A 72,089-nucleotide genomic window follows, 5' to 3' on the forward strand; every position below is an offset into this window, starting at 1 on the left:
CTACCTCATTATCTCTTTCCCACCATATGGACTTGGGCTGGGGTGGGTCACCACCGCAATACCCTGGTCTGCTCTGCCTAATTATAACAACTATGCCATTTCCATCACTAGGGCCAGTTACACAAAATGGTGTCACGGCCTTCCGGAGATTGGTGTCACCGTGCCCACACTATGAGAGCTGGGGAGAGGTGCCCGGTGGCACTTGGTTGGCCCCTTGGAGCTCACAGAGCAATTACCCTGGGTGAGGGGAGAGGAAACGGAGCTGAGGGCAGAGGAGGGAGACAGCTAAACCAGGCTAGCCAGAGATTAGGGGATCTCTGCGTTAATGTCGGTGACTTTTAGAGATTAATCCCCTTGTCCTCCTCTAGAAAGTCAGAACTAAAGTGATGTTGCTGTGAACCGCACTGGTCTGCATGAGTAAGGCGACCTAGATAGACTAACTTCAGAGAAACAGCAGGCCATCAGAGATGAGAGTGCATATGAGTAGGCTGTAGATGTTTTCTGTAGTTTCATATGAGAGAATGTAGTAAAAACTAAACTTGCTTTGCAATAGCACAACAGAGAACCCGACAGATTATGCAACACCAAGGGCTATGTGCCAATTATATAGAACCTAATCATTAGATGGTCATTCATATACAGTAGGCCTACACTCAAGCAAATAGTCTGAATTCTAGTCGGATACAAACTATTTTATCCATTGATCTTCCATATGCAGCAGCAAATGCATTGGCTAGAGTTCCCTTTATCCTGTAAAGTAATATTTTTCCTCCCGCCCTCTCAGTGCTCAGCACTTGATGTTCTTTAGCAGAGTCCTTGAGTCTTAAATTAGGCCCTACGGGTGCCCACCGATCGATAGCCTCGCTGCAGGTGCGTGCCAATGGGAAGAAACTGCAGTTTTGCTCTGCTCTAAATAAAACAAACCAGGCTGAGAGCGGAAAGTGCTGGAGACGCCTTCGCCATCAAGTGCTCTGCACGTTAAACCACTCCTAGTACATTATGGAAGCATAATATTGACCAAGACATGTTGTAAAGCAAAACTGTGTTCAAGCTGTGCTACATCAGAGACCGCCAGACTGCAGTCCAAAAAACAACTGCAAATTGATCTGTGGGTAAACTAAACGAAACTGGGGGTTTCTTCAATTTCTTTATAAATAGAGTGAAAGCAAATATTTACTGAATAAAGCCCTACTATAATGATAATTGATTACTGGCTGTTATACAAACCATGCTGGAACAACATCAGGGTCTCTAAGATAAAGCCTGGGGCATTATGGGAACCGACAGGTTTGGAGCAAGGTTAGAGCCTGACAAGCAAAAAGGTTGTAGCTGACAAAAACGGATTGAGCTTATTGTTCTTCCATTGGGTCATTTTGATTAGGCCAGAGACACCTGGCGGCACTAGGTTTTACACATCTTTGTGCATCTATTATTAAGTGCCAAAAGTTTAGCTTGAATTCAGTCTCTGTCTGTAGTCCTACAGGCCTCATCCCATGAGTCGAAAAGGTCTTGGCAATAGTTTTAGTCACATTGTACTTTTAAATCTAATTCTAAAGGGCTACTTCTAAAACGTGAGATATTGTTATATTTGTATTGCTCCTGCTCAGTCTGTGCCACCAGATGTGTCACTATGTTGTACTCACCCAAAATTCAGGAAGCGTTTGTGGCTAGGTCTACTTGATGTAGCCTCAGGGATGCAACTGTTCAGGGTCCAAAAAGGTTACACTTTTTTTTGCAATAAAATAAGCAAAAAATGCGCTCTAGGGCAAATGAAGGTTTTACCTAATTAAACAGCAAATAATATGATCTACATGATCAGTCTCTCTGTGTAAAATAAAAAAAAGTGGTTAATGTGAATCCAACTCACAGCTAAAAAAATTTAAGTAAGCAATCCAATGTTATTTGTTGCCTTGACTTTACTGCAAATGACACTCAAGTCTTGAGAAAAACCATTTGCAATTTGCAAAAACAATTGCAGTTAGCCATGACAGCCTTTTTAATAGAACGCGTGTGACCACACACATCTAAATATTGCACTTGGGAAAAATCATCTTCAAGTAGAAATAGAAATCTATTATAGTGGCCACTAAAGTAGACATCGATCAAATGCACAAGGCTACGATGCACAAGGCTACGATTCTGGTGTGAGTTATCTGGCCCAAATGTATTACCGTAATTTCCGGACTAAACGCACCCACTCAATTAAAAAATATATATATTATTTTGAACATAAATAAGTCGCACATGTCTATAAGCCGCAGGTGCCTACCGGTACATTGAAACAAATTAACTTTACACAGGCTTTAACGAAACACGGCTTGTAACAAAAATAAATAGGCTTTAACGAAACACGGCTTGTAACAAAAAATAAAAAATGAGCAGTAAGCTTTAGTTGTCTTTTTGCACTGAGTCAATTCCTCACGCTGCTGTTTCCAACGTCTTATCAGACTCATTAAGACCAAGCTCCCGTGCAGCAGCTCTATTTCCTTTTCCAACAGCCAGATCAATCGCCTTCAACTTGAATGCTGCATCATATGCATTTCTCCGTGTCTTTGCCATGATGAGGGTGACAAAATGACTACCGTAATCAGAATGATGGGAAGTTTGAGAGCGCTTGATTTAATCTCATTGGTCTAATGAAAGCTTCATGCCGCCAAATAACTGAGCATGCCGCCCAAAAAAAATGTAAAGCGGGAAAATCCATATATTAGCCGCGTCATTGTTTAAGCCGCGAGGTTCAAAGCTGGGAGAAAAGTTGCTGCTTATAGTCCGGAATTTACGGTACTTGAGGCTCGGGCCGATTGTGGCTACTATCTGGCAGATGGTTACACGGGCTGCTTTATATAATTAACATTTCATTATTTATTCATTTTTCCATATTTTCTCATTGTTTCTGTGATAAAAAATGTAATTAACATTTAAATGAAATTCTTTAAGAGTCCTGTTTAAGTAATATATTAGTATTTTGATACTTTGTGCAAGGCAATTATAAAAAACTTTGTGGATTGGGCCACCCGAATGGCGCAGCGGTCTAAGACATTGCAGTGCAAACTGCGTTGCTACAGATGCTGGTTCGATACCTGTGCTGGCCGCGATAAGGAGACCCATGAATCTACGAACAATTGGCCCAGCGTCATCCAGGTTAGGGGATGGTGTGGCCGGCTGGGATGTCCTTGTCGAATCACGCTGTAGCCTGAGGCGGGCCAGGCGCATGCTCGCTGACATGATCACCAGGTGTACGATGTTTCCTCTGACACGTTGCTGCTCTCAACCTTCACCTCTCCCGAGGCCGTACAAGAGTTGCAGTGATGGGACACAACAATTGGATATGACGAAAATAGGGTCAAAATAGATAAATACAATTATTTAAAAAAATTGTGGATGGGTATAATTTGTATGTATAAATGTATAATAGTAATATTTAAAATTACTAAATCGGGTCATTTTGTATACATTTATTTAAAATTGCATCGAGACGCTTCTGGGTGGATTCTGGTAAGATGCCGGCTGAATTCCGGTAGAAGGAAATGGCAGTCATTCATTTTGATTTTGGGCCGAGCCCAACACCCGATTCCTGGCCGATTCAATCAGTTCCGGCCACTTCTGGGCCGATTCCTCATTGCTTGGTTGGGTGACTGGAGTCTTTGACAATTTTTGGGGCTTTTCTCTGACACCGCCTAGTATATAGGTCCTGGATGGCCGTACGCACTACCCTCTGTAGAACCTTACAGTCAGATGCCGAGCAGTTACCATACCAGGCGGTGATGCAAACTGTCAGGATGCTCTCGATGGGGCAGCTGTATAACTTTTTGAGGATCTGGGGACCCATGACAAATCTTTTCATTCTCCTGAGGGGTAAAAGTTGTTGTCGTGCCCTCTTCACGACTGTCTTGGTGTGTCTGACAATATATGCCTGTTGTAGCGCCACCATATGGTCAATCTGAATGTGCTTGCATATGTTGAATCTTGACAGGGTTTGGAACATGTCTACCAAGTTTGGTTACAATACAAATATCCATGTCTGATTTATATGCATTTATGTGCCAGATCAAGCCCACATGAATGTTTATTGGTCAGTTTTTGACATGAAAAATTGCGTTGAAAGACCTTGATCCATTTGGGGCGGCAGGTGGCCTAGTGTTGGGCCAGTAACCGAAATGTTGTTGGATCAAATCCCCGAGTTGACAAGGTAAAAATCTGTCATTCTGCCTCTGAACAAGGCACTGTTCCCCGGTGGGCCGTCATTGTAAATAAGAATTTGTTCTTAACTGACTTGCCTGGTTAAATAAAGGTTAAATAAAAAATAGATGTAATTTCAAGTTTCATACAGATCGGCGGAAAATCCATCATGGCAGACCTTCTGGGTCCTTGAGGCAAATTTGTTCCTTGTGAGAAGAGGGGCATATGCAAAGAATATCAGGACTCTAGGTCAGGGATGGGCAACTGGCAGCCTGCGGGCCGCAAAGGCCTTGAATCAATGTCCCTCTGAAAATATAAATTGTCTTTGATCTATTGTCATGCCATGTCATAATAGTATTGTAATTCCTAATTCAATGGCCAGGCCACTGTCTGTCTCTCACACCAGTCTCTCTTATCTTGTGTCCCCTGCCCAGTATTCATGGATACAGCTCTCAGATGATAAACATATGATCTGTGCTATTCAGAATCCTTTGGATGTCCCTACTCCATTGAAGTTGACATTTAAAATGTTTAAGGCTAGGTAAGGGATTTGGATATGTGTAAGGTTAAGCTAAGGGTTATGGTTTAGGGTAGGAAGTACCAAGGATTCCAGATAGCACTGACCATACACATGTAGGTGCTATGGATGCAAGGACTGGCCATTTACAGTTTTAATCATGTTTTGAGGCTATAAAATGTTTGTTTTCAGTTAAACAGGCCTATGTTTGGTTCTGATGGGGAAGAACAGTTCAACTATGCTCAACAAGCATTTATAACTTATTTTCTTCAATAATCAATGGGTATACAGTGCCTAGTGAAAGTCTACACACATTGAACAGTTAAAATATTTGAGATTGACTCATTTACTGTCCAACCACACCATCTCCGGATCAGGTTGCCAGCCTTCAGATTGACATTTTGAGCATTTGGCACACGATGGTGGAAGGTGGAGACAGTTTAAGGGTGGAGAGACAGAGTCTGCTGGTAGGGAGACAAACAAGAAGACATGTATTGTAGAGCACATCCCTTTACATGAGGTTCAAGTGAGGAATGGGGTCAGCTGGAAACACTCATCATTCAACCTATACAATGTTGTTTTACTTCATACATATAGTTATTATCAGTGGGAAGTTCAAATGTATTGTAAACCAAAATGGATGGATTGTAGTTGTTAAACAAATAATACATTATTATGAATGTTAACTGTTGTGTCACACATACGTTTCTGGCTGTGAACAGTCGAGTATTTGGCGCATGGTGGTGGAAGGTGGAGACAGTCCGTCGGAGAGGCTGAGGGTGGAGAGACCGTCCACTGGCATGAAGACATGTATTATCGAGCACATCACTTTACATGGGGTTCAAGTGAGGAATGGGATCAGCTGGAAACACTAATTATTCAATCTAGAGAATGTTGTATTACATTATACTTATAGTTTATTAAATATTTTAATAGATTTGCTTTTCCATGAAAGAAGACAGCAGCTGATTGACCAACTGACTGTATAGGGTCAACCATGAATAGTTTCGCAAAACTATGAATTGTTTTATGGTCGGCCACTAACAGTAGCTAGATCCAAATAATTCAGGTAGCTAACGTTACACAGAAGCACCATATATAAATAAATATTGTATGTGTTACTGAAATTCAGCTTTTAGTTGCCATTGTACACATGAAACAAACCATTATCATAATCATTATTGAATCTTGGAGCGCTTGTGGTCAGGCGAGTCATTTCTGACTCACTGGACAAGGCTTGCTACCTAACGTTAGCTAGATAGCGTAGCTAAGTGTGACTGTTAGCTAGCTAGCTATGTTAACCGTGTGCTGTCTTGCCTGTCTTATATAGACTACCAATGTTTAACAAACAAAAACTTGCTAGCTCAATTAGCTACCTAATATCACATAGGCAAGACCCTAAACGTATTGACTTAGCTAACTACCCAGTCTCTAACAATTAGCTAAGATAGCTAGCTAACATTGATGTTAGCTGATGTTACTGGAGAAACTTTAGCAACAACCATGATCAGTCCAGAAATGAAGCTAGCTACAATGTCACAAACTAATTAGCGACTGCAATGAAATACACTACTGTAAATAAAATTACCTATTTTGAACTTTTTGGTATCTTATCCGGCTGGGCTCGACTGTTAACCAACTGATTGACTGTCATAACGACCCGTTGCAAAGTCAGGCGCCGAGGCCGGCCGGCTCGAGCTTCAATGCAGACTTCTCGAGCAGCAGAGGCAACCGCTGCTGTGTTTTTGGTTCCTTTAGAGGTAATGATAGCTCCCTATTAAGGTTAACAGTACTTCAGCAAGCATTGATGTTGGCAATTGACGATGCATGTATGCTGCTATTTGCTATGTTGAAAATTACAAGCACAGATTTGTAAAACAGACAGGAAATAGTAGCCTATTGTTGACTTGGTGATCTGAGATCTCAAATATTCAGCAAACATTTAGCATGCAACCTTGTGTTATGACAAAGAAACACTATGACAAAGTTACAGTTGGTGATACAATTCATAACGTACCTGGTTTAAATAGCTGTTTTATTTTCTTCCGTCTTCTCAGAATGTGCAGGCAGCCCATAGCTACTGTCAAACTTTCCATGAAGGAAAATGTTCGACGTCTCACAAATGAGGTGTGCAATAATATTAAATGTGACATTAAGCACACACTTTTATCCAAAGCGACAGTATGCATGCATTCATTTTCCGTTCGTGTGCTGGGAGTCGAACCCACAATCATGACGTGTCGTGTGATTTTCTTTCCATTGACTGTCATGATCATTATTTATTTTGGTGTTTTAAGACGCTATAGACTACATTTGTAATAGCTTAATAGGCTATTGCTATTATTCAACATTCATGGTAGCCTGCGTCACTCCTTCAGCCTAGGTAGCTCTGCGGTCGCCAAGCACGCTCCACTATTGATATCATTAGGCGTACGTATTTATAAAATACAATTATTCTACCTTCTAGGCTACAACAACACAGTGCAATGAGGAATTTATTATTTTTACTACACAAACATTGTCTAGGCTGTAAACTGCAGTGATGTAGGTTCATTTGAATTACCGCTCAAACGTTCTTTGGGGTTTCATGCCGAAATAACGCCCTGATTATAAAATCATTTAGATTAGTTATGGATTTATTCTCAACAGTTTACAAGCTCCAGAAAGTTCCATTAGGCCACTCATATGGTGTATTTTGTCAGGATGTATAGGCATTTATAGATAGGCCTACCATAGAAAAATAGGCTATAGCCTATTGGCGGTCAGTGCCATGACAGTGGCGGTCAGTGCCGTTTCAGATGGACAATTATACATTTTTTGTGAGCATGGCCTTATTTCTATTACAGCATATTTGATTACTGTCATTCCAATTCCATTCGCTGAGTTCCATGTTACATCAATAGGTTTAGGCTACTACATGATACTCTAATTTTACATATACCCATCATGAGGTTGCTACAACCTAGCCTATGAATGAAAGTTAACAATGTAGGTGCACAGGTTTAGAGAAAATGACACATTAAATACCACCGTGCACAATCTTGCCTGCATCTAGCTGATTTAGGGTGTAATCATTAGTCCAACAGTTGCAAACTAGAGTTTCTATTGGACAAATTCAGGTACGTTTATCCCCGTTTCGTTCTGTTTGCTTCCTTTTAAGAAACGTTTTTCAACTGAATCGTCAGGATGAATACACCCCTCATTACACGCAAACAGTTCACTTTCATAGCCACATACAAACAGCTCATTGTATTCCTTCTCGCATCTACACACTCTCCTCTCACCTTTTCCCTTCGCTTGTGAACTTCAGTGAACACATCAGCTGTCTGTGACCAGGCAAAAAAAATTCCAGGCCAATCCTTCATATCATAACCGCTACACATACCCTACATCGTCTCCATATTAGCTAAAGTAATGTCATAGTCAACATAGCTAATAGAACTAACGCGTTAAGTAAAGGCACTACAGAGGGTAGGGCGTACGGCCCAGTACATCACTGGAGCCAAGCTTCCTGCCATCCAGGACCTATATACCAGGCGGTGTCAGAGGAAGACCCAAACAATTGTCAAATACTCCAGTCACCCAAGTCATAGACTATTCTCTCTGCTACCACACGGCAAGTGGTACTGGAGTGCCAAGTCTAGGTCCAAAAGGCACCTTGACAGCTTCTACCCCCAAGCCATAAGACTGCTGAACAATTAATCAAAATGGCCACCAAGACTATTTGCATTGACCACCCCCTTTGTTTTTACACTGCTGCTACTCGCTGTTTATTATCTTTGCATAGTCACTTCACCCCTGCATACATGTACAAATTACCTCTACTAACCTGTACCCCTGCACATTGACTCCTCTACTAACCTGTACCGATACTTCCTGTATATAGCCTCATTATTGTTACTTTATTGTATTTTTTACCTAAGTTTATTTTGTAAATATTTTCTTAACTCTATTTTCTTAAAACTGCTTTGTTGGTTGTCTTGAAAGTAAGCATTTCATGGTAAGGTTTATACCTGTTGTATTCGGCGCATGTGACAAATAACATTTGATTTGATTTAAACCGCTATAATCATGCAGTACAGTCAATAAGCAGTTTAGCAGTTACACAGGCGGGCCCCGGTGACAATACATTTGTATAACCAAAAGCTTATCTTTTCTTGGAAGAGTTCCAGTGTTGGATTGTCATAGCCAGCTAGCTAACATAGTTCTCTGTTTGAGCCGGGTGTTTGAGTAAGCTAAACTAGCTAGCTACATTTGCTACCTAAGTAAGTGAAAGTATATATTTTTTACTTAGCTCTCTCTCTCTCTCCGCCCCTCTATCTCTCTCTCTCACTTGCTACCTCCATTTTTGAATCAATTTGTTCAAAACTGTCCAACTATTGTATTTCTTTCTCTTTGAGTCAAATACTCCCCACATTGTATGCACTACAGTGCTAGCAAGCTGTAGCTTATGCTTTCATTACTAGATTCATTCTCTGATCCTTTGATTGGGTGGACAACATGTCAGTTCATGCTGTAAGAGTTCTGATAGGTTGGAGGATGTCCTCTGGAAGTTGTCGTAATTACTGTGCAAGTCTATGGAAGGGGGTGATAACCATGAGCCTCCTAGGTTTTATAAGTCAATGTATGCAGAGAATGCATACAAAATTGTTTTGCTCCAAAAATGCAGGTGTTTCAGCATAGCTCAGTGCTTTCTGTGGTGGTGGGGCAGCCAGTGGAAAATACGGAGCGTAGGGGTAGATAATGTTCTCTAGTCTGCTATTCACTGGACATGGTGTGTGGTCGAAGTCTGAGTTTAAGGGTCTCTTTTCCAAGCTTAAAAGGATAAACATTCACTCGTAACACACCATGGGCCAGAAAAGGTTGAATCCGTTGGCCATGGTGTCAATGCAGCTTGGCTTCTGCCGTATTTAAAACAACTGGAACTTGGAACTGGGAAATCTCAGACTTAGGTGATTTCAAGACAACTGGGAACTCCAACCGGGAAAATATGTTTTGATCCGTCATCCAACTTGGAATTCCAAGTCAGGAACTTGGGCCTCTTTCTAGAGTTTCCAGTTGTCTTGAAAGCACCACAAATCCAGAGAAGGCCAGACTTCGATGACAAAGTTTGATGACAACTTTTGCCCACAAGAAGAATTTGCTCACCTTAATAATTTGGTCCCTTTCTCCCTCATAACTTGGTATTTGGTATTTTATTAGGATCCCCATTAGTTGTTGCAAAAGCAGCAGCTACTCTTCCTGGGGTCCACACAAAACATGAAACATAATACAGAATTACATAATACAGAACATCAATAGACAAGAACAGCTCAAGGGAAGAACTACATTTTTTTAAAGGCACACGTAGCCTACATATCAATGCATACACACAAACTATGTAGATCAAATAGGGGAGAGGCATTGTACTGCAAGGTGTTGCTTAATCTGTTTTTTGAAACCAGGTTTGCTGTTTATTTGAGCAATATGAGATGGAAGGAAGTTCCATGCAATAAGGGCTCTATATCTTCTCTAGGGCCAGTGGGACGATTTCGTCCCACCTACGTAACAGCCAGTGGAATCCCGTGGCGCGTTATTCAAATACCTTAGAAATGCTATTACTTCAATTTCTCAAACATATGACTATTTTACACCATTTTAAAGACAAGACTCTCGTTAATCTAACCACACTGTCCGATTTCAAAAAGGCTTTACAATGAAAGCAAAACATTAGATTATGTCAGCAGAGTACCCAGCCAGAAATAATCAGACACCCATTTTTCAAGCTAGCATATAATGTCACATAAACCCAGAAGACAGCTAAATGCAGCACTAACCTTTGATGATCTTCATCAGATGACAACCCTAGGACATTATGTTATACAATACATGCATGTTTTTTTCAATCAAGTTCATATTTATATCAAAAACCAGCTTTTTACATTAGCATGTGACTAGCATTCCCACCGAACACTGCCGGTGAATTTACTAAATTACTCACGATAAACGTTCACAAAAAAACATAACAATTATTTTAAGAATTATAGATACAGTACTCCTCTATGCACTCGATATGTCCGATTTTAAAATAGATTTTCGGTGAAAGCACATTTTGCAATATTCTCAGTAGATAGCCCGGCATCACAGGGCTAGCTATTTAGACACCCAGCAAGTTTAGCTCTCACCAAAGTCAGATTTACTATAAGAAAAATGTTATTACCTTTGGTGTTCTTTGTCAGAATGCACTCCCAGGACTTCTACTTCAATAACAAATGTTGATTTGGTCCCAAATAATCCATTGTTATATCCAAATAGCGACGTTTTGTTTGTGCGTTCAAGACACTATCCGAAAGGGTAAATAAGGGTGACGAGCATGGCGCATTTCGTGACAAAACATTTCTAAATATTCCATTACCGTACTTTGAAGCATGTCAACCGCTGTTTAAAATCAATTTTTATGCAATTTTTCTCGTAAAAAAGTGATAATATTCCGACCAGGAATCTGCATTTTGGTAAACAGACGAAAGAAAATAAAGCATGGGGTCGACTCGGGCACGCGCCTAAGCCCATTGTCCTCTGATCGGCCACTTGCCAAAAGCGATAATGTGTTTCAGCCTGGGGCTGCCTCGATATCATTCAGCTTTTTCCCGGGCTCTGAGAGCCTATGGGAGCCGTAGGAAGTGTCACGTTACAGCAAAGATCCTCAGTCTTCAATAAAAAGAGCCAAGATGAACAACAACTTGTCAGACAGGCCACTTCCTGTTCAGAATCCTCTCAGGTTTTTGCCTGCCATATGAGTTCTGTTATACTCACAGACACCATTCAAACAGTTTTAGAAACTTTAGGGTGTTTTCTATCCAAAGCCAATAATTATATGCATATTCTAGTTACTGGGCAGGAGTAGTAACCAGATTAAATCGGGTACGTTTTTTATCCGGCCGTGTCAATACTGCCCCCTACCCCCAACAGGATATAATACTGTACGCTTTCTTGAATTTGTTCTGGATTTGGGGACTGTAAAAAGACCCCTGGTGGCATGTCTGCTGGGATAAGTGTGTGTGTAAATTGACTATTTAAACAATTTGGGATTGTCAACATGTTAATGTTTCTTATAAAAAGAAGTGATGCAGTCTGTCTCTCCTCAACTCTTAGCCAAGAGAGACTGGCATGCATAGTATTTATATCAGCCCTCTGATTACAATTATGAGCAAAACGTGCCGCTCTGTTCTGGGCCAGCTGCATCTTAACTAGGTCTTTCCTTGCAGCACTGGACCACACGACTAGACAATAATCACGATTAGACAAATGTAGAGCCTGCAGAACTTGCTTTAAGGAATGTGGTGTCAAAAAAGCAGAGCATCCCTTTATTACGGCCAGACCTCTCCCCATCTTTACAACCATTGAATCTATATGTTTTGACCATGACAGTTTACAATCTAAGGTAACACCAAGTTATTTAGTCTCCTCAACTTGTTCAACAGCCACACCATTCATTACCAGATTCAGCTGAGGTCTAGAAGTTAAGGAATGATTTGTACCAAATATAATGCTCTTAGTTTTAGAGATGTTCAGGACCAGTTTATTACTGGCCACCCATTCCAAAACAGACTGCAACTCTTTGTTAAGGGTTTCAGTGACTTCATTAGCTGTGGTTGCTGATGCATATATGGTTGATTCATCAGCATACATGGACACACATAGTTTGTTTAATGCCAGTGGCAGGTCATTGCTAAAAATAGAAAATAGTAGAGAGCAGCCCTGCGGTACACCACACTTTACATGTTTGACATTAGAGAAGCTTCCATTAACTTCTTATGGGCGGTAGCGTCCCACCTGGCAAACATCCAGTGAAATTGCAGAGTGCAAAATTCAAACTACAGAATTATCAATATTTAACTTTCATAAAATCACAAGTGTAATACATCAAAATAAAGCTTAACTTCTTGTTAATCCAGCCGCTGTTTCAGATTTCAAAAAGGCTTTACGGCAAAAGGACACCATGCGATTATCTGAGGACAGCGCCCCGCATACAAAACCATGAAAAACATATTTCAACCAGGCAGGTGCGACACAAAAGTCAGAAATAGTGATATAAAAAATGCATTACCTTTGATCTTCTTCTGTTGGCACTCCAAAAGGTCCCAGTTACATCACAAATTGTCCTTTTGTTCGATAATGTCCTACTTTATATTCATAAAAACTCAGTTTAGTTGGTGTGCTTCAGTCAATAATCCACCCAGTTTCCCTCCATCAAAATGCATACAAAATGAATCCCAAACATTACTAATAAACTTTTCCAAACAAGTAAAACAACGTTTATAATCAAACCTTAGGTACCCTAATACGTAAATAAACGATACAATTTAAGACGGAGAATTGTTATTGTCTTTCCCGGAGAAAAATACCAAAGAACGCGCTCTCATTCACGCGCTTGGAAACACTACAGCCAAAATGGGAGCCACCTATAAAAACTACAATTTCTGGCAATTTTTTTCCAAAAACCAGCATGAAACTCTTTCTAAAGACTGTTGACAACTAGTGGAAGCCCTAGGAACTACAATCTGGGAGGACTTCGCCTTATAATAAAAGTGACAGCCATTGAAAATAGTGGTAGGCTGAATTATTTATTTTTTGGATGGTTTGTCCTCGGGGTTTCGCCTGCCATATCACTTCTGTTATACTCACAGACAGTATTTTAACAGTTTTAGAAACTTTAGCGTGTTTTCTATCCAAATCTACCATTATATGCATATCCTAGCTGCTGGGCCTGAGTAACAGGCATTTTACTTTGGGCATGCTTTTCATACGGACGTGAAAATACTGCCCCTTACCCAAGAGAGGTTAAAGAAAACTCTCTGTGTTCTATTACATAGATAGCTCTGAATCCTTAGCCTACTGTTTTGACTTGGTGGTGCAGATGTAGCCTATAGCCTGTTTTAGAGAAATGTAATAGTGCAAATCAATTTATAACATTTTTGACATGTGTTTTTCAGGATTTTTTTGTTGTTATTCTGTCTCTCACTGTTCAAATAAACCTAACATTAAAATTATAGACTGATAATTTCTTTGTCAAAGGGCAAACGTACAAAATCAGCAGTGGATCAAATACTTTTTTCCCTCACTGTTATATATATATATATATATATATATATATATATATATATATATATATATATATATATATATATATATATATTACATTTGCAAAAATGTCTAAAAACCTGCTTTTCTTTGTCATTACGGGGTATTGTGTGTAGATGAGGGAAAAAAACGATTTAGTCAATTTTAGAATAAGGCTGTAAAGTAACAACATTTTGAAAAAGTCAAGGCGTCTGAATACTTCCCGATTTCACTGTGCATGCTAAAATCTCCACTGCCTACAGAGTGCTGTTGAGGCTTCTGTAGACCTTCATTGCAAAACATTGTATTTTAATAAATTATTTGAATGTGTTTAGGTTAGTTTTATCTAAAAATTATAACGTATAGTTATTTCAAATTATAAGTGTTTAACTATTTTGTTTTTATGAAATACACTGAAGAGGATGGTCCCCCCCATACCGAATAAAAACCTCATGTAACCCTACTTCTGAAAAAAGTTTCAGGCCAGATATGCTGAAGTGGACTGGGCCCGAGTACCATTAGCTGGAACCCAAAGTAATATGATTCTCCGGACTTGGGAAGAGCTCGGCCCTCATGAAGTCCCCCTGAGTCCAAGTCAATACCTAGTCCCCGAAGTCTCAAACGTAATAGGCCCGTGTTGACTGGGAGGTCTCTTTCTTACAAATCACTCAAATTGATACAATTCCCTGGCCTAATCTAAATGACAGAGCGTTTCTGTTCTACACAGTTTTGCCAGAACGTTCTGTAATGTTGCACCCATATGGTTGAATCCACTGAAAGCACCCCAGGCCAGATGTTTGAGGATGACTGAAAGTAATATAAACCTGTGATATGGATCTTGCTGTTGCAGTCATTGGTGGGTGAATATCCAGAGCCATTGCTTCCTAGATTTCATTGGTTGATTTTTTTGCCTATCACACAGCGGGAGGAACAAAGTTTAAGGAAATCGAACAGTTTTGATAGCAGCTGTCGAAGAACCAGATGGAATAGATTTTTCTTGGGGGAGAGCAACCTAGCTAGCTTGCTAACTTTGGACACAACATTTGTTTATTGATCATATCTAGTACCGGTAGCTCTAAACCTAGCTAAATATATGGTCGAGAAAAAAAGCTTGCTTTCTGCCTCAACTAGTCGAGATGGTGTGTTAGCTTGTAGTAGCTCGGCTAATAAACTGGCCAATTTCCATATTTTGCTGGCTTCCAGTTTTGTTTCAGGTCTATGGCCTCTCATCTCAGCTCAAACTTTGCAGGCTAGTTAGGAAGCTATAGCTGCATCCATTGACCACATGTCAATACTCTGTAACCATACTATTGCCACTATTAGTGGCCAACTAACTTGACTCTCTGTAATGTTAACTGCAAAATAGATTGCTTTTGCTAGCTATCTCCATGGACCCTCCCAGGAAGTGAGTATTGCCTGCACCCCTACCAAGCAGTTTTACACAGAGAAGAAGCGATGGAGACTGGGCAGAATAATTGGTCAAGGAGGCTTTGGATTGTTCTACCTAGGTAGGTAACCAGACTAGTATGTCAATCCATCAAGTTATCACTGATTCTCAACCCCCCCCTCCCTCCCCAACACAGACACACACACATACACGCACGCACACACACACACACACACACACACACACACACACACACACACACACACACACACACACACACACACCTCCCTCTTTGAGTGACAAGAGTGGTGACCCCAATTTATGGAGCAAAATGCATGACCAGCAATCACAGATTTGTGTTTTGGGTGTAAACACATCACCAACAGACCACAAAACTGGGGTACATCTGATTGCTTCGAAATTACTGTCATGTTTATCACGGTTTATTTATCACTGTGTCCCTCTGTTTTTCTTCGTCTCTCTCTCCCCTCTATTTTGCTCTCCACTTTCTCTCTTACACCCTATCTCTCTCCCTCCTTTTCTCCATCTCTTACATTTTCTCTCTCTCCCTTCTTCCCTCTCTCCCTTCAGCTTCACAGGAAGTGGACACACCTGTTGGGGAGGACTCTAATTTTGTGATTAAAGTGTTGAATACAGGAATGGCTGATGGTGTTGTGTGAGTCAAGGCATTAACACCTATGTGTAGGCATTGTCATTTGATCAGAGATAATCGAGAGGTGATGACAGTTTGACTTAACCACAATCATTTAATGTTAGGCTCTGTTGCTCTCTCACTTTGTATTTCTCTCTTGCTTGCTCTCCTCACTGGGTTTTCTTGGATATGGAAAGTGACAATGAGGAACTGCTGGCTTTATATGCTTTTAAAACAACACATACAACAGCTTTCAGCATCTCTATTTTTGAAATATTGCCTGCCTAGGCTATTTCCATATTTCCTCTTATTTGACCCTCTTATTTCATTGTGTCTGCAGGATTACCATGTGAATAGGCCTCTGTTTTCTGAGCTCAAGTTCTATCTGAGGGAAACTAAACCTGAGAACAGTGAGTATCAACAACTTCAATCATTCAACATAATGATGCAGTAGACATATGGTCAAGAATTCATAGCCTTTATCCCACATAGACTACATACTGATTGGTTACAACAAAACCTGTTTAAGGCTACCTCTTATATGAGCAGCCAGGCCCAGTGCAGCAAGAGTGTACTTGGCTGATGAAGAGGCCATAGACATGAAGACTGCTGCCTGGTGTAATTAATAAGCCAAAGCAAACATGCACCTCAGTGGCAGTTAGCCCCGTCCCTGCTTGTTTGAGTTCTAATTCATAGAGAGGGACCCAATCACACATAATGATGCCTGCTCCTCCACTGGGCCCCTGACCACCTGCCAGTCTGGTGGAGAGCCAGTCAGGCCAGCCACCACTCTAAGACAGGCCTCATGTTCACTGTGTGTGTGTGTGCCTGCCTGTCTGTCTGTTTCTCTCTCTGTATGTCAGTGTGGGTTTTTGGCTATGATTAGAAGTGCATGCTTGTGTGTCTGGCTTAGACATACCTTTCCATATTTCCTCTGTCTGGTCATATGTGTTTTGCAAACAGTTCGGACAGAGTCAACCTGAATCCACAGGAATTAAATTCACATCACTTCCCAATTTGTTGTATAACTTTTAAGATCAAAGGCTCAAGCCCCCTAGGATTGTATTTTGGGCACTTGGCCGTATTTGCTCAGCACTAGCATCATAAAACAAAATAACAAAGGTAAATAATGAATGCAACAAGTAATGAATAAAACAATAAGGCAAAGAGCAAATATGTACAGTGTTCTGTTTTTGAACTTTTTTTTGTGTCCGGTATTCCTCTAGAAAAAAATAGGTGCTCACTTTGCACTGGTGAAAATACATTAAATATGTTGTAAATATTTTATGTATATGTAAGACCCAATACATGTTTGATTTTTGTCCCTCGTAATTCTGTCCTGCTGTTGTTTCAGTGCTGATGTGGAAGAGGAGCAAGAAGCTGGACTTCCTGGGGATCCCTGTAAACTGGGGATCAGGACTAGCAGAACACAACAGAACCAGGTACTACTGACCATGGTCCTGATGATGATGATGATGATGATGATGATGATGATGGTACTTGGTTAATAATCCCTCACATTGGGGTTGGAAGTGTGTTCGAGATTATTTTACCCCTTCTCCTTGACCTTTGCCCTGTTCAGGTACAGGTTCATGGCGATGGACCGCCTGGGCACTGACCTTCAGAAAGTGTGTGAGAGAAATGGTGACAAGCTAAAGAAACACACAGTGCTACAGCTAGGACGTGTCCTGGTGAGACTCGTACTCTTCTATCCTCTCCATCATTCATTGCTGCATATCACAAGGATTTCACCTACTCCTTGTCCTCCTGCAGCATGACAACGAGTATGTCCATGCAGACGTAAAGAAGGCCAACCTAATGATTGGTCACACAGACCCAGACAAGGTTAGCCCTAGCGCTGTCTAAGTACAGTAGGCATGTGTATTGAAGGCTTTTCTTGTACTGTGTACAAAACATACATAGACAACCGTTTCAAGTTATTTTAATATGGAGCATTGCGTTAAGCTTCTACTTGTAAGTTATCTACACATACTGTCTGTTTATTATCTGTTGTACCTGTGTACCTGGCCTGTCTAACAGGTACAGCCCAGACGGAGAGCACAAGGAGAACAAAGAAACAACGGAACCGTAGAGTACACCAGCATAGATGCTCAAAATGGAGTCGGTAAAGTATAATTTCATTGTTATGAACATTCATAGTTTCAGGTGCCAAAAAAAGCTATTGTGTTATGAAAGGTTTCTGGGTAAACATACATGGATTTGTGGGCAGTAGAGTTCTCTTGTATTGACTGTATGGCCAAGGATCTTTCACGGATGTATCTTGCTGTTTACTAACTGCATTACTGTGTCTTTCAGTTGGCAGAGTACTTGTTTATCAATGCATAATGTAAAGTGAACCCCCCTTTGTCCCTTGCTTTAAAACCTCCCTCAGTAGTTATCGGAAACACATTAGCTGGAAAATTGCATACATGGTCCTTTTTATTGGACATTGATTCTCCCTGGCCCACATTCCCCCGACGCGGACTCCATTTAACAATTCCCTAATTAGCTAAAGTCATAACCTGCATTGTGTATTCATCCCCCATTAATTAAGGCTTTGATGTTTGGTTAGAGAGGGACTGGCCACTGATAACCTCTCTGCTTGCTCAGAGCAGAGGAAGGCGTTAAGGTTCGATACACTGAACGAGTGTGGCTAGACTCCCTAATCGCCGTGCCACTGTTTCTATCGATGTTGTCGATATGGACCAAAACAGACAAGATGTTCATGCAGCGATATTGATAAAGGCAAACGTCCTTTTTAATATGCTTTAGAGAGAGAGAGAGAGAGAGAGAGAGAGGAGGGTGGGGGGTATGCTGAACTTGTGTTTTTCTGTTGGATGTTCTCTGAATGAAAAGGTGCATGTTGGGCCCATGTATTGTAATCATTGTTTCCCCTATATACATTTTGCAGAGGAACACAGCCACAAAATAAAATAATACTCAGAAAATTCAAAATTAAAAAATGTATTTCTCTTTTTTTGGAAGAAAACATTTTGGGGATGGGAAAACATTTTCAGTGTAAACTTAAATGGCTAAAACCATATACTGTATAAATTATGTAGAAAATATACTGGATAGCATAAGAAAATGGCATAAGCTATGACAAAATGTGCATAATTTAAGGAAATTTGCCTTTAAACTGAAAATGTTTTCTTGGCCCCATGGCAAAATGTGTAGAATTGCAGGAAATTAGTTTTAATGTGGCAACATTTTGTCTCTCTAAAACCATGGCCACCGTCACCACTGCTGAAAAAAACACTGATTGAACTTCACAGTTCCAAACAAGCCCATATCTTGCAGGCAGAACTTACTTCAACATATTCTCAGTTGTTCGTCTATGGCTGTTCTCATTGTCTATTTGATGTAATAAGAGTTTAGATAGGAATGACGCTTAAATCACAGGACTGGTTCAAACACAGGTCTGTTCTTTTACATTGAAGTACACTTACTCACACCTAGCACAATTTGTTCTCATGTCACATACAGGCAGTTGCACATGGTCCTCATTCCAACCCTTCAGTCTAGCCTAAACAGTAAAAGCTGTTGTACAGGTGAATTATTCCTTTGCTTCTATGGCCCAGGGGTCATGAATCTTCTACAAACCAAAGTAGGTAGAGAGTATAAGATGAAAATATGTGCTTATGCATTGATCTTCTTCTAACCACTATTTTTATATATCTAACGCTGTCTTTAGGTCTACAGTACATCACTATTGGAATTGGTCAATCAAGAGGCCATTTGGTAAAGTTTCCCATTTTTAACTACAGTTGATAAACAAACCGAAAACAATGTTAATCCAGGCGGATAAATTGTATATGATAGCTGCTCGTACTTGACCTCCATGTTGTAAGGCAGTTTCTGAGTTTCTTTGGGTCAAATGGCAATTGAGATGCATGCAGATTTTGACGAGGAGCAAGACTAATTTTTGCTCAACATCCTGTCCTCCCTTCTCACCTCTCATCAACCTCACCAGGTAGATGTTGATAGGTTGCCATGACGAGGGTGGAGATTGAACACAGAGTGATGCACCACTGAACTCTGAGCTAATTATCACCTATTGGAGCGGGATGCTTCGGAACACCGAAATTCTAACGGAGAGGGTTAAGAGTGTGACACCATGCTTTAGGAAATCTGAATAACAGTAGGAGATGACAACCCACTACATTGTCACCTAACTCCTCTATGACAAGCCTGGTGTGTGAAGGGCCCTGAGGTTCACCTTCTAAACTGTGTGTGTGTGTTTGCGCGTTCGCATGCATGCGTGCATTTATTGTGTCTATGCCAGGGTTTCCGTTAGCAGGCTCTTACCGGCCTTTGGCCCCCCAAAAATGTATTAAAAGCCGATTAAATAAAACTTGCCAACCAAAATGACCGGGAGAAAAAAATATCCATTGCAAAATAATGCCTTTTATTCATTGATGGAAATGTCAGTTGATGTAAATGCATTTGACTGTCATTTGCATAATTTAGTGGAATTAAACTGGCCTGTGTGTATTTTCATTAGTCATCATGTATCTTATTTATCCAACACAACTATCACACGCGCACAGCATACAGAGCCTTTTTTTGCGGGACTTCTCCTGCAGCTCCTCAGCTGGTTGCTGCTGGAATAAAACATGCTTTTATAAGCCCATTCGTTGCAAGAATTCTAAATGCCATCAAATGTTAACAACAGTTTTGGTGCACAATGAAAAATACCTACTATTTGTATTTTTCAACTGGTAATTGAAGCGAGCCTCCCATTCACCATCCAAGTGCAGGCAACAGGCTATCATCTCGTCACCCATCACTTCATAATCAGAGCTGGAGGCAGTATGCATTTTGAAAACATACTTAATTGTTTGAAACCTGAATGTTTTATTTCATATTAGGAGACATGTCTTACCTTGCTTCAAAGTAGCCTATTGACAAAATCCGACCATGGAAACGTGGAGGCAATTTTTTCATAAAGACTTCAAGTTTGAGGAAGTTTACAATTTATCATTTATCCTACCATTTCTACCAATCCTACTATTTTTACCGTTCACTGAACAGTTTCATTTCAATAATAACATTTTCATTTCTCAAAATCATTGTCATGTGGTTAATCATAAAAATGTGAATAACAATGATAACAATCTAAATGTTAAAAGGCAACTAATGCGAGAACCCCAGCCTCTGCCATATGGACACATTGATACACCGTGATACATTGGTGGCTAAGGAAATGAACGCATGGAACTCATAGCCTATAGGCCAATGCAGCAGTAGGCCTAAAACTTCCAATGCTCTTTCACACTGAGGATTTGTGATTATTGAGGGGGAGACTGTTGGAAAGATTTTTCAAATGCTCCCTCGACATTATCAGGACAGAGAAACCAGACACATGCTCATTGCTCACGTGGAGCACTCCCAACAAAATACAATGAAAACATTGGCAAATATCGTAAATGATGGTTATGAAATAAATCAAAACTTGTTTCTCACAAGTGTAGCAGGTTGTGAACTTTGCACACAAAGTTTCCACTCCGATAATGAGAACGGTAAATTACTAATTAATACATGTTTTACATAATCCCTGTCATTTGGTTACATTAATTTAACGGTATATTTACTCTGGTGAAGTATGTAATGGGGAATCATAAAAATAATAATCAAAGGGCAAACAATTCACACAATTAAATACGCAAGAATTGGCAGGAGACAGCTGAGCCATTCTGGAGAGATTTGACTATATCTTCGCCACACTCCTTCCCTTCTTGTCTCAACATTTAAAATGATACTCAAGACACATTATCTTCACACACATTTTAGATGCTTTTCACCAACAGCTGCAAATCAGAAATCAACTAGGTCTATTGCCATGTGTAACCGATGTGAAATGGCTAGCTAGTTAGCGGGGTGCGTGCTAATAGCATTTCAATCGGTGACGTCACTCGCTCTGAGACCTTGAAGTAGTTGTTCCCCTTGCTCTGCAAGGGCTGTGGCTTTTGTGGAGCGATGGGTAACAATGCTTCAAGGGTGGCTGTTGTCAATGTGTGCAGAGGGTCCCTGGTTCGAGCCCAGATAGGGGCGAGGAGAGGGACAGAAGCTATACTGTTACACATGTGCGCTGCCCAAATTGAAGGCTTCCCAAATAGGCATGAGCTTCTGATTTGAAAAGCATCCATTTTTTTTTTAAAGAAGCTAATGATCCTCGATTCCTCAGTGGCTAAGTTATGCTTTCTGCTGAAGTATTTTAAATGATTTTATTTATTTCTGTGTAGACAGGAGTAATTATATAATTATGGCAAATGTATTTTCATTTACTTCCCTATTTGACCCACTGCTATGCTATTTCTTTCCTGTTCTGTTGGTTTTCATATCAACTTTATTTTGTTGTCCAGAAACCAAAGGCACAATGCTAGTCATATTAGCAACCCATCCTAGTTGTTGCGTCCTTAGATTCACCCTCTTTCTAAATTTCTGACAGAGATTTTCATGTCTGTCACATAAGGAACCGCTATCAGGTGCGCTATTTAGAATGGCGTTTTCCCACGTGTAGTGTTTAGAATGGTGTTTTCCCACGTGTAGTGTTTAGAATGGTGTTTTCCCACGTGTAGTGTTTAGAATGGTGTTTTCCCACGTGTAGTGTTTAGAATGGCGTTTTCCCACGTGTAGTGTTTCGAATGGCGTTGTCCCACGTGTAGTGTTTAGAATGGCGTTTTCCCACGTGTAGTGTTTAGAATGGCGTTTTCCCACGTGTAGTGTTTAGAATGGCGTTTTCCCACATGTAGTGTTTAGAATGGCGTTTTCCCACGTGTAGTGTTTAGAATGGTGTTTTCCCACGTGTAGTGTTTAGAATGCCGTTTTCCCACGTGAGGTGTGTAGAATGGTGTTTTCTTGCAAATTGCATTTTGGCAAATGTTTGAAATTTATGTTTTATTGGCTGCTTCATTACATGAGTTGCGTGTTCTGTTAAAATGCATTACCATAATCTTAATGTGATTTCTGTCATTCTGAGCATGGTGGGTGGACGCTTATGCACCCAATGAATTTTTGTCCGGTAAATTTCTGAAATGACCAGTAAATTAAAATCTTCCTGGCCACATTGTCCGGGCGCCACATTTCCCTAACTGAAAAACCATGGTCTGTGCATCTATTGTGTGTGCGTATGAGAGAGCTGTGTGTATCCTGCCCCCTCTCTCGTTAGGGAAAGATGCATAAATACACTACCAAACAGCAAAGTGAATGGCATTGTGAACAGGGACAATATGTGCAAAGAACACACACAGGCAGGCTTAAAATAGTTATAATTGTTAATCTATTATGTGGTTGTTGGAGTTTGAGTGCTGGTGTCACTGGCTCTCAGTATCAATGAGGCTTTATATAATTGTTTACAACAATGGCTTGATTAGATGTGGCAGCAACAAATATACTGTAATGTTGACCTATGCACTTAAGTACTTAACATCTTGCACTCTTAAGATAATGTATTCAATAAATTATTTAAACAATCGGTTTAATCACAGAAATGAAGGCAACAGAGGCAGCAGCAGTGGCAACAAACAACCAACATCTAACTACAACCAACAACACCAACCAACTAACAACCAACACCTGCAATGTCCGTCTCAATGCTAGCCAATAGTGCTGGCCTGCTGGGTGCTGCTGCCTGGCGGACACTCTTGTAGCACTGGTTGGGATCAATGCTATCCATGGATCTGGCTCAAGATTTCTCCCTCTGATGAAGCCAGTCGATAGGTAATTTCTCCAGAGATGCGAGGCCGTTACAGTATTGAGTTGTTAAAACTCCTCGGGCTCGACCCCTCACATGGACTCATTTCAGACATATTGATGAACTCAACACAGTTTTTCATAAAGACACTGGCTCAGTGCAGGGTTTGTCCACTTCTTCATTCAAACTAGATGGAAGGCATTGTTTACAATGAAGTCCAGAGATTAATGTCTAGTCTAGCCATCAGAATTTAGATGACTCCCCAGTGCAGAGCACCCTGTCGACTTCTGTAACATGTGGTAGTGATTTTGGCTCAGACATCTCGGTGTATGTGTTTTAATGCCTGAGAGAGGGATCGAGTGTGTGAGTCTATTTTTAGGCAATGCAGCGGGCATCTGGATCATGTCAGAGGCCACAAGGATCCAGTTTCCTGGAATGGGCCAGAATGGGAGTAAACTGACCAAAAAAGTCAGCCCTCCTCCCCTCAAAGCCCTGTTTGTCTGCGGAGCATGCTGCCGAAGGCTTCCGCCGAAACGTGTCCGTATGTTCTGACCTCTGCGTCTAAGAAAATACATTAAAATGTAAAGAATATTCCAGTGAGTGCAGGTTTTGTCTTTCTTTAAGTATATGGCTTTTGAACCCCGCACCCAAATACTTTTTGTTGCTACAAATATTTGAGCTGAGCACACCAATTTCACTTTCTATGTCTTCAGAGCAGGACATAGATCAAGGAAAATGTAAAGACTAACACCAGCTGTGAAAATAAACAAACCTCTGTCATCATCATACCCTCTCTTTTTCATATTGTGTTTTTTCCTTTGAACACATCCCGTCAATCAAAGCTGTTTATATCCTCCTAGACCAGGTTCTGAACTTCTACTACCTCTCTCCCCTCTCTTTTTGTCTCTCTCTCTCCCCCTCTCAGTAACTCCATCTAGACCTGGGAACCTGGAGGTGTTGGGCTTCTGTTTGCTCCACTGGCTGTGTTGGGAGGCCAAGACCAGGTACTAAGCAAACACTCTCCCCTCTCTCTGGTTCCTTCTCCTCCATCTCCCTATTAAACCATTGTTTCCCCTCTCTCCCTCTGTATTTCATGCCTGTTTTTCTCTCTCTTTCCAGACTCATGGGTAATCTACCTGGCTCGGTGCAGCAGCTGTCTGTGGGTGGAGCTTCCACAGGTGAGTGAGAAGGCCTACAGTGGCTTGCGAAAGTATTCACCCACCTTGGCATTTTTCCTATTTTGTTGCCTTACACCTGGAATTAAAATATACATTTTTTGTGGGTCTGTATTATTTGATTTACACAACATGCCTACCACTTTGAATATGCAAAATATTTTTTATTGTGGAACAAACAAGAAATAAGACTAAAAAACTGAAAACTTGAGTGTGCATAACTATTCAACCCCCCCATGGTCAAAACTTTGTAGAGACACATTTTGCAGCAATTACAGCTGCAAGTCTCTTGGGGGTATGTCTCTATAAGCTTGGCACATCTTGCCACTGGGATTTTTGCCCATTCTTCAAGGCAAAACTGCTTTAGCTCCTTCAAGTGTGATGGGTTCCGCTGGTGTACAGCAATCTTTAAGTCATACCACAGAATCTCAATTGGATTGAGGTCTGGGCCATTCCAAGACATTTAAATGTTTCTCCATAAACCACTTGAGTGTTGCTTTAACAGTATGCTTAGGGTTATTGTCCTGCTGGAAGGTGAACCTCCATCCCAGTCTCAAATCTCTGGAAGATTGAAACAGGTTTACCTCAATAATTTCCCTGTATTTAGCGCCATCCATCATTCCTTCAATTCTGACCAGTTTCCCAGTCCCTGCCGATGAAAAACATCCCCACAGCATGATGCTGCCACCACCATGCTTCACTGCGGGGATGGTATTCTCGGGGTGATGAGAGGTGTTGGGTTTGCACCAGACATAGCATTATCCTTGATGGCCAAAAAGCTACATTTCAGTCTCATTTGACCAGAGTACCTTCTTACATGTGTTTGGGGAGTCTCCCACATGCCCTTTGGCGAACATCAGACGTGTTTACTTATTGTTTTCTGGCCACTCTTCCATAAAGCCCAGCTCTGTGGAGTGTACGGCTTAAAGTGGTCCTATCTGTCATATTCCAATCTCTGCTGTGGAGCTTTGGAGCTCCTTCAGGGTTATCTTTGGTACTTTGTTTCCTCTTTGATTATTGCCCTCCTTGCCTGGTCTGTGAGTTTTGGTGGCCCTCTCTTGGCAGGTTTGTTGTGGTGCCATATTCTTTCAATTTTTTTAATAATGGATTTAATGGTGCTCCGTGGGATGTTCAAAGTTTTGGATAATTTTTGTAACCCAACCCTGATCGGTACTTCTCCACAACTTTGTCCCTGACCTGTTTGGAGAGCTCCTTGGTCTTCATGGTGCCGCTTGCTTGGTGGTGCCCCTTGCTTAATGGTGTTGCAGATTCTGGGGCCTTTCAGAACAGGTGGATATATACTTGGATCATGTGACAGATCATGTGACACTTAGATTGCACACATGTAGACTTTATTTAACTAATTATGTGACTTCTGAAGGTAATTGGTTGCACCAGATCTTATTTAAGGGCTCCAAAGCAAAGGGGGTGAATACATATGCATGCACCACTTTTCAGTTGATATCTTTTTGAATATTTTTGAATATTTATTTTTTCTCATTTCACTTCACCAATTTGGACTATTTTGTGTATAACAAAATAGGAAAAACACCAAGGGAGATGAATACTTTTGCAAAGCACTGTACGTACCAGTCAGTCAGTATGTGTCCAGAGTCGGAGTCCAGTAGTCAGACACCTCTGGGTGAGTCAGACACCAGTCACACCACAGTTTCCCACTCTTGATCAGTTTTTCAAAACCTCATCCTAGAAATCCATTCCTACAACTCCAGGATCCATCCCAGAGAGAGTTCTTTGAGACTCGGGTGTTCTGTTGTCTGTTATCTCTGGTCCTGTAAAGAGAGGTCACGTCTCAATGAAGTGATGTCTCTGTGTGATGTGATATGGTGGTAACTGTCTGACTGAGCTGATTCTCTGCAACTCCTCCAGAGGCAGGGCCCAGCTGGCCGCCACAGATAAGGCTCAGGACATGCATCAACCCTATTATATGGTGTGATACACACTCACCACTGTGTGTGTACACTTTAGGTAGCAGGACGTGTTACAGTAAGGGGTGAAAGTCATCAGATTGTTTATGTGTACTGAAACACACATCACCTGGGGTGTGTCTGTGTGTTTGGTAGTTATAGCCAGTGTTTATCAAAAATCTATGATAAGAGACACTGAGTGGGACAGTGAAACATATTGTTAATTTTTTAGGTAATCCCTCTCAGATGAGTTGACCAGGTTCTTGCTCCATGTCAAAGTTATGGGGTATAAGGAACGTCCGGATTACCAGAAGCTGAGAAAGCTGCTGTCCGAGGGGGGACAGAGAGCGAGCAGAGGCCAGAGAAGGCTGGACCGGTCTGGGCCACGAGGATAGGTGTCACGGGGTTTCTCCACCAGAGGGTCTGATGGCCCAGCCACGGGCAAGGTGAGAGAACCTGAGAGATTACCTAAACACTTGCATTGAAGTTGTTTATGTAGACCTAATCAATCAATCATTCACATGCATATCCAGATCTACCCCCAAATGTAAGTGGTCTATGGCTTAAAGTTTGAAAATCAGGTCGCAAACATACCCGTATGAAGTAATATATATATATATATATATACATACGTACGTACCCGTCAGTCAGTATGTGTCCAGAGTCAGAGTCCAGTAGTCAGACTGGACTATATATATACAGTTGAAGTCAATTGGAGGTGTACCTGTGGATGTATTTCAAGCCCTACCTTCAAACTCAGTGCGTCTTTGCTTGACATCATGGGAAAATTAAAAGAAATCAGCCAAGACCTCGTAAAAACAATTGTAGACCTCCACAAGTCTGGTTCATCCATGGGAGAAATTTCCAAACGCCTGAAGGTACCACGTCCATCTGTACAAACAACAGTACGCAGGTATAAACACCATGGGACCACGCAGCCGTCATACGGCTCAGGAAGGAGACACGTTCTGTCTCATAGAGATGAACGTACTTTGGTGCAAAGTGCAAATCAATCCCAGAACAACAGCAAAGGACCTTGTGAAGATGCTGGAGGAAACAGGTACAAAAGTATCTATATCCACAGTAAAATGAGTCCTATATTGACATCACCTGAAAGGCTGCTCAGCAAGGAAGAAGCCACTGCTCCAAAACCACCATCAAAAAATCCAGATTACGGTTTGCAACTGCACATGTGGACAAAGATCATACTTTTTGGAGAAATGTCCTCCGGTCTGTTGAAACAAAAATAGAACTGTCTGGCCATAATGACCGTCATTATGTTTGGAGGAAAAAGGGGGAGTCTTGCAAGCCAAAGAACACCATCCCAACCGTGAAGCACGGGGGTGGCAGCATCATGTTGTGGGGGTGCTTTGCTGCAGGAGGGACTGGTGCACTTCACAAAATAGATGGCATCATGAGGAAAGAATATTATGTGGATATATTGAAGCAAAATCTCAAGACATCAGTCAGGAAGTTAAAGCTTGGTCGCAAATGGGTCTTCCAAATGGACAATTACCCCAAGAATTCTTCCAAAGTTGTGGAAAAATGGCTTAAGGACAACAAAGTCCTGGTATTGGAGTGGCCATCACAAAGCCCTGACCTCAATCCCATAGAAAATGTGTGTGCAGAACTGAAAAAGCGTGTGCGAGCAAGTAGGCCTACAAACCTGACTCAGTTACAGCAGCTCTTGTCAGGAGGAATGGGCCAAAATTAACCCAACTTATTGTGGGAAGCTTGTGGAAGGCTACCCGAAACATTTGACCCAAGTTAAACAATTTAAAGGCAATGCTACCAAATACTAACTGAGTGTATGTAAACTTCTGACCCACTGGGAATGTGATGAAAGAAATAAAAGCTGAAATAAATCATTCTCTCTACTATTATTCTGACATGACACATTCTTAAAAGAAAGTGGTGATCCTAACTGACCTAAGACAGGGACTTTTTACTCTGATTAAATGTCAGGAATTGTGAAAAACTGAGTTTAAATGTATTTGGCTAAGGTGAATGTAAACCTCTGACTTCAACTGAATATATATATATATATATATACACTGTATACTGTATATCTGATTACGTGTATCTAATATATCTGGAGAGGGTAGGTCAGGGGAGTGTAATGGAGACCAGATGGCCTGACTAACTTCATGGGATGTGTTGATTGTGTATACAGTGATTTATATCTGTCTGGGAGAGGAGTGAGTTGTCTGTGTGTGAGTCTGTCATGAGCCCCAGTGCAGTGTGGGAGATTTACACACTGATGACAGCCTCAGACCCCATCCAATTACAGGTCTATATTTACAACATGCACGCATACACACGTACACGCACTGCAGAAATTATTTCAAATGAAATAGGTGCATTTCAATTGGACATCTAACTATACCAAATCTGTCAAATCTCTCTTGCTCTAGCTCTTTGCATAGCGGTGTAGAGAGGAAAATCACATTTTGTTCTCCAAATACCTGGTGGGGAATCCTGATCACAGTAAAGGAGGTCAACTTGCCTCTGACCCCAACGGTGGGACACCTTGTCCCCCTCAAGAGGGACTGGAGTGGAGAGGGTTGTGATTCTCTGGAATTTACCGGAATCACAATGGCGGCTAACTTGACCCACAGACGTCCAATTTGAGGCGATTGATGACACACACTTCACAGGGGCAGAGGATCAGCAGCCACAATTATACTCCTTTTCCCCCTCTCTCTTTCCCTCTCCTCTCCATGCTGAACTGCTGGGCAGTTTGATCCGTAGTCAAACAAAAGAGTACATTTCTGGAGGCTTGGAAAAAGAGAGCGTAAATTTCAGTCGAAGTAATAGTGTTCATGGAAAGGCTGCCTTCAGTGTATCCTACTCCTCGGTATCATAATTTCTCTTCATCATTCAAAGACTGAAATGAATAATTCAGTGAACATTGCTAGTCTTCAACACAGTAGGTGGCTTTCTTCAATCCAGATTCAGCCTACTCCTGGTCTAAAAGCATGTTTAATTGAGTATAAGAGCAAGTTTCAATGTAGCAAGTATTCACGGAAATAGAAATAGTAGCATGCTAGCCTCTTACTAAGTCCCTCACTCTCTCTTACGTTTTCCTAAAGAAAGCGGGGCGAGCAAGAGGCTTGTCCAAACCAAAGTCTGTATATGTGGAGGATAAGGAGGAGAGACCCAGACCTGTGCTGTCTCAATACATCAGAGGTCCACCCATATCCAAGCCCCAGCCAGGACAGGTGATGAGGCCAAGGCTGCTTGTACTGTAATATTGACAGGATTCACTACATTTGACTATAATGCTGTTACAAACTGGTTTTACAAGAATGGACAAAATGACCAGAACATTTACTGTGACTCCCAAGTGGTATTGAATACTGGAGTTGTATCAAAGAAAGGTTTAAGTTCAAAGAAAAGTCAAACTCCAAAGAAAAATCACAAGAATATATTTGTATTGCCATATAAAGAAAATGTATAATAATCACAACGTTCAATCCCTGCTACAGGAGTTCAGGGCAATGGCAGAAACTGGAGCAAATGATTGAATTATCCCCTAACAGAAAACATCAACACAAACCAAACGGCGCGTGAGGAAAATGGTTGTTGTCAATGGCGTAGCTGTGACCTCAACAAGACCACAAATCAACCATAGACCGTCCTACCCGAGAGAAAGTAGAACCCCTACAAAAAGCAAACTGGGTGAAACACATAATGACCATTGGGAAGACCACGGCAGGTGGCCTAGTGGGGCGTCAGGTAGCCTAGTGGTTAGAGCGTTGGGCCAGTGTCATGACATGACCCTTTCTGGGTGTAGATCGTGGCTTCCCCCTCTCTCTCACTCTCTCCTACACCCATGTTCTGTTATCTCAGGCCATAAATTCCAAAGTTATTATCGGTAACGAAAACAACTGTGACTGCGATGCAGGCAACAGACGGAAAATGTGAACACGTGTGTGCAGGATGGGAGATGAGCAAATGTCTGCAGACTTGAACTGAACAAGCAATTGGGAAGTGTTTGGGGAATTTTGTCCGGGTCAGAAATGTCTGAAAAACGTATTGGTCCGCAAAAGTAAAAATGACTACTTTTATGTGAATGAATGAGGCGGAACACACCTCAATTCAAACTGTTCTTAGAAAAAAAAAATTGTTAGAAAATAATTTGAAATTGACAAGATGAAAACAGTCTATAAATAAAAACAGGCTGTGTGCCTTGGTTTGAGGGCAACTCGGATTAAATGTCCTGTTGCATAAGAATCACATTCTGGAATGGAAAGAATGTTCTAACATCACGTGCATAAAAAAACTCACGCTAGGCGACCGTTAGAGATATTTGGAACTCATGCATGAAAGGGTTAACAAACGGGTGCGCTCAACTTGATAACATGCATGCAGTTTTGTTGAACTTTACTCAAAGTAACAATGTTCTACTCAACATGCTGCAGACCAAAGACGATCAGTTACTGAACACAATGACTAAGTTGGATGACAGGTCAGCAGAACTCATTGAAGTCACTGACCAAATGAATGATGAGAGAACTGTATCTGCAAACCATGACAGATAAGTTAGAGACCGAAAGGAGCAAGTGTGACTCTCCCGTGTCCAACATCAGTACTCTAAGTGCTTAAGTGGACTCTGCTATGCAGCAGAATATCACCCTTAGGTACAGTCTGGTGGAATTCCAGAACGATCACGTGCTACAGCATGACTACCCAACCAAGCAACCGGAGCCCGACACTCAAAGGAGTGAAGACGATAGGTTTCAGACTTTGTGTCCCTCAGTCTTCTCCTCTTGGCCATTCGGCACTGAGTAATATGGTGCCTCTTCGCCAACAAAGCCAAAGCTTGGCTTCTCCTCTTGGCCTTTCGGCCCCAATTTCCCCACAGGATGAAGCCAACCCTCTCCGCTCGCTTGGCGCGGAATACCTTCACACACTCATCAAGAATTTCCCCACCTTCGACCCCATTCCAGGTCAGCCAAACGATACTGAGATGTCCCTAGCTGACATAGAGGACGCATTGGATGGCTACCCGAACACTACGGGTTCTGACAGGGTTTACCTGTTGACGCGAACGTCGAATAGACACGTGACAAGGTTAATTCGTCTACAACAGAAACACATGTTAAATGACTACGCTAAACGTCCCATGCTTTGAAATTAGAATTCAGTGGTTCTGCGACTCGCAAACACAATAGCTCACTGGCTAACACTGTCAAACAAGCTTGGAATGAACACCCACAAGCTTATTATCATAGGCTTCGTTCATCTTACTTTGGTCTACTCATTGAAACAGGAATGGAAGAGCTGTTATCATTCCAGCAAATGTTTCTGTCGAACATGTATCCCACCTTCATTACCTACTTGGGCCCTACAGCCCACGTTGGCTTGCCTATCTTACAACTCAGAGAGCTTGCAAGCACAGCTTTTGAGGTATCAAAAGCTCACAACGCTAAGAGCCCCGACCACTCGGTTTTGAAGTTTGACCAGGAGCACTCACTCCAGTTAGAGGGTGCATTATCAGGTATTGGAGTATTGAGAGATGACGCATCCCCTATGAGAACAGTGAGGAGCAGACAGGCCCCTAGACGGGGATAATCTTAGAACACATCTAAGATATTACTAAGGTGTACCACACTGGTCGTAGAAGAAGTCCAGTGGACTTCCACTTCAAACAAATGGCAAAAATAGTCATGCCTTGCAGTGTGTAGGTTCAACTACAATACAACTAGTAAAATGCTCTATCATGTATTCTGGTAGGATAATTCTTCAGAGTAAATTGGTAGGATAACTGGTCTCCTTGAGTACCAGTACCAATTACAGCAACAGTCAGTCCAGCTACAACCAGTAAGAAGGTTAGAGACCTAACAAATCAATTTGCCCTTGACAACAGCGACAGAGTAGTTAGGAGTCACTCAGAGTGCAACATGGGGAAGGGAATCTCCAGAGCACTCTTCCAATGGTTAACACACATGCCACTAATAAATAGAACCCTCCATGCAGGAGGAAAGTTATTAGAATTCATGAACATTGATCACACCACGTACGACTGGTCCAGCACTTAAAGAGTACTTCCGTCGTGAGGTTAGCTCCTCCGTGAATAACATAGCTATGAAATAGACTTCTTCATACCAATCAACAATACAATAGTGGAAGACAGTGGCTCGTAGTAAAACCACTACAGACTCCCTCGACACCAATTCTGACTGACCTCCAGATATTGACCAGAAAATTACCTGATTACGTCAGACTCATTCTGAACAAGTTGTAGTCTGCCAGGATACTTGGTTTTCTTCCTTTGACATGCACACTTGTGTTCAATGGAATATCTAATTAGGATTTGTGCAAGGATCACTTAAGTGTTCAAGCAAAATACCAGCCTTAGTAAAGTTGAATATTTACTCTGAGACCTTTGACTCTACAGCTACAGCACTCACCAGTTTCTCCACAGAGGTACATAGGTCATCCCTGTAGACTGTCCGAAACTGGTGCCTTGCAGCTGTTGACTTATCATGTAGTTATCAACTTAGGATAGTGCCCTAAGCAATACACCGCAAATTAGGAATGCCCTAGATATGACATTAGACAATGCCATGATAGGGTCATTTTGCCAGAAACTTGGGTGTATATAGAATACAGTCCGATTAGATAATTTTTTTGTGTGATAACTCTATTTGGTATATCTTTTGTTAATGTTTTCATTCCTTATCGGTTCAGTTCCTTTAACACTGATAGAGCCATTTACAAAATCCCCATACAACCATCACTTAGTGCCACAACGCAGCTCATTGGGGAATTAATGTAATTATATATTTCATGAGTGTGTGTGCGTTGTTAACATCTGCCTATGTTACTGCCCAGATCTTCTAGTCTGGACGACCAGACGACGGGTCCGGAACGGTGATCCCAATCCGGACATCCACTGCCCATCCTTGTGGTGGACTGCCCCATTGTCGGAGAGCCTACCCGGGTAAACCACCAGAGGGGGGGACCACAATGGCGATCACCAACCAGGACATCCCCTGGCCATTCTTGTGGTACTTTGAAGCTTCCAGGAAACCTATCAAGGTAAACCACTAGAGTGGGACCGCAACAGCGATCACCAACCGGACATCCACTCCCATCCTTGAGGTGGACTGCTCACCTTTCAGAGAGCCTACCATGGTCAACCACCAGAGGGGGGACCGCAACGATGATCCACAAACAGGAAATCACGTGGTCATTATTTTTATGTTGATTTGCAGGATAATCACAAGATCCAAACCATCGGGGAGGACTGTCATTACTTGACCCTTTCTGGGTGTAGATCGTGGCTCCCCCTCCCTCTCACTCTCTCCTACACCCAGGTTCTGTTATCTCAGGCCATAAATTCCTGGCGGAGACTCTCTTCCCCTGGTCATGCAGAGAGAGAGACAACAGAGTGAACAAAGGAATTCACTTGACCGAACTCCTACAGTGAGGGAAAAAAGTATTTGATCCCCTGCTGATTTTGTACATTTGTCCACCAACAAAGAAATGATCAGTCTATAATTTTAATGGTAGGTTTATTTGAACAGTGAGAGACAGAATAACAACAAACAAATCCAGAAAAATGCATGTAAAAAATGTTATAAATTGATTTGCATTTTAATGAGGGAAATAAGTATTTCACCCCTCTGCAAAACATGACTTAGTACTTGGTGGCAAAACCCTTGTTGGCAATCACAGAGGTCAGACATTTCTTGTAGTTGGCCACCAGGTTTGCACACATCTCAGGAGGGATTTTGTCCCACGCCTCTTTGCAGATCTTCTCCAAGTCATTAAGGTTTCGAGGCTGACGTTTGGCAACTCGAACCTTCAGCTCCCTCCACAGATTTTCTATGGGATTAAGGTCTGGAGACTGGCTAGGCCCCTCCAGGACCTTAACCTCTATGGGCTAGGTGGGACGCTAGCGTGCCACCCGTGGTGCACTCCATCAACAGCAGGTGCATTTCAAGAGCGGCAAATTTGAATCCAAATAAATGTCAAAATTCAAATTTTTCAAACATACAACTATTTTACACCCTTTGAAAGATAAACATCTCCTTAATCTAACCACGTTTTACGATTTCAAAAAGGTTTTACGGCGAAAGCATAAATTTAGAGTATGTTAGGACAGTACATTTACAAGAGTTGTGTGTAATGTTTTGTCAAGTCAAAGACAGGGTCACCAAAACCATAAAACCAGCTAAAATGATGCACTAACCTTTTACAATCTCCATCAGATGACACTCCTAGGACATTATGTTAGACAATGCATGCATTTTTAGTTCTATCAAGTTCATATTTATATCCAAAAACAGCGTTTTACTATGGCATCGATGTTGAGGAAATCGTTTCCCTCCAATAACCGGCAGTCAAGTCAGCGTCACAAATTAAATAATTAAAATTAGAAAACATTGGTAAAATATTATATTGTCATTTAAAGAATTATAGATTTACATCTCTTGAACGCAATCAACTTGCCAGATTTAAAAATAACCTTACTGGGAAATCACACTTTGCAATAATCTGAGCACTGCGCCCAGAAAAATACGCGTTGCGATACAGACTAGACGTCATGTTGGGGAGATCTAAAATCGAAAATACTATGTAAATAATCCATTACCTTTGATTCTCTTCATCAGATGTCACTTCCAGGTATCACAGGTCCATAACGAATGTAGTTTTGTTCAAAAAAGCTCATCATTTATGTCCTTTAATCTCCGTCTTGTTAGCACATGATCTAAGCCAGCCGGACTTCTCGTCATGAACGAGGGGAAAAAATATATTTCCGTTCGTTCAAACATGTCAAACGTTGTATAGCATAAATCATTAGGGCCTTTTTTAACCAGAACATGAATAATATTCAAGGTGGACGAATGCATACTCTTTTATAACGTATTGGAACGAGGGTACCCAACATGAACTCGCGCGCCAGGTGTCTAATGGGACATCATCGTTCCATGGCTCTTGTTCGGTCAGATCTCCCTCCAGAAGACTCAAAACACTTTGTAAAGGCTGGTGACATCTAGTGGAAGCAATAGGAAGTGCCAAAATATTCCTCAGCCCCTGTGTTTTTCAATGGGATAGGTTTAAAGGTAATACAACACATCAGGTATCCACTTCCTGTCAGAAAATGTCTCAGGGTTTTGCCTGCCAAATGAGTTCTGTTATACTCACAGACACCATTCAAACAGTTTTAGAAACTTTAGAGTGTTTTCTATCCATATATAATAAGTATATGCATATTCTAGTTACTGGGTAGGATTAGTAACCAGATTAAATAGGGTACATTTTTTTTATCCAGACGTGCAAATGCTGCCCCCTAGCCCTAACAGGTTAATGTGCTTCTTCTTGAGCCACTCCTTTGTTGCTGAGGGAAGGAGGTTCTCACCCAAGAACTGACGGTACATGGCCCTGTCCATCATCCCTTTGATGCGGTGAAGTTGTCCTGTCCCCTTAACAGAAAAACACCCCCAAAGCATAATGTTTCCACCTCCATGTTTGACAGTGGGGATGGTGTTTTGGGGTCATAGGCAGCATTCATCCTCCTCCAAACACGGCGAGTTGAGTTGATGCCAAAGAGCTCCATTTTGGTCTCAACTGACCACAACACTTTCACCCAGTTGTCCTCTGAATCATTTAGATGTTCATTGGCAAACTTCAGATGGGCATGTATATGTGCTTTCTTGAGAAGGGGGACCTTGCGGACGCTGCAGGAATTCAGTCCTTCACGGCGTAGTTTGTTACCAATTGTTTTCTTGGTGACTATGGTCCCAGCTGCCTTGAGATCATTGACAAGATCCTCCCGTGTAGTTCTTGGCTGATTCCTCACCATTCTCATGATCATTGCAACTCCACAAGGTGAGATTTTGCATGGAGCCCCAGGCCGAGGTAGATTGACAGTTCTTTTGTGTTTCTTCCATTTGCGAATAATCGCACCAACTGTTGTCACCTCACCAAGCTGCTTGGCGATGGTCTTGTAGCCCATTCCAGCCTTGTGTAGGTCTGCAATCTTGTCCCTGATGTCCTTGGAGAGCTCTTTGGTCTTGGCCATGGTGGAGAGTTTGTAATCTGATTGATTGATTGCTTCTGTGGACAGGTGTCTTTTATACAGGTAACAAGCTGAGATTAGGAGCACTCCCTTTAAGAGTCTTTTTTATGGCGGTTTTGGAGCAGTGGCTTTTTCCTTGCTGAGCAGCCTTTCAGATTATGTCGATATAGGACTTGTATTACTGTGGACATTGATACTTTGTACCTGTTTCCTCCAGCACCTTCACAAGGTCCTTTGCTGTTGTTCTGGGATTGATTTGCACTTCGCACCAAAGTACGTGCATCTCTAGGAGAGAGAACGCGTCTCCTTCCTGAGTGATATGACGGCTGTTTGGTACCACGGTGTTAATACTAATTTGAAGGTAGTCCTTGAAATACATGCACAGGTACACCTCTAATTGACTCAAATTATGTCAATTAGCCTATCAGAAGCTTCTAAAGCCATGGCATCATTTTCTGGAATTTTTCAAGCTGTTTAACGGCACAGTCAACTTAGTGTATGTAAACTTCTGACCCACTGAAATTGTGATGCAGTGAATTATAAGTGAAATAATCTGTCTGTAAACAATTGTTGGAAAAATTACTTGTGTCATGCACAAAGTAGATTGGCTGCAGTGATGGTCATTGCACACACCTGATCAGGAATGGCCGACTCTAGACGGTAAGAGTAACAGATCCAACACTCTACATTGAAACTCTACAAGACACACCACAGAGTCACTGATCAAGTCACAGAATTCACAGATATCCCCCACTCTCTCCTCCTGTCTTTCCTTTTCTCTCTCTCTCTATCACCCCTCTTCACTTCCTCTATCCCACTACACAACACTTTCTCTTTTCTACCAGTCTATCCACCTCCCCTACACTCTCTCTCTTTTTGCATACTGCTTTTTGTGTAATGAGAAACCCCTTTTTTCACTCCAAGTGATCCATTAAAAAGAAGATGGCAGGTAAAATGTCAACATCTGGTCAAGTAAACTTTTCACTCTTCCGAATGTTAATGATGCTGAGGCATTAATCACTGCGGCGACAGCGGATAAACACGGCGCCCTTTCAACCCATCCGCCGGGAAGTAAAAAAAGAAAAAGATAAATGGATAAATGTGTGATTAAAGCAATCTTGATAGTGGCAAGGATTCTGCCATCTTTGTTATTCAAATGATTTTTTTCTGCAAACAACCCAATTAAAGGGGATGCACACCAACCTCCAGCAAACATAAAAAAGAATAACAGACAGAAAAATATATATCTGTCCACCACACACATGATTGCTCGGTAGAGGTAATTGTGAGGGCTTGGTGTTTGAAACAGGGAAATACAACGTACAGATTTTTCGTGGGTGGCAGGTGACAGGAATTCTATCTACAAAACATCACTGAGGTTCTGCAAGCCGCTGCAGTCCGGGCTCCTGAAAGACACGAGAAACAGCTCCTTCACACAATAATTAAAGACATGCAAATGAGGGAGAGACAGGGGGAAGAGGAGTTTACAATTATGACCAATATGTCCTGTATTTCTCTCCCTGCTCGGAAATGTTGAAGACTGAGGCTATCACGATTATATGGCATAGGAGACTTGGTTCATGTTCAGACTTTGTTCTTAGTTCAGATTTTTCGAGGGAGGCAGGTGACGGGAATTCTATCTCCAAAACATCACAGACGTTCTGCAAGGCGCTGCAGTCCGGGCTCCTGAAATACACGAGAAACAGCTCCTTCACACACTAATTAAAGCCATGCAAATGAGGGAGAGACAGGGGGAAGAGGAGTTTACAATTGTTGAATGTTGAAGACCAAGGCCATTATATGGAATAGGGTACTTCGTTCATGTGGAATGTTTCCAACACTATAAATCAGGAAATACCATCGTATGGGACATATAACATAAGATAATACCAATAAATAAATGTTTGATTACCTAACTTAACATAAATGCATGTTGGCATTGCGCTTGTTCCTCAAAGGTGTTACCACTGCAAGGGAAAATAATTCACACAATGAATTGGTGAATTACAAATGAACATAGAGAGATAAATCCCTCTCGATGGTTTAGAGATAAATCCCTCTGCTAGTATTGTGTAATACAGCCATTTTTTTGTGCATTTTAGAAAACATCACCCTAAATCTAATTTGTTTCTAGTGCTGTCAAGGGGTTTCCTGGATGCAGCACACAGGCTCTTACTGTCATGTGTCTGTGTGCAGCAGGTAGGACGGAGTCAGGCGCAAGACACAGAACTGAGTAAAAACGTACTTTACTCTAAATAAAACACAAACTAATTCCATACAGGGAATACAATCCAGCGCTACACAAAAGAGCGACCACTTAACAAAGAACAAACACGCACAAAACCATGTGGGAACCAGAGGGTTAAATAAGGAATAAATTATAATGTAATGGAAACCTGGTGTGATCAATCAAGACAAAACAAATGGACAAAGAAAGTAGATCGGTGGCAGCTAGAAAGCCGGTGACGTCGACCGAAAGCCGAAAGCCGAACACCGCCCGAACAAGGAGAGGCACCAACTTCGGCGGAAGTTGTGACAGTACCCCCCCCTTGACGCGCGGCTCCAGCAGCGTGCCTACACCGGCCTCGGAGACGACCCGGAGGACAAGACGCAGGACGATCCGGGTGGAGATGGTGAAATTCCTGCAGTAAGAAAGGGTCCAGGATGTCCTCCACCAGCACCCAGCATCTCTCCTCTGGACCGTACCCCTCCCACTCTATGAGGTACTGAAGGCCCCTCGCCCAACGCCTTGAGTCCATGATGGCTCACACAGTATACGCCGGTGCCCCCTCGATGTCCAGAGGGGGCGGAGGAACCTCCCGCACCTCAGGCTGCTGGAGCGGACCAGCCACCACCGGCCTGAGGAGAGACGCATGGAATGAGGGGTTAATACGGTAATCAGGAGGGAGCTGTAACCTATAACAAACTTCGTTCAGTCTCCTCAGGACTTTAAATGGTCGGCGCTCGCCTTCTGTCGCCTGATGGCCCGTTGCAGGCACACATGGGCAGCGTCCTATGTTTCCTCCGAGCGCCGAAACCATTCATCCACCGCAGGTGCCTTGATCTGGCTCTGATGCCATGGTGCCAGGACCGGCTGATAACCTGGTACACACTGAAAAGGAGACAGATTAGCGGAGGAGTGGCGGAGGGAGTTTTGGGCTATCTCTGCCCAGGGGATGTAGTGCCGGAAGACATATGTAAGCAGGGCCTCCACAGTCTGTAGGGCCGTAGGGAGACCGGGCAAAGGAAGGAGACGGCAGGACTTAGAAAACCGATCCACAACGACCAAGATCGTGGTGTTTCCTTGTGACGGAGGAAGATCCACGGCCGTTGTGGAACGGGTAGGGGTTGTAATTTCCCTCTGGGCAGGTGTCTAGGTGCCTTGCACTGGGCGCACACCAAGCAGGAGGAAACATAAACCCTCACGTCCTTAGCTAAAGTGGGCCGCCAGTACTTCCCACTAAGACAGCGCACTGTCCGACTGATGCCAGGATGACCAGAGGAGGGTGACGTGTGGGCCCAACAGATCAAACGATCGTGGACATCAGATGGAACGTACAGACGCCCAACTGGACACTGGGTGGGAGTGGGCTCTGTACGTAAGGCCCGCTCGATGTCCGCATCTACCTCCCATACCACCGGCACCACCAGGCAAGAAGCCGGAAGTATGGGAGTGGGATCCGTGGACCGCTCCTCTGTGTCATACATCCGGGAAAGTGCGTCTGCCTTAGCGTTCTGGGAACCTGGTCTGTAGGATAGGGTGAAAACAAAACGGGTGAAAAACATGGCCCACCTTGCCTGGCGAGGGTTCAGTCTCCTCGCCGCCCGGATGTACTCCAGATTGCGGTGGTCAGTCCAAATGAGGAAAGGGTGTTTAGCCCCCTCAAGCCAAACATCATAGTTTCGCTCCGCCGGACTGAGCTTCTTCGAAAAGAAAGCACAGGGACGGAGCTTTGGTGGCGTACCCGAGCGCTGAGACAGCACAGCTCCTATCCCAGCCTCAGACGCGTCCAACTCTACTATAAATGCCAAGGAGGGATCAGGATGAGCCAGCACGGGAGCCGAGGTAAACAGAGCCTTCAGGTGACCAAAAGCCCTGTCCGCCCCAGCTGACCACTGCAGTCGCACCGGTCCTCCCTTCAGCAAGGATGTAATGGGAGCCGCTACCTGACCAAAGCCCCGGATAAACCTCCAGTAGTAGTTGGCAAACCCTAAGAACCGCTGCACCTCCTTTACCATGGTTGGAGTTGGCCAATTACGCACGGCTGCAATGCGGTCATTTTCCATCTCCACCCCTGACGCGGAAAGGCGGTACCCTAGGAAGGAGACAGACTGTTGGAAAAACAGACATTTCTCAGCCTTGACGTACAGGTCATGCTCCAGCAGTCGACCAAGCACCCTGCGCAACAGGGACACATGCTCGGCGCGTGTAGTGGAGTATATTAGAATGTCATCTATATACACCACTACACCCAGCCCGTGCAGGTCCCTGAAAATCTTGTCTACAAAGGATTGGAAGACTGATGGAGCATTCATCAACCCGTATGGCATGACAAGGTACTCATAGTCCTCAGAGGTGGTACTAAATGCCGTCTTCCACTCATCCCCGTCCCGGATATGCACCAGGTTGTAAGCGCTCCTGAGATCCAATTTTGTGAAGAAGCGTGCCCCGTGCAATGACTCTGTCACACTGGCTATGAGAGGCAGCGGGTAACTGTACTTCACCATGATCGGATTTATACCTCAATAGTCAATACACGGCCGTAAACCTCCATCCTTCTTCTTCACAAAAAATAAACTTGAGGAGGCAGGTAAGGTGGAAGGCCGAATGTATCCCTGTCCCAGAGATTCGGAGACATATGTTTCCATAGCTGCCGTATCCTCCTATGACAGAGGATACATGTGACTCCTGGGTAGTGCAGCGTCTACCAGGAGATTTATCGCACAATCCCCCCGTCGATGGGGTGGTAGTTGAGTCGAGAGCCAAATCGGCATATTCGGGGGGGGTGCATGGTGGAGACCTGGTTTGGACTCACCACCGTAGTTGCACCTATGGAAACACCTACACACCTCCCTGAGCACTGACGTGACCATCCCTTGAGAGCCCTCTGTTGCCACGAAACAGTGGGGTCATGATAGGTAAACCAGGGAAGTCCCAACACCACAGGAAATGCAGGAGAATCGATCAGGAAGACACTAATTTTCTCCTCATGACCCTCCTGCGTTATCATACATAGTGGAGCTTTGACCTCCCTAATCAGCCCTGACCCTAAAGGACGACTATCTAAGGCATGTACAGGGAAGGGCACATCAACAGGAACAGTAGGGATCCCTAATCTAAATGCAAATCGACGGTCAATAAAGTTCCCAGCTGCGCCTGAATCTACTAGCCTTGTGCTGGGAATGCGGGGAAAACTCAGGAAATTCTATACACACACACGTGCGCAACAGGGAGCTCTGGGTGAGTCGGGTGCCTACTCATCTGGGATGATCCACCAGTGCCCTGCCTGCTGCCTCGACTCCCTGGGGAACCTCCCCAGCATCGACCAGCAGTGTGCCCTCTGCAGCCACATGTGGTGCAGGAAACGCCCCCCCCTCCGGTCACCCTCAGAGCAGCACCTCCGAGCTCCATAGGTGTAGGGTCGGAGGTGTTGCGTGATGGAATGGACGGGCCCGGATCCGGACGTCCGCGGGTGGCCAATAGGTTTTCCAGCCGGATGGATTAATCCACCAGCTGGTCGAGGGTAAGGGGGGTGTCTCTGCATGCCAGCTCCCGACGAATGTCCTCACGTAGACTGCACCGGTAATGGTCGATCAGGGCCCCTTCATTCCATCCCACACTGGCTACCAGGGTCCTGAAGTCCAGTGCAAAGTCCTCTGCGCTCCTCATCCCCTGTCAAAGATGGAACAACCGTTCCTCCGCCACTCTCCCCTCAGGTGGATGATCGAATACCGCCCGGAAGCGGCGGGTGAAATCCTCGTAGTGGACCAACGCTGCGAGGCGTTGGCCCACTCAAGTGCTCTCCCCAACAAACAGGAGATGAGGGCAGACACGCTCTCGTGTCCTGAGGGAGCCGGGTGGACGGTCGCCAGGTAGAGCTCCAACTGGAGCAGGAACCCCTGGCACCGGCAGCCATCCCATCATATGCCCTCAGGAGCAAGAGCCGAATCCCACTGGGTTCAGGTGACGGAGGAGTGGACAGCGGTGTGGGTTGGGTTGAAGTGGATGGAGGTGTGGGAAAAACCCCTCTCTCCCATCGTTCCATGGTGTGCAGCACGCGATCCATGGCTGTCCCCAGATTTTGGAACATCGTCGCGTGCTGCTGGACATGCTCCTCCACTGGTAACGGATGACTGGGTGTACCTGCTGATTCCATATCTTAGGTGCGTGTTTCTGTCATGTGTTTGTGTGCAGCGGGTAGGACGGAGTCAGGCGCAGAACACAGAACTGAGTAAAAACGTACTTTACTCGAAATAAAACACAAACTAATTCCGTACAGGGAATACAATCCAGCTCTACACAAAAGAGCGACCGCTTAACCTCTTGGGGCTAGGTGGGACGCTAGCGTGCCACCCGTGGTGCACTCCATCAACAGCAGGTGCATTTCAAGAGCGGCAAATTTGAATCCAAATAAATGTCAAAATTCAAATTTTTCAAAAATACAACTATGTTACACCATTTGAAAGATAAACATCTCCTTAATCTAACCACGTTTTACGATTTCAAAAAGGTTTTACGGCGAAAGCATAAATTTAGAGTATGTTAGGACAGTACATTTACAAGAGTTGTGTGTAATGTTTTGTCAAGTCAAAGACAGGGTCACCAAAACCATAAAACCAGCTAAAATGATGCACTAACCTTTTACAATCTCCATCAGATGACACTCCTAGGACATTATGTTAGACAATGCATGCATTTTTAGTTCTATCAAGTTCATATTTATATACAAAAACAGCGTTTTACTATGGCATTGATGTTGAGGAAATCGTTTCCCTCCAATAACCGGCAGTCAAGTCAGCGTCAGAAATTAAATAATTAAAATTAGAAAACATTGGTAAAATATTATATTGTCATTTAAAGAATTATAGATTTACATCTCTTGAACGCAATCAACTTGCCAGATTTAAAAATAACCTTACTGGGAAATCACACTTTGCAATAATCTGAGCACTGCGCCCAGAAAAATACGCGTTGCGATACAGACTAGACGTCATGTTGGGGAGATCTAAAATCGAAAATACTATGTAAATAATCCATTACCTTTGATTCTCTTCATCAGATGTCACTTCCAGGTATCACAGGTCCATAACGAATGTAGTTTTGTTCAAAAAAGCTCATCATTTATGTCCAAAAATCTCCGTCTCGTTAGCACATGATGTAAGCCAGCCGGACTTCTCGTCATGAACGAGGGGAAAAATATATTTCCGTTCGTTCAAACATGTCAAACGTTGTATAGCATAAATCATTAGGGCCTTTTTTAACCAGAACATGAATAATATTCAAGGTGGACGAATGCATACTCTTTTATAACGTATTGGAACGAGGGTACCCAACATGAACTAGCGCGCCAGGTGTCTAATGGGACATCACCGTTCCATGGCTCTTGTTCGGTCAGATCTCCCTCCAGAAGACTCAAAACACTTTGTAAAGGCTGGTGACATCTAGTGGAAGCAATAGGAAGTGCCAAAATATTCCTAAACCCCTGTGTTTTTCAATGGGATAGGTTTAAAGTCAATACAACACATCAGGTATCCACTTCCTGTCAGAAAATGTCTCAGGGTTTTGCCTGCCAAATGAGTTCTGTTATACTCACAGACACCATTCAAACAGTTTTAGAAACTTTAGAGTGTTTTCTATCCATATATAATAAGTATATGCATATTCTAGTTACTGGGTAGGATTAGTAACCAGATTAAATCGGGTACATTTTTTTTATCCAGACGTGCAAATGCTGCCCCCTAGACCCAACAGGTTAACAATGAACAAACATGCACAAAACCATGTGGGAGCCAGAGGTTTGAATAGGGAATCAATTATAATGTAATGGAAACCAGGTGTGATCAATCAAGATAAAACAAATGGACAAAGAAAAGTAGATCGGTGGCAGCTAGAAAGCTGGTGACGTCGACCGCCGAAAGCCGCCCAAACAAGGAGAGGCACCAACTTCGGCGAAAGTTGTGACACTTACAAACAGCTATTCATATTTGACCACAGAGAGTCAGGCAAAGAGGAAATATTCGAATAACTTCGACAAACGCTCTGCTCTTGTCTGTTCCACCCCATCAGCCTCGTCTTTGTGTACAGCCTTCATTGCATTCTGTTTATTATTCTTAAATGCAAAAAGCAATATTTCTGCGTAACCCCTTCAATTTGAGGGTCACTGCCTGCTTCAGTCTTGGCAACAGGAATGTGTGTGTTTTAATATATTTTAGTAGCATTGCTAGGCAACCAACAATGAGTTCTGTGTGGTACCATTTGGCCAAGCATGACCTTGGATTTAAAGAAACAATTGGCAACAATTGTTGGGACTTAAAACAAACTCGACCTTGTTTGGTCCTCGCAAAGTCTTACCAAATCATTATGTTATAAAATGTTTATTTTGAGTAGTCTACATTCAACAGGACAAATAATGTGCCCCCCAAAATAATCCATCTTTCCTTTCGTCTCCCCCAAATATATTTTTTTAATTTTTAATTTTCAAGTCTACAGAAAATACTCATGTCAAAGAGGAAGAAAAATTCCAAAATAAAAAAACAGATTAAAAAAAAGGACAAAGAAAACACTAATATTCTGTGTAAGTCTCTAAGAGCATTGCACACCTGGATTGTACAATATTTGCACATTATTCTTTTTTAAATTCTTCAAGCTCGGTCAAGTTGGCTGTTGATCATTGCTAGACACCCATTTCCATAGATTTTCAAGCCGATTTAAGTAAGATCTGTAACTAGGCCACTCAAGAAAATCTATGTCGTCTTGGTAAACAACTCTAATGTATATTTGGCCTTGTGTTTTAGATTATTGTAATGTTGAAAGGTGAATGTCTCCCAGTGTGTGTTGGAAAGCAGACAACAAGGTTTTGCTCTGGGATTTTGCATGTGCTTAGCTCTGTTCAGTTTATTTTTATCATAAACTCCCTAGTCTTTGCCCATGACAAGCATACCCATAACATGACGCAGCTGCCACCATGCTTAAATATGAAGAGTGGTACTCGGTGATGTTGTGTTGGATTTGCCCCAAACATAACACTTTTTATTCAGGACAAAGTTATTTTCTTGACACATTTTTTGCAGTTTTATTTTAGTTCCTTATTGCAAACAGAATGCATGTTTTGGAATAGTTGTATTCTGTACAGACAGTATTAAGTTACTATTGTGGAGTAACTACAATGTTGTTGATCCATCCTTCTTCTCATCCATTTTCTCCCTCCTCTGTAACTGTTTTAAAGTCACCATTTGGCTCATGGTGAAATCCCTGAGTGGTTCCCTTTTCTCCGGCAAAGGAGTTAGGAAGGACGCCAATATCTTTAGTAGTGAATAGGTGTATTGATACACCTACATCTAGACGTTCCGCTAGCGGAACACCACTCCAATATCCAATGATAGGGCGTGGCGCGAAATACAAACTCCTCGAAAATCCGAAAACTTCAATTTTTCAAACATATGACTATTTTACACCATTGGAAGACAAGACTCTCCTTTATCTAACCACACTGTCCGGTTTCAAAAAGGCTTTACAACGAAAGCAAAATATTAGATTATGTCAGCAGAGTACCCAGACAGAAATAATCAGACACCCATTTTTCAAGCTAGCATATAATGTCACAAAAACCAAAACCACAGCTAAATGCAGCACTAACCTTTGATGATCTTCATCAGATGACACTCCTAGGACATTATGTTATACAATACATGCATGTTTTGTTCAATCAAGTACATATTTATATAAAAAAAACAGCTTTTTACATTAGCATGTGACGTTCAGAACTAGCATTACCACCGAACACTTCCGGTGAATTTACTAAATTACTCACGATAAACGTTCACAAAAAACATAACAATTATTTTAAGAATTATAGATACAGAACTCCTTTATGCAATCGAGGTGTCCGATTTTAAAATAGCTTTTCGGTGAAAGCACATTTTGCAATATTCTGAGTAGATAGCCCGCCATCACGGGCTAGCTAATTTGACACAAAATTTGTTTGGTACTCACCAAACTCAGATTTACTATAAGAAAAATTGGATTACCTTTGCTGTTCTTCGTCAGAATGCACTCCCAGGACTTCTACTTCAACAACAAATGTTGGTTTGGTTCCAAATAATGCATAGTTATATCCAAATAGCGGCGTTTTGTTCGTGCGTCCAAGACACTATCCGAAGGGTAACGAAGGGTGACGCGCGGACGCATATCGTGACAAAAAAATTCAAAATATTCCATTACCGTACTTCGAAGCATGTCAAACGCTGTTTAAAATCAATTTTATTGCGATTTTTCTCATAAAATAGTGATAATAATCTGACCAGGAGTCGTTGTTTTCCTTCAAAGACTGAAAAAGTAAAATGGACTCTTCACGTGTACGTGCGTGCCCGTCTCATTGTTCTCAGATAGACCACTTACCAAATGCGCTACTGTTTTTCAGCCAGTCACTGCAGAGTCATCATTCAACGTTCTGGCGCCTTCTGAGAGCCTATGGGAGCCTTAGAAAGTGTCACATTATAGCAGAGATCCTTTGTTTTGGATAGAGATGACCAAGAAGGCCAAGAAATGGTCAGACAGGGTACTTCCTGTACAGAATCTTCTCAGGTTTTGGCCTGCCATTTGAGTTCTGTTATACTCACAGACACCATTCAAACAGTTTTAGAAACTTTGGAGTGTTTTCTATCCAAAGCTACTAATTATATGCATATTCTAGTTTCTGGGCAGGAGTAATAACCAGATTAAATCGGGTACGTTTTTTATCCGGCCGTGAAAATACTGCCCCCTATCCATAACAAGTTAATTATTAACTTCACTATTCTCAAATGGATATTCAATGTCTGCTTTTTCCCCCCATCTACCTATAGGTGCCATTCCAACCTCCCTGGTCTTGTTGAATCTGTGTTTGAAATTCAGTTATCGACTGAGGGACCTTCAAATCAAATCAATGTTTATTTGTCACGTGCGCCGAATACAACAAATGTAGACCTTACAGTGAAATGCTTACTTACAGGCTCTAACCAATAGTGCAAAAAGGGTAGTAGGTGAACAATAGGTAAGTAAAGAAATAAAAACAACAGTGAAAAGACAGTGAAAAATAACAGTAACGAGGCTATATACAGTAGCGAGGCAAAAATGTAGCGAGGCTACATACAGACACCGGTTAGTCAGGCTGATTGAGGTGGTATGTACATGTAGATATGGTTAAAGTGACTATGCATATATGATGGACAGAGAGTAGCAGTAGAGGGGTTGGTGGGTGGTGGGTGGCGGGTGGCGGGACACAATGCAGATAGCCCAGTTAGCCAATGTGCGGGAGCCAATTGGTCAGGCCAATTGAAGTAGTATGTACATGAATGTATAGTTAAAGTGACTATGCATATATGATAAACAGAGAGTAGCAGCAGCGTAAAAGAGGGGTTGGGGGGGGGACACACAATGCAAATAGTCCGGGTAGCCATTTGATTACCTGTTCAGGAGTCTTATGGCTTGGGGGTAAAAACTGTTGAGAAGCCTTTTTGTCCTAGACTTGGCACTCCGGTACCGCTTGCCATGCGATACTAGAGAGAACAGTCTATGACTGGGGTGGCAGGGGTCTTTGGCAATTTTTAGGTCCTTCCTCTGACCCCGCCTGGTGTAGAGGTCCTGGATGGCTGGCAGCTTAGCCCCAGTGATGTACTGGGCCGTACATACTACCCTCTGTAGTGCTTTGCGGTCGGAGGCTGAGGAATTGCCGTACCAGGCAGTGATGCAACCAGTCAGGATGCTGTTGATGTTGCAGCTGTAGAACCTTTTGAGGATCTCAGGACCCATAGTTTCCTAAGGGGGAATAGGCTTTGTCGTTCCCTCTTCACGACCGTCTTGGTGTGTTTGGACCATTCTAGTTTGTTGGTGATATGGACACCAAGGAACTTGAAGCTATCAACCTGCTCCACTACAGCCCTGTTGATGAGAATGGGTGTGCTCGGTCCTTATTTTCCTGTAGTCCACAATCATCTCCTTAGTCTTGGTTCCGTTGAGGGATAGGTTGTTACTCTGGCACCACCCGGCCAGGTCTCTATGACCTCCTCCCTATAGGCTGTCTCGTCGATGTCAGTGATCAGGCCTACCACTGTCGTCTGCAAACTTAATGATGGTGTTGGAGTCGTGCCTGTCCATGCAGTTGTGGGTGAACAGGGAGTACAGGAGGGGACTGAGCATGCACCCCTGGGGGGCCCCAGTGTTGAGGATCAGCGTGACAAATGTGTTCCTACCTACCCTCACCACTTGGGGGCGGCACATCAGGAAGTCCAGGATCCAGTTGCAGAGGGAGGTGTTTAGTCCCAGGTTCCTTAGCTTAGTGATGAGCTTCGAGGGTAGTATGGTGTTGAACGCTGAGTTGTAGTCAATGAATAACATTCTCACATAAGTGTTCCTTTTGTCCAGGTGGGAAAGGGCAGTGTGGAGTGCAATGGAGATTGCATCATCTGTGGATCTGTTTGGGTATGCAAATTGGAGTGGGTCTAGGGTTTCTGGGATAATGGTGTTGATGTGAGCCATTACCAACCTTCCAAAGCACTTCATGGCTACGGACGTGAGTGCTATGGGTCTGTAGTCATTAGGCAGGTTGCCTTTGTGTTCTTGGGCACAGGGACTATGGTGGTCTGCTGGAAACATGTTGGTATTACAGACTCAATCAGGGACATGTTGAATATGTCAGTGAAGACACCTGTCAGTTGGTCAGCACATGTCCGGAGCACATGTCCTGGTAATCCGTTTTCCCCGCAGCCTTGTGTATGTTGACCTGTTTAAAGGTCTTTCTCACATTGGCTACGGAGAGTGTGATCACACAGTCGTCCAGAACAGCTGATGCTCTCATGCATGCCTCAGTGTTGCTTGCCTCAAAGCGAGCATAGAAGCGATTTAGCTCACCTGGTAGGCTCGTGTCACTGGGCAGCTCACAGCTGTGCTTCCCATTGTAGTCTGTAATAGTTTGCAAGCCCTGCCACATAAGACGAGCGTTGGAGTCGGTGTAGTATGATTTAATCTTAGCCCTGTACTGATGCTTTGCCTGTTTGATGGTTCGTCGCAGAGCATAGCAGGATTTCTTGTAAGCGGCAGCTCTACCCTTTAGCTCAGTGTGAATGTTGCCTGTAATCCATGGCTTCTGGTTGGGGTATGTACGTACAGTCACTGTGGGGACGACGTCCTCGATGCGCTTATTGATAAAGCCACTGACTGATGTGGTGTACTCCTCAATGCCATCGGAAGAATCCCGGAACATATTCCAGTCTGTGATAGCAAAACAGTCCTGTAATTTAACATCTGCTTCATCTGACCACTTTTTTATAGACCGAGTCACTGGTGCCTCCTGCTTTAATTTTTGCTTGTAAGCAGGAATCAGGAGGATAGAGTTGTGGTCGGATTTACCAAATGAAAAAAAAATTATAATTAAAAAACATAATTTCAGTCTGATGTTAATTGGGTATAGTGTGTAGACCAGTGCCAAAATCATCTACATTTCATACATTTTAAATTCAGGCTGTAACACAACAAAATGTGGAAAAGGTCAAGGTGTGTGAATACTTTCTGAAGGCACTGTACATATTTCCTTTGTCTGTGATCACAGACATGACAGAATATGGTAGGTGGAAGCCAAGTTTCCTCAATACTCTGTGTTTGCTTATCAAATTGAGTCAGATCAGTTGATAGACTGAGCAACAGACGGGTTACAGTTATTCAACTGACAGTCCAGTACAACATCGGTGCCCAAAGACCAATAAAAAAATGCACAACTTGTCGTACTTTAACACGAATGGGGTATGGCAGCCAACGACCTTAGAGTTCCACTTCTTTCAGTAGAAAACAAGAAACTTTGGTTGCAGTGGGCTAAGGAACGAAAACACCGGAGAATTGGAAAAACTGCCTGGTCTGATGGCTGTTTCAGACTGATGGGAGGACTAGGGTATGGAGAAAAACACATGAGTACTTGGACATTGTGCCCCTTGATAAAAGTAGAGCAGCATTTGAATGCCACAGGATATCTGAACCATAGGAGTTTTGGCGAGAACAGGCTTGTGGTAATGACTGGAGCAGAATTAGTGGAAGGGTAACTAATACATCAAACACATGGTTTCCAGGTGTTTTATGCCATTCCATTTGCTCTGTTCTGGCCATTATTATGAGCCGTTCTCTCCTCAGCAGCCTCCTGTGATCTGAACATCATTGCCAATCATGTGAATCCCTTCATGGCAGCAGTGTTTCCGTCTGCGAATTGAGGTTTTCAGCAGGATAATGCCACAAGGCTTGGATTTCCCAAGAATGGGTCCACGAACATGAAAGTGAATTCAGCTTACTGCGTGGCCTGCCGAGTGACCAGATCTCAATCCAATTGAGCATCTGTGGGATAAGATGGAACGAGCTATTTGGAGTAGAGATTCACTACCAGCCAATTTGACACATCTCTGGGGAGCATTGGAGTCAACATGGGACAGAATCCCTGTGAAACGCTTTTGACAGCTTGTAGAGGTCATGCCCCGATGAATTTAGGATGTTTTGAAGGCTAAAGGGGGTTCAACTCAATATTCGGTTCATTGTTTTTGTCAACATTTCTCAAGCTCAGTAAATTTGGTTGGCAATCATTGATGGACAGAAATATTTAAACCTTGTCTCTGATTTTCAGCCAGTTTTAAGTCAGGACTGGGCCACTCAACACCTCTTTAAAAGCCATTCTGGTCTATCTTTGGCTTTAAAATGTGTGTATTTGTCCCGGTAAAAAATACAACTCTATCCCAATGTTAGGTATTCAGGAGACTCCTTTCATATTTGTTTTGATCCTGACAAACTCTCCAGTCCCTGCCGGTGACAAGCATACCCAGAACATGATATTGACACCACAATACTTGACAAAACAGAGGGTTTCACTCTATACTGTGTTGTATTGGATTTTGCCCAAATCTTACATATTTTATTTTTTATTTAGGCCACAAAGATCAGGCTACCTCCTTTTCACTTTGTTATACTGGCTGGTGATGTGGAGTGAATGCAATGTTGTTAATCCATCCATTACAAGGCAATACTGACATTAACAAAGCATTATTCTAGTCATATAGATTCTGAGGTTAACTTACAAGGCAAAGCATGGACAAAGAGATGCTTACTAGGCCAGAAGCCTAGAAGCCTAGGCAATTGGAATTGATCATACAACCTTCCTCCGTGGACTTGATACAGGATAAGAGAGAAAACAAAGGCATTTAATTCCATTAAATGTGTAACCTTTCAACCATAAAACCAACCACCTTTGACCAATCATACCAAGTTTACAGTGTAACCTGACCACCAAGGCCCAATCTCCACAGGGTGTCACAGCATTTAAAGGTTTGTGTGGGAGATGAGACCAATGTAAATGTGATAGAATTCCTGAGAGGACAATAAAAATCCTTTGCATAATGGAGTAATTCAGAGTTTACACTGTACAAGTTACCACAGAGATAATACATCCATGTAGGTAGCATCAGATTTATCCTATGTGAACATGTTTCAGATAGATACCAAACATGGATACTATATCATTATTATATCACTCATTCAATAGTCAGTCCTCTGGACACTGTAACAGAGAGATACATTTTGGCCCCTCAGAGGGGGAAGGGCTGACTAGTTCTTGGGAATTGTCCATTCCCTGCATTCCTGGACGAGCCTACACTAGAACCCAGGTATAAATCTCATCTATAACCGCCCAAAGCTCATCTATAACCGCCCAAAACTCATCCAGAGACTCTAGAAGCAGCAGGGACTGAGTGTGAACGTTGCCCAGAGAACTCTGTGTGAGGAACAGAACACAACGGGTATGACAACCTAAACCAGATTTCAAATGTGTGGGTGGATACTTCTCAATAAAGAAATGAATTGTCCTAATTGAGAATAATAATAATTAATGAATATAATTATGCGCGTACAAATTAGATAGTCATGATTTGCAGAAAGGTTTGCATCTATAGAAAGGTCTGGTCTTGGAGATAATTACTGTACATGTTGACTAATCATTTTCTCTGTATTAAATTTACCACAATTATAACTACAAACAACTAGCTGTCTCAACCATGTAAGTTGTATCTCACGGTTGGGAAAATCTTTTTGCCTAAATTTGTAAGGTGAAGATGACATATCAGAATATAGACTACCATGAGATAGTATCACATAGACAAACATGATTTAGAAAATGATTCTACTCTTTATTAAGTTTTTAATGGAGGCAGAGGCTCAACAAATCTAATTCCCTTGAACAAATTATTTGATTAGACTCGCTCTCTCCCCCACCACCACGACACACTAAAGAGGGAAACCCGACAGAAGTGAGAAGGAGAGAGAAAAAAGAAAGAGAGAAATTAACCAAAATTATGGGTCATTGTGCCAGCACAGTGCACACAATTTAGCATCGCACAGGTGCAGAGACTCCGCAATTACTGGCCAATTAATGCCACTGGCGTGATTATGGTTATGGCTCCATAGAAATACAGTGGACCCAGTAAAAGGGGGCTAGGTAACTGAATTCCTGCTGGATTTGAGTGGCAGGATGTAAGAGTGTCTGTGGAAAGCTTAGATTCGCTCAGTGCTCCTTGAGTGCCTTAATTAAGCCTCTTCATCTAGCACTGAGTAAAGACAGATCTATCCTCACTACATGCTAAACTACTGAGGAAACGGGAGTATAACTGTACCTACTAAAACACCGCTAATAAAAGCAATCATCTAGCAGGTTTTAAATGGAGTAATTCAGTACGAATGGATACCTAAAGCCTTTATAATGATGGCTTGTGTAGACATTGAGGGAACAGTGACGTATGTGCCTGGGTTTTCTTCTCCTGGCTGACGACAGGTATGATTCTAACCCTGTACTCTAATCCTTTATGACTGGTAGGTCCGTGTGTACACGCACGGACTCACACACACAGACTGCTGGCAAAGGTTGTTCATGCTGTGCCACACCTGCAGTGGTGGGTCTGGTGCCCATCGATGGTCCTGCCCACCCGTAGTCTGATACAGACAACAATCACCACACACTGTTTTGAAAAGACACAAAACAGGTATGTAGTATGTACGTATTCACATGCATTGTCTGTCTCTTGTTCTCTCTATAATGTGCACACAAACTACAGAGTCTTTCTGTCCCTCATTCTTTCGCACAAACACGCAGTGTGGCACATCTTGGCCCTGCAACAGAGCAGGCAATAATTACTCATTTAAATGAACATGTCAGGACAGAAGACAGACAAGCCCTTCCCCCACAACACACACACACCAGATACTCTTTTCGCAGCACAGGAGTGATCCATCAGCTGCCCAGCAGGCAGACAGGCTCCATACGGCAGAGCTGTACTGAGCTGGTCGTCTCTGTATGGCTTGCCATGTATCATACACACATCAATAAAATACACACACCCACACACACGTGTAGAGGCTCACATACAGCACAGAGAACAAGAACAGCTGTCAGTGTCTAAGGCTCAATAGTACTGTCTGACTGAGAATGTGTGTGTGTGTTGTACCTGTGGTGTCCAGGTCATTGCCGGTGGAACAGTTAGCTCTGCGAAGCACTCTGGGGCCTCTACATAGTGCTGTGAATTGGAGGGAAACATGCCTTAACACCCCTCCCTGGGTACCTGTTAGCAATACTGTACAGTACACTCTAAATATAGCCTACTGGTATAGTTCTTTTTTGCTATTTTTCCTGTTGCTTTCTCATGACCATTTGTCAGAAGTTAAACCATGCCCTGTCCTTAACCTGTTGGGTCTAGGGGGCAGCATTTGCACGTCTGGATAAAAAAAATGTACCCGATTTAATCTGGTTACTAATCCTACCCAGTAACTAGAATATGCATATACTTATTATATATGGATAGAAAACACTCTAAAGTTTCCAAAACTGTTTGAATGGTGTCTGTGAGTATAACAGAACTCATTTGGCAGGCAAAACCCTGAGACATTTTCTGACAGGAAGTGGATACCTGATGTGTTGTATTGACTTTAAACCTATCCCATTGAAAAACACAGGGGTTTAGGAATATTTTGGCACTTCCTATTGCTTCCACTAGATGTCACCAGCCTTTACAAAGTGTTTTGAGTCATCTGGAGGGAGATCTGACCGAACAAGAGCCATGGAACGGTGATGTCCCATTAGACACCTGGCGCGCTAGTTCATGTTGGGTACCCTCGTTCCAATACGTTATAAAAGAGTATGCATTCGTCCACCTTGAATATTATTCATGTTCTGGTTAAAAAAGGCCCTAATGATTTATGCTATACAACGTTTGACATGTTTGAACGAACGGAAATATATTTTTTCCCCTAGTTCATGACGAGAAGTCCGGCTGGCTTACATCATGTGCTAACGAGACGGAGATTTTTGGACATAAATGATGAGCTTTTTTGAACAAAACTACATTCGTTATGGACCTGTGATACCTGGAAGTGACATCTGATGAAGAGAATCAAAGGTAATGGATTATTTACATAGTATTTTCGATTTTAGATCTCCCCAACATGACGTCTAGTCTGTATCGCAACGCGTATTTTTCTGGGCGCAGTGCTCAGATTATTGCAAAGTGTGATTTCCCAGTAAGGTTATTTTTAAATCTGGCAAGTTGATTGCGTTCAAGAGATGTAAATCTATAATTCTTTAAATGACAATATAATATTTTACCAATGTTTTCTAATTTTAATTATTTAATTTCTGACGCTGACTTGACTGCCGGTTATTGGAGGGAAACGATTTCCTCAACATCAATGCCACAGTAAAACGCTGTTTTTGTATATAAATATGAACTTGATAGAACTAAAAATGCATGCATTGTCTAACATAATGTCCTAGGAGTGTCATCTGATGGAGATTGTAAAAGGTTAGTGCATCATTTTAGCTGGTTTTATGGTTTTGGTGACCCTGTCTTTGACTTGACAAAACATTACACACAACTCTTGTAAATGTACTGTCCTAACATACTCTAAATTTATGCTTTCGCCGTAAAACCTTTTTGAAATCGTAAAACGTGGTTAGATTAAGGAGATGTTTATCTTTCAAATGGTGTAACATAGTTGTATTTTTGAAAAATTTGAATTTTGACATTTATTTGGATTCAAATTTGCCGCTCTTGAAATGCACCTGCTGTTGATGGAGTGCACCACGGGTGGCACGCTAGCGTCCCACCTAGCCCCAAGAGGTTAAACATCTCTTTCTTAATTTCTCTCCATATCATCCTTTCCCAGCCAGCCTGCCTGCCCCCCCACCCCCGACCCCACCCCACCCACATCTCTGCATGCCAACCCCTACCTTCTATCCTCTGACTGTGGCCCTGTGTAGGGTGACTTGGATAGGGGAGAGAGGCGGGCGAGGAAGCTGGGCCACAGGGGGAATTTTTACTCAGAGATGGGGGCTGGCTGGTGGGCACGCGGGTATTTGGGCACAGGGTGAAACCAACCACCTCCTCTGGATATCATCAGGGCCAGCTACCACCAAGCTGCGATGATGCCATCTGTCTCAGCACTCTCTAACCCAGCCTGCTATACCAAGCATATAGCCGCTATCGCCAACCAAGATGTGCTCAAAGTGATCTAGATGTTGTACCTCCTCCATGCCCTTCTTAATCATTTTAAGAGGACCACAGAGATGTATTTCTACTAGATATGCCCACATGGTCTTATCTCACTCCTCTCCTCTGGTTTTGGAGGGTTGTATCATACCACTGAGTGTCTAAAGTGGATATCTCTACACTCCCATCTCACAGCGTGTTGGCACCTCTCACACAGACTTCCCCAAAGTATGTTTGCCCTAGATATGTCTTTTAACACAAGTACTTTATTTTAATACATGGATATTTGACTGTAATGTGTAAGAGTATGTCTTGTTTTTTTATATTGACTGTTAACTTATTAACTGTTAACTGTGTGTGTTTTCTCAATTCAGGCTTTAGTTAGTTTAACTGTAAGTGTACATGTGTGTGAGAATAGACTATCATAGCATACAATGAGTGTACAAAACAATAGGAACAACTTCCTAATATTGAGTTGCACCCTCCCTTTTTGCCCTCAGAACAGCCTCAATTTGTTGGGACAAGGACTCTTCAAGGTGTCAAAAGCGTTACACAGGGATGCTGGCCCATGTTGAATCCAATGCTTATCACAGTTGTGTCAAGTTGGCTGGATGCCCTTGGGGGGGTGGAAAATTCTCGATACACACGGGAAACTTGTGAGCGTGAAAAACCTAGCAGCGTTGCAGTTCTTGACACACTCAAATCGGTGCGCCTGGCAGCTACTACCATACCACGTTCAAAGGCCCTGTTCAAAGGGGGTGCAACTTTGAAATTTGTGTGCGTTGTGAATTTGTTAGATACTACTTCACTGTTGGAGCTAGGAACACAGGCATTTCTCTACAGTGAAGGAAAAAAGTATTTGATCCCCTGCTGATTTTGTACATTTGCCCACTGACAAAGAAATGATGAGTCTATAATTTTAATGGTAGGTTTATTTGAACAGTGAGAGACAGAATAACAACAAAAAAATCCAGAAAAACGCATGTCAAAAATGTTATACAATTATTTGCATTTTAATGAGGGAAATAAGTATTTGACCCCAAAACATGACTTAGTACTTGGTGGCAAAACCCTTGTTGGCAATCACAGAGGTAAGACATTACTTGTAGTTGGCCACCAGGTTTAAACACATCTCAGGAGGGATTTTGTCCCACTCCTCTTTGCAGATCTTCTCCAAGTCATTAAGGTATCGAGGCTGACGTTTGGCAACTCGAACCTTCAGCTCCCTCCACAGATTTTCTATGGGACTAAGGTCTGAAGACTGGCTAGGCCACTCCAGGACTTTAATGTGCCTCTTCTTGAGCCACTCCTTTGTTGCCTTGGCCGTGTGTTTTGGGCCATTGTCATGCTGGAATACACATTTTCAATGCCCTGGCGGAGGGAAGGAGGTTCTCACCCAAGAATTGACGGTACATGGCCCCGTCCATTGTCCCTTTGATGTGGTGAAGTTGTCCTGTCCCCTTAGCAGAAAAACACCCCCAAAGCATAATGTTTCCACCTCTATGCTTGACGGTGGGGATGGTGTTCTTGGGGTCATAGGCAGCATTCATCCTCCTCCAAACACGGCGAGTTGAGTTGATGCCAAAGAGCTCCATTTTGGTCTCATCTGACCACAACACTTTCACCCAGTTGTCCTCTGAATCATTCAGATGTTCATTGGCAAACTTCAGATGGGCATGTATATGTGCTTTCTTGAGCAGGGGGACCTTGCGGGCGCTGCAGGATTTCAGTCATTCACGGCGTAGTGTGTTACCAATTGTTTTCTTGGTGACTATGGTCCCAGCTGCCTTGAGATCATTGACAAGATCCTCCCGTGTAGTTCTGGGCTGATTCCTCACCGTTCTCATGATCATTGCAACTCCACGAGGTGAGATCTTGCATGGAGCCCCAGGCTGAGGGAGATTGACAGTTCTTTTGTGTTTCTTCCATTTGCGAATAATCGCACCAAGTGTTGTCACCTTCTCACCAAGCTGCTTGGCGATGGTCTTGTAGCCCATTCCAGCCTTGTGTAGGTCTACAATCTTGTCCCTGATGTCCTTGGAGAGCTCTTTGGTCTTGGCCATGGTGGAGAGTTTGGAATCTGATTGATTGATTCACCTGGTCAGTCTATGCCATGGAAAGGGCAGGTGTTCCTAGTGTTTTGTACACAATGTACGTGTGTTCTCTTACCTTGGGCTTCAATTTGACGGTGACGACATGCTGTCATCCTGTGGAGTTCTCAGCCCTAAGTCTCAGTGTCAATGAACACCAGCGTGGGAACACACAGATATCCGTCACTCAGTTGGTCAGACACATACTGCATACAGAGGTGACGCATTCTCACACACAGGCCGAGTCAGAGGGGTTTAGTTTAGTAGAGGGAATGCACATTGCTCCCATCATAGCCTATTAATCACTCCCCGAGAGAGGGAGTGGAACATCTACATTAGCGCTGTCCCTGTTCTGCCTCAGATCTCCCCTGATTTAGTGCACCATGTAGAAATCCCCTGTAGGTACAGATCTAGGACCAGCTTACCTTTCCCTAATTCTAACCTTAACCATTAGCGGAGGTAACGTCAAACTGACCTATGACCAGTGTCTAGACTCTGGGGACTAGTTTGTTTTATATTTACAGTGCAGTAATGGCACTGTTTCTGACTGACGCAACTATGATGCTTAAAAACTGCCACATACACGTACACTGACACGTACTGTACTCAAATATAGAAATCAGTGGCAACATACAGACACACACACCGCGATCCAACACAGCACTTCACTCTCCTTTAACCTAGTAATATACGCACAGAATTTATTAACTCACTCTTCATGTCCCTCTCAATCAATTCATCTCCCCTTTCCTCCTTCTATTTTATTAGTGGTAATCTATATAAAAAAAAATCTGCATATCAATATCACAGCTCCATTGTTGCATCACAGTCCCATCTCTACTCTGCATTCACATGGGGCCTCCCGCCCCACATTAGCAGGGGCTGGCTGGCACTTGGCGTGATGGACATCACGTGACAGTGCGATGCCCCTCTGTGAAGACTGATGAGAGGCGAGCATATGTAAAATATGACACTTAAATCACATCAATCAAAAACAACAGGAGCAGAGCTGCTTCAAAAACAGGAACAGATGACACGTGTATCTAAGTGAGCAGTATATGGATGGAGCTAGCTTTAAACAGTGGTGAAATTGCCATTTGTTACAGTAATGATGAGAACTGAGGTGCTCCAGCTGCAATTCAAAAGTATTTGACATCTATGTAGAAAGCCATAGACAGTCAATTCTACTCACATGTGAGTTCATTCACATACTATTTCACCAGCAAGTACTTCATGTTTGGATAAACTATCAAATGTATAGAACATGTCTCTGTTGTACTTATCCTGGAGGGAGGCTTGAGATTAAGTGAAGCCATAAAAAACTCCTCATACCTTAGGAAGGTGTGACAACCTATACCAATTACCATAAAAGCCAAATAGATGTATGACCATTTGGGGTAAAGGCATTCTGTACGGTTTTAGGGAAACCTAAAGACAGATTGAAGAACAATGATGTATGACCATTTGGGGTAAAGGCAATGTATACGGTTTTAGGGAAACATAAAGACAGATTGAAGAGCAATGCACAAAGGTGCACACAAACACACATCTCTTATTTCAACAATGACACACACAAGAAACATTTATTTGCCATGAAAACTGGTGAATATGGAATCAAGTTATGTCTATTTAATGATGCCCAACAGTTATAAAAGCTGTGTTTAGGGCAGGGGTATTCAACCGGGAGGTACAGTGCATTCAGAAAGTATTCATCACACCCCCTTACTTTCTCCACATGTTGTTGTGTTACAGCCGGAATTTAAAATGGAGTAAATTGAGATGCTTTGTCACTGGCCTACACATAATACCACATATTGTCAAAGAGGAATTATGTTTTTCTAAATTCTTACATTTTAAAATTAATTTAAAATGAAAAGCTGAAATGTCTTGAGTCAATAAGACCAGGGAGGTTTTCCAATGCCTCGCAAAGAATGACACCTATTGGTAGATGGGTTAAAAAAAAAAATCTGACACTGAATATCCCTTTGAGCATGGTGAAGTTATTACACTATGGACGGTGTATCAATACACCCAGTCATTACAATTACAGGTGTCCTTCCTAACCTCAGTTGCTGGAGAGGAAGTAAACTACTCAGAGATTTTATCATGAGGCCAATGGTGACTTTAAAATAGTTAGAGATTTAAATGGCTGTGATAGGCGAAAACTGAGGATGGATCAACAAAATTATATTTACTCCACAATATTAACCGAATTGACAGACTGAAAAGAAGGAAGCCTATACAGAATATTCCAAAACATGCATCCTGTTTGCAACAAGGCACCAAACTAATACTGCAATTGTGGAAAAGCAATTAACTTTTGTCCTGAAAACAAAGTGTTATGTTTGGGGCAAATCCAATACAACATATTACTGAGTACCACTCTCCATATTTTCAAGCAAAGTGGTAGCTGCATTATATTATGGGTACACTTGTAATTGTTAAGAACTGAGGATTTTTTCAGGATAAAAAAAGAAATGGAATGGAGCTAAGCACAGGCAAAATCCTAGAGGAAAACCTGGTTCAGTCTGCTTTCCACCAGACACTGGCAGATGAATTCACCTTTCAGCAGGACAATAACCTAAAACACAAGGCCAAATCTACACTGGAGTGGCTTACCAAGAAAACAAGGAATGTTCCTGGGGGCCGAGTTACAGTTTTCACTTAAATCTATTTGAAAATATATGGCAAGACCGAAATAATGGGTAAATGTTGCACAATCCAGTTGTGGAAAGCTCTGAAAGACTTCATAGTAGTTTTCATACCCCTTGACTTATTCCACATTTAGTTGTGTTACAACCTGAATTCAAAATGGATTAAAAAAAATTCTGACCCATATGTACACACAATACCCCATAACGACAAAGTGAAAACATGTAAAAAAAAATGTAGCACATTTTTTGGAAAATGAAATACAGAAATATCTCATTCACATAAGTATTCACGCCCCTGATTCAATACTTTGTAGAAGCATCTTTGGCGGCAATTACAGCTTTGAGTTGTCTTGGGTATGTCTGTATCAGCTTTTAACATCTGGATTTGGGGATTTTCGCCAATTATTCCTTGCAGATTTTCTCAAGCACTAGATGGTGAGTGGTGGAAAATATCAAACTAGTCTTTCCACAGATTTTCAATGGGATTCAAGTCTGGGCTTTGGCTGGGCCACTCAAGGACATTCATATTCTTGTTCTGAAATCATTCCAGTGTTGCTTTGGCTGTATGCTTGGGGTTATTGTGCTGTTGGAGTGTAAATCTTTGCCCCCAGTCTATGGTCTTTTGCACTCTGAAGCAGGTTCTCATCAAGGATTTGACAGTATTTGGCTCCCTCTATCCTTACCATCTCCCAGTCACTGATGCTGAAAATCATCCTCATAGCATGATCCTGCCACCACCATGCTTCAAGGTAGGGATGGTGTTAGACAGGTGATGAGCTGTGCTTGTTTTTTTCCAGACATATCGCTTTGCATTCAGGCCAAAGTGTTACATTTTTGTCTCATCAGACCACAAGAACTATTACTCCAGACGTGCTGTCATGTGCCTTTTCTCAGGAGTGGCTTTCGTCTCCCATAAAGACCAGATTGGTGAGTTGCTGTAGAGACTGTTGTCCTTCTGGCAGATTCTCCCATCTCAGCCGAGGAACTTTGTAGTTCTGTCAGAGTGGTCACTGGGTTCTTTGTCATCTCCTTGACCAAGGTCCTTCTTGCCCGGTTGCTCATGTAACCGATGTGAAATGGCTAGTTAGTTCGCAGTGGTGCGCGCTAATAGCGTTTCAATCAGTGACGTCACTCGCTCTGAGACTTGAAGTAGGGTTTCCCCTTGCGTTGCAAGGGCCGTGGCTTTTGTGGCGCGATGGGTAACAATGCTTCGTGGGGTGTCAGTTGTTGATGTGTGCAAGGGTCCCTGTCTTCGAGCCCAGGTTCTCAAGACAAAACAAAAACCTCAAGCCCATTCAAATAACCAGGCACATAGAAAGCCTCTCTTACCTGCACCAATCAGCGGACAGAGCTAGTGAAAACTCTGGGCTATTAACGCTGCTGCCAGTTAAGACACTAAACAAATCTCAAGTGCTTAGAGATACGTTCGCTGCTTCTATTGCCCATTGCTTCTAACGGTAATACAACATTGAAATTACGTTAACCTCGTTTACACATAACTTCACCCCCCTCCCTTCCCCCGATTAATCCTAAGAGAAAGGTCTTCAATCTAACCAATTTGCATTTGCTAATATTATAATTGTAGCTATGGTCATTAACCTGTTGGGTCTAGGGGGCAGCATTTGCACGTCTGGATAAAAAAAATGTACCCGATTTAATCTGGTTACTAATCCTACCCAGTAACTAGAATATGCATATACTTATTATATATGGATAGAAAACACTCTAAAGTTTCCAAAACTGTTTGAATGGTGTCTGTGAGTATAACAGAACTCATTTGGCAGGCAAAACCCTGAGACATTTTCTGACAGGAAGTGGATACCTGATGTGTTGTATTGACTTTAAACCTATCCCATTGAAAAACACAGGGGTTTAGGAATATTTTGGCACTTCCTATTGCTTCCACTAGATGTCACCAGCCTTTACAAAGTGTTTTGAGTCTTCTGGAGGGAGATCTGACCGAACAAGAGCCATGGAACGGTGATGTCCCATTAGACACCTGGCGCGCTACTTCATGTTGGGTACCCTCGTTCCAATACGTTATAAAAGGCTATGCATTCGTCCACCTTGAATATTATTCATGTTCTGGTTAAAAAAGGCCCTAATGATTTATGCTATACAACGTTTGACATGTTTGAACGAACGGAAATATATTTTTCCCCTCGTTCATGACGAGAAGTCCGGCTGGCTTACATCATGTGCTAACGAGACGGAGATTTTTGGACATAAATGATGAGCTTTTTTGAACAAAACTACATTCGTTATGGACCTGTGATACCTGGAAGTGACATCTGATGAAGAGAATCAAAGGTAATGGATTATTTACATAGTATTTTCGATTTTAGATCTCCCCAACATGACGTCTAGTCTGTATCGCAACGCGTATTTTTCTGGGCACAGTGCTCAGATTATTGCAAAGTGTGATTTCCCAGTAAGGTTATTTTTAAATCTGGCAAGTTGATTGCGTTCAAAAGATGTAAATCTATAATTCTTTAAATGACAATATAATATTTTACCAATGTTTTCTAATTTTAATTATTTAATTTGTGACGCTGACTTGACTGCCGGTTATTGGAGGGAAACGATTTCCTCAACATCAATGCCATAGTAAAACGCTGTTTTTGTATATAAATATGAACTTGATAGAACTAAAAATGCATGCATTGTCTAACATAATGTCCTAGGAGTGTCATCTGATGGAGATTGTAAAAGGTTAGTGTATCATTTTAGCTGGTTTTATGGTTTTGGTGACCCTGTCTTTGACTTGACAAAACATTACACACAACTCTTGTAAATGTACTGTCCTAACATACTCTAAATTTATGCTTTCGCCGTAAAACCTTTTTGAAATCGTAAAACGTGGTTAGATTAAGGAGATGTTTATCTTTCAAATGGTGTAACATAGTTGTATTTTTGAAAAATTTGAATTTTGACATTTATTTGGATTCAAATTTGCCGCTCTTGAAATGCACCTGCTGTTGATGGAGTGCACCACAGGTGGCACGCTAGCGTCCCACCTAGCCCCAAGAGGTTAATAGGGAAAAGTGGAAAATGAGTAGCTGGAGATACATCATCAGTGACAAAGGGAAGATGGTATTAGCTCTGTCTGTCACTCAGTAAGGCAGAGTTATTAAATGGGATCTGGCTTTAACCTCTATGGGCTAGGTGGGACGCTAGCGTGCCACCCGTGGTGCACTCCATCAACAGCAGGTGCATTTCAAGAGCGGCAAATTTGAATCCAAATAAATGTCAAAATTCAAATTTTTCAAAAATACAACTATTTTACACCATTTGAAAGATAAACATCTCCTTAATCTAACCACGTTTTACGATTTCAAAAAAGGTTTTACGGCGAAAGCATAAATTTAGAGTATGTTAGGACAGTACATTTACAAGAGTTGTGTGTAATGTTTTGTCAAGTCAAAGACAGGGTCACCAAAACCATAAAACCAGCTAAAATGATGCACTAACCTTTTACAATCTCCATCAGATGACACTCCTAGGACATTATGTTAGACAATGCATGCATTTTTAGTTCTATCAAGTTCATATTTATATCCAAAAACAGCGTTTTACTATGGCATTGATGTTGAGGAAATCGTTTCCTCCAATAACCGGCAGTCAAGTCAGCGTCACAAATTAAATAATTAAAATTAGAAAACATTGGTAAAATATTATATTGTCATTTAAAGAATTATAGATTTACATCTCTTGAACGCAATCAACTTGCCAGATTTAAAAATAACCTTACTGGGAAATCACACTTTGCAATAATCTGAGCACTGCGCCCAGAAAAATACGCGTTGCGATACAGACTAGACGTCATGTTGGGGAGATCTAAAATCGAAAATACTATGTAAATAATCCATTACCTTTGATTCTCTTCATCAGATGTCACTTCCAGGTATCACAGGTCCATAACGAATGTAGTTTTGTTCAAAAAAGCTCATCATTTATGTCCAAAAATCTCCGTCTTGTTAGCACATGATCTAAGCCAGCCGGACTTCTCGTCATGAACGAGGGGAAAAAATATATTTACGTTCGTTCAAACATGTCAAACGTTGTATAGCATAAATCATTAGGGCCTTTTTAACCAGAACATGAATAATATTCAAGGTGGACGAATGCATACTCTTTTATAACGTATTGGAACGAGGGTACCCAACATGAACTCGCGCGCCAGGTGTCTAATGGGACATCATCGTTCCATGGCTCTTGTTCGGTCAGATCTCCCTCCAGAAGACTCAAAACACTTTGTAAAGGCTGGTGACATCTAGTGGAAGCAATAGGAAGTGCCAAAATATTCCTCAGCCCCTGTGTTTTTCAATGGGATAGGTTTAAAGTCAATACAACACATCAGGTATCCACTTCCTGTCAGAAAATGTCTCAGGGTTTTGCCTGCCAAATGAGTTCTGTTATACTCACAGACACCATTCAAACAGTTTTAGAAACTTTAGAGTGTTTTCTATCCATATATAATAAGTATATGCATATTCTAGTTACTGGGTAGGATTAGTAACCAGATTAAATCGGGTACATTTTTTTATCCAGACGTGCAAATGCTGCCCCCTAGCCCTAACAGGTTAACTATTACTCAATAACTAAAAATAAGGACATTATTACAGTCAGCAGGGTTCGTATAGACAGTTGCAAGTCAAATTGAAGGACTTACTTTTTAAAGCTCTAATATTTATTTCCAAGGACCATCAATTTGTAATAGTTCCTATTATGCAATTGTTTTTACTCGTCAACAGATGGCAGTACACCGCCACAACCTCATAAAAAATCGAACTTACTATTCATCACAACCTTAAAAGTTCTACTCAATAATGTGTGTTTCACTACTTATTTACTACATACATAAGTTAGGACTGATGATGTTGACTGATTTCCTTATATGAACTGTAACTAGGTAAAATCTTTGAAATTGTTGCATGTTGCATTTATATTTTGTCTTTACTGTACATAATATTATATTGCTTTAATTTTTAAATTGTCTTTATACTGTGTTTCTCAAAATTGTTGGTCCACATAGGTCTTTCTTACAAAAACAAGTAGTGCTGAAGTCAATCTCTCCTCCACTTTGAACCATAAGATATTGATAATACATTATTAATTGCATTATTAATGTTAGTTCTCCATGCACATTTAAGGTCCAGCCATGCTACCCTGTTCTGAAACAATTATAATTATCCTAAGTCCCTCTTTGCGGCATCTGCCCACACGACTGAACAATAGTACAGGTGTGACAAAGCTAGTAAGACCTTCCTTATTGCTAGTGTTGTTAAGAAGGCAGAGCAACGCTTTATTATAGACAGGCTTTTCCTTTTCTTAGCTACTGTTGTATCAACATGTTTTGACCATTACAGTTTACAAACCAGGGTTACTCCAAGCAGTTTAGTCACCTCAACTTGCTCAATTTCCATATTATTCATTGCAACATTTAGTTGAGGTTTAAGGTTTAGTGAATAATTTGTCCCAAATTAAATGCTTTTAGTTTTTGAAATATTTAGGACTACCTTATTCCTTGCCACTCATTCTGAAACTAACCGCAGCTCAATGTTAAGTGTTGTAGTCCTTTCAGTCGATGTAGTAGCTGACATGTATAGTGTTGAGTCATCGGCATACATAGACACATTAGCTTTACTCAAAGCCAGTGGCATGTCGTTAGTAAAATTTGAAAAACATAAGGGGCCTAGACAGCTGCCCTGCGGAATTCCTGATTATACCTGGATTATGTTGGAGAGGATTCCATTAACCCCTGTGCGGCCTCCGTCCCATATGCGGGACGGACATCCAGCGAAAAATCATATCGCCATTAGCATAACAAAATGTAATATTTTTTTTTTATATATATATTTTTTTAATTATATCGTTTTATAGATACACCTCTCCTGAACCGAACCACGTTGTCCGATTTCAAAAAGGCTTTACAGCAAAAGCAAAACATTAGATTATGTTAGAGGAGTATATCGTAAAAGTAGCCACATAGCCATTTTCCGACCAACCACATGCATCACAAATAACCAAAAAACAGCTAAATGCAGCACTAACCTTTGACAATCTTCATCAGATGACACACCTAGGACATCATGTTACACAATACATACATTCTTTTGTTCGATAAAGTTCATATTTATATATAAAAACAGCATTTTACATCGGTGCGTAACGTTGACTAACTATTTTCCCTCAAATGCATCCGATGAAACAGAGCTACAATTTACTAAATTACTATTCAAAAACATTTTAAAATGTAATATTGTCATTCTAAGATTTATAGATGAATATCTCTTGAAAGCACCTGTAATGCCAGATTTAAAATTAACTTTACTGGGTAATCATACTTTGCGATGAAAGGGGATGCGATACTCTGAAAAATAGGCTAACGTTACAGGTCAGCGCCATCTTGGAACAATCGCATATCACATCTAGTCTTGTATACTATTGTCAATAATCCCTTACCTTTGGTTGTCTTCATAAGAAAGCACTTCCAGGAATCCCAGGTCCACAAAAAATGTATTTTAGTTCGAAAAAATTACTCCTTTATGTTCCAAGAGCTTGTTCTTGTTAGCGCGTCTGAAGGCTGATCAAAATGCTCCGTCGGCCGCGGGACAGCCATTTCGAGAAAATGCTTTTTTTTCCCATTTAGGTTCGTTCAAACATGTCAAACGTTGTATAACATAAATCTTCAGGGCGTTTTTCAACAAGAGAGCCAATAAGATTCGAGGGGGACGATTGCATTGTGTTTCAAAATGTTTCGAAAGGGGAGGGTAACCAGGGGCGCCGGCGTCATAATGGTGATGGCCCTCTCCGTGTGACCACGTTCCACAGCGTCTCATTCATTCAGTTTTAACAGTAGGAGACTCAAACCACTTTGTAAAGACTGGGGACATCTAGTGGAAGCAATAGGAAGTGCTCCATGAACCATAGCTCACAGTGTGATTAATAGGCAACGTGATGAATTTGAGTTCGCAATTCAGAATTCCACTTCCTGTTTCGATCTGTCTCGGGGTTTTGACTGCCATATCAGTTCTGTTATACTCACAGACACCATTCAAACAGCTTTAGAAACGTTAGGGTGTTTGCTATCCACAAGTATTAATTATATGCATATCCTAGCTTCTGAGTTTGAGTAGGAGGCCGTTTAAAATGGGTACCAATTTTTTTCAAAATGCGCTGTGGCGCCCCCTATCCTAGGCGACCGTCAAGAGGTTAAAAAACACCCTCTGTGTTCTGTTAGACAGGTAAATCTTTATCCACAAAATAGCAGGGGGTGTAAAGCCAGAACACATACATTTTTCCAGCAGTCTGAAGTCTAACGAAACAGCCCCCACAATCTTTTTTATCATCAATTTCCCTCAGCTATTCATCATTCATTTGTGTAAGCGCTGTGCTTGTTGAATGTCATTCCCTATAAGTGTGCTGAAAGTCTGTTGTCAATTTGTTTACTGTAAAATAGTATTGTATCTGGTCCCCAAAAAATGTTTTTCCATACGTTTAGTAAGGTTTGGTAATAGGTTGATTGGTCGACTGTTTGAGCCAGCAAAGGGTGCTTTAGTATTTTTTGGTAGCGGAACAACTTTTGCTTCCCTCCAGACCTGAGGTCACACACTTTCTAGTAGGCTTAGACTGAAGATATGGCAAATAAGAGTGGCAATATCGTCCGCTATTATCCTCAGTGATTTTCCATCAAAGTTGTCAAACACCAGTGGCTTGTCATTGTTGATAGACAACAATCATTTTTCACCTTTTCCACACTCACTTTATGGAATTCAAATTTGCATAATTTTGTCAGTTAAACTTGGATGTGTACTGTCCTGCCTAAGTTTGATAATCTTGCCAATGAAAAAATAATTAAAGTAGTTGGTAATATCAGTGGGTTTTGAGATGAATGAGCCATCTGAATCAATGAATGATGGAGCTGAGATAGCTATTTTTCCCAAAATCTCATTTAAGGTGCTCCAATGCTTTTTACCATCATTCTTTATATAATTTATCTTTATTTCACAGTATAGTTTCTTATTTATTTTATTCAGTTTAGTCACATGATTTCTCAATTTGCAGTACGTTTGCCCTCTCAACCATGCAATTTAAAAATGTCTCATCAATCCAAAGGGGATTTAACCATTTGTACAGTCATGTTCTTAATGGGTGCATGCTTATTAGTAGCTGCAATAAGCAATTTCATAAATCATAAACATAAGAATCTCTACAAACATATTGTATGACCTCTTATATTAGGCCCAGCCTTTGGATCTTTGGTTTTCCTAGATATGGCTACTATATTGTGATCACCACATCCGATGGATATGGATACTTCTTTAAAGCAAAATTCTGAAGCATTATTAAAGATGTGATCAATACCTATGCTGTTTGTAATTGCCCTGGTAGGTTGACTGACAACCTGAACCAGGTTGCAGACACTGGTTACCGTTTGAAGCTTTTTCTTGAGTGGGCAGCTTGATGAAAGCCAGTCAATATTTAGGTCACCCAGAAAATATATATCTCTTGAGATCACATACATTATCAAGCATTGTTATCCAGATACTGACTGTTAGCACTTGGTGGTCTATAGCAGCTTCCCAAAAGAATGGGCTTTAGGTGGGGCAGATGAACCTGTAGCCATATTACTTCAACAGTATTTAACATGAGATTCTCTTTAAGCATTACAGGAATGTGGTTCTGAATATAGACTGCCACATTGCCCCCATTGACATTTCTGCATTTTCTGTAGATCTTATAACCATGTATTGCTACAACTGTATCATCAAATGTATTATCTAAGTGAGTTTCAGAGATAGTCAGAATATGAATGTCATCTGTAACTAGTAAGTTATTGATTTCACGAACCTTGTTTCTTAGGCTACATATGTTAATGTGGGCTATTTTTATCACTTTTCTGGGATGCTTGATTATTTTTATTGCTTTACTGGGAAGCTTATCAGAAGTAGACATGCTCATGTTATTTATATTTGAGCTGATAGAGTAGGGTGAGCTACACACAGAGAACACCGCCTCAGTGCTAGCAGTATAACTCTGGTTCATAGGCACACGTTTACTGCATACAATGGCTGTAGGATCAACAGAGGCATTCAGGGCAGTTAGGGGGAAATACATTAAGTTACTTAAATTGTGTCTGCCAACGTCCTTGGGATAATATACATTTGCTCAGCATTATGACAACTCAGTGACACAATGGTAGGGATTAACTGAGCTGGTCTTGGGTCATTGATAAGTCAATGTCTCAAAGCAGCCTTGAAATGCATGAACAGGAGTCCAGGAGCCAAAATGATTTGGATGGACTCTGTCATTCCTGTGGAGCATGTTCGGTTTCCAGAAGGTGTCGAAGTTATCTATACAAGTGATTCCAACAGAGCTAAAGTAATATTTTAGCCAGCTGTATAATGCCAGTGGCCTGCTGTTCCTTTCACACCTTCGGCCCAATGATGGTACCGGACCTTAGATAATTGCCCACTTTTTGGAATCTTTCAGTGCTAGAATCAGTTCTTTAAATTAATTTTCAGAAGTTCCGAGCTAGCCCCCCTGATGTCGTTTGATCTCACATGGTCTTCGACAGTGTCAGTTTCCAGTAGCTGATGTAGAATGGTCGGAAGCAGCCTTGTGGTGTCTTGTACTCATGCTCCAGGATAGCACAGGGTTTTTACCATGGGAACCAAGATGTTTCTTATAGATAGAACTGCAGATGATGGCAGCTGGTGCAATGGCTGAGGAGGTCCGGCCATGGATGATGAATGGGACAGAGTCTCAGACAGCCTCACGGTCTGATGAGGGTGGGAGCTCGTCGGCAGAGTTTCCTGTTGGGCATAGTGGTGAATGAATGCACGACTAACATGGCAAATCCAGGGGAGCAGGCGAACATAACGATTATAAATTAATCATTCATGATTCCACTCGTTCAGAGGTAGGCACAATTAGAAGTCAGATAAATAAGTCTTCTAAGCTTTGATCAATGCTGGGTACGCAATAATAAGTAGGTAAAAGATCATTAACAAAATAAAAAGGTGAGTAAATACTATTTCACAAATAAAAAGGTGCGTAAATTGCGTTTCAGTGTGTTTACCCTCCACTACATCCCAGGATGGGTCTGGCAAAACCCCTTCATAACCATCAAGGATTGAATCTACATTTGCCCGGCATTTTAGCTATCGATGTGATGTTTGGCGGTGCCTAATCAGTCAGTTCTGTACCTGCCTGGCTGAGTGGCAGTGTGGGTGGAATGAGCGAGCTCACCTGGCAACCAGAGCGCAAAACACGTGAGGAAATGAAACCTCGGTAGTCTGCCTGGAAATGGGATAAGTATGGAAATGTATTTGTAAGACATACATTTTTAATTTTAACATATTTGATCATTTTCTGTTCTCCTCTTTTCAAGGACCAACTTGAGAAAATGTCTGATTTTCAAGGTATTCCAGTACTTGAATTTTAGAGTGCCAAATTCAAGTACTTTAAGCACCTCAAAAGCACCTTATGCAAACCCTGAGTCAGTTTTTAATACAGTACAATATTGTCCAAAGCCTTTCTTTATTCTGATGGTAGGGTAGGGTAGGGTAGGGTAGGGTAGGGTAGCTGTAAGGTAATAATTTGTCACTGGCTGGTCTAATAGACCTCACTAGGAAATACTCCAGGTCATAGTTGTAGACTCTGTGACTAGCGACCAGAGTTGTTCCTGGTCAGGTCACGTAGTAAAGAAAAACTCCTGTCCCTAGTCCTACTTGCTCCAGTACATACTTATCCCAACCCTAGGTCCTCCATCTCAGTGATGAGCTGAGAGTAGTACTGTGGAGGGGGTATGGAGTGACACTCCAGCCTGCTCTTCAGGGCCACTTCCTGGAAAATAGAACACTTCCTGTTTACATTCAATCACCAGCATTTCAGTACTGTATGTACGCTGCTCAAAAAA

The 72,089-nt window shown here is 42.0% G+C and overlaps 1 pseudogene; it reads left to right on the forward strand.

Annotated features, from left to right (window-relative positions):
• Positions 1-5,115: 5,115 nt before the first annotated feature.
• Positions 5,116-27,025, forward strand: LOC106605623 (serine/threonine-protein kinase VRK1-like; annotated as a pseudogene).
• The last annotated feature ends 45,064 nt before the right edge of the window (positions 27,026-72,089 follow it).

This window comes from Salmo salar, chromosome ssa01 (genome assembly GCF_905237065.1).
Source record: "Salmo salar chromosome ssa01, Ssal_v3.1, whole genome shotgun sequence".
Classification (NCBI taxonomy): Eukaryota; Metazoa; Chordata; class Actinopteri; order Salmoniformes; family Salmonidae; genus Salmo; species Salmo salar.